The 70533-nt window shown below is 54.8% G+C and overlaps 1 protein-coding gene across 1 annotated transcript; it reads right to left on the bottom strand.

Annotated features, from left to right (window-relative positions):
• Nucleotides 1–18921: 18921 nt before the first annotated feature.
• Nucleotides 18922–68675, bottom strand: CD82 (CD82 molecule). The gene is made up of 9 exons (XM_032357297.1): nucleotides 68541–68675; nucleotides 41767–41849; nucleotides 37317–37389; nucleotides 32966–33090; nucleotides 32753–32827; nucleotides 23696–23797; nucleotides 20466–20672; nucleotides 20102–20185; nucleotides 18922–19846 (listed from the first exon to the last, which is right to left on the bottom strand). Exons 2-9 carry the CDS (start codon nucleotides 41827–41829, stop codon nucleotides 19769–19771), a joined length of 807 nt encoding a protein of 268 aa, XP_032213188.1. The 5' UTR covers nucleotides 41830–41849; nucleotides 68541–68675; the 3' UTR covers nucleotides 18922–19768.
• Between the last annotated feature and the right edge of the window lie 1858 nt (nucleotides 68676–70533).

Genomic DNA, 70533 nt, shown 5'->3' with positions numbered 1-70533 from the left:
GCCCAAAAGTAGAAACAACTTAAACGTTCTTTGGCTGATGAATGAATAAAGTGTATATCATTCAGTGAGATATTTTTTGGTAATAAAAAGGAATAGAGTACTGACCCATGCTACAATGTGGGCAAACCTAGGAGAGATTATGCTAAGTGGGATAAGCCAGTCACAAAACACCACATAGTGTTTGATTGCATTAAACTGAAATGTCCAGAATAGGAAGACCCATAGAGACAAAAATTAGAAAGTAATAATTGCCTAGGGCTGAAAATTTTTGAAGGAAATGAGGAGTGATTACTAGTGCACATGGGGTATATTTTTGGAGTGATGAAGGTGTTCTAAAACTGATGGTTGCACACTCTATGAATATACTAAAAACCATTGAACTGTACACTTTAAATTATTGAATTGTGTGGTATGTGAATGGAGCTGTTATTTAAAAAAAAAAAAACAAACATACAAGCAAATGTAGACTAAAATATTAAAAATAACTGGCTTAGGGGTGCCTGTGGGGCTCAGTCATTGAGTGTCTTGTCTTCAGTTCCGATCGTGATTCCAGGATCGAACCCTACATTGGTCCCCCTGCTCACTGGGAAGCCTGTTCTCCCTCTCCCACTCCCCCTGCTTGTGTTCCCCCTCTCGCTGTGTCTCTCTGTCAAAAAAATAAAACCTTAAAAAAAAAAAACTGGCTTAGAGCTGTAATTTAATTTTGAATTTAGTCTGAAACGTTGTCTTTTAACTAAAACATTTAGTCCATTTATATCGATTGTGATTACTGATATATTTGGGTTTATCCCATCATTGTATTGTGTGATTTGTACATCTTTTCTATTTATTTCTTTTCTTTTCTTATTTTTCTTTTATTTCTTTCTTCTCTTCTCTTTCTTTTCCTTCCTTCCTTCCTTCCTTCCTTCCTTCCTTCCCTCCTTCCCTTAAATGGATTAAATGGATTTGATCCTCACCAAAACACATATTAATAGGAGAAAAAAGACACAATAGGAACAAAAAGTAAGGTTACCTGCCAGTGATCCTATGTCTTGCATTTAACAGTCTGTCTGGTTTGTGGCAAGCTTTGCTTTCTCCATGAAACTCTGCCCATAGGTACAGCAGCTGCATGATCTGCTTAGATGGCCACTGATAAGATGAGGTTCAGATTTCCATGTGTATTGAGTTCCATTTCTTTCTCTACTAGTTAAGCAGTTTTATTTATTTTTGGGGTGGTTACACTTCATATTTTCATATTCTAACTCAGCATAAAACAGCTAAGTAAGTTCTGCCTAGTTATAAGACTCCCCCAAATTAAACACTATTAGCTTTGTGTTATAGAGTCATTGTGTTTTGAATTTAGCCATATATTTACCATCTTTGCTCACCATTCTTTGGTGCATCACAGGCCTTCCCACTCAGATATTTTCCTTTCTGCTTAGATTATCTTTTTTAAAAAAAGCTTTATTAAGCTCTAATTTGTATCAGATAATTCATCCATTTAAAGCTTACATTTCAATGTTTTTTATTATATTCACAGAGTTGTGCAACCATCACCACAATCAATATTTGAACATTTTATCACCTCAGTAAGAAACCTTGTAACCATTAGCAGTCCATCCACATTTCCCCTGAAATCCCCCAGCCATAGGCAACCACTAATCTGTTCTCTGTCTCTATAGATCTGCCCATTCTGAACATTTCACATAAATGGAATCATATTATATGTGGGTTTTTTGTACTGGCTTCTTCCACTTACCATAATGGTTTCAAGGGTCATTGTGTTGTAACACGTATTAGTACTTCATTGCTTTTTATTGCCAAATAAAGTTTCGTTGCATAAATATACTACATTTTATTTATCCATTTATTAGCCAAAGCACGTTTGGGTCTTTTCCAGTTTTAGCTATTATGAGTAATGCTGCTATAAACATTTATATATAATTTTTTGTATGGATATATGTTTTCATTTCTCTGGGGTATATATCTAGAAATGGAAATGCTGGGTCCTATGGTAACTCCTCATAACTCCACATATAGTATTTTGAGAAACTGCCAAACTCATTTCCAAAATGGCCACACCATTTTACATTCTCATCAGCCATGAAGGACGGTTCTAATTTCTACAGTCCTCACCACTATTTGAGATTTCCTTTCTTCTTTTTAAAAAATTTTATTATAGCCATCTGCGAGTGTGTGAAATTGTCTTCAGTGTAATTGTGATTTGCATTTCCTTGATGGTTAATTATGTTGAGCATGTACCTATGTTTTTAGGTACTCATTGGCCATTTTTATATATTTTCTGGAGAAATGTCTACTAAGTCCTGTTTTTCAATTGGGTTCCATGTCTCTTTAACGTGGAGTTGTAGGAGATCTTTATATATTCTGGATACTAGTTCTTTATTCAGTACATGATTTGCAAATATTTTGTCCCATTCTGTATTTGCCCTTTCACTTTCTTGATGGTGTCCTTTCAAGCACAAAAGTTTTAAATTTTGATGAACTCTAATTGATCTATTTTTCTTTTTTTTTTTCCTGCTTGTGCTTATTGCTGTTAAATCAAAGGAGGTTCTGCCTTGCCCACAGTCACCAAGATTTACACCAATGTTTTCTTCTAAGAGTTTTACAGTTTCAGTTCTTTTTCTTTTTAAGATTTTATTTATTAAAAAAAAATAAAATTTATTTAAATTATTTTATTTATTTATTTATTTAAGATTTTATTTATTTATTTGACAGAGAGAGAGAGTGATCACAAGTAGGCAGAGAGGAAGGCAGAGAGAGAGGGGGAAGCAGGCTCCCCGCTGAGCAGAGAGCCCAATGTGGGGCTTGATCCCAGGACCCTGAGATCATGTCCTAAGCCGAAGGCAGAGGCTTAACCCACTGAGCCACCCAGGCGCCCCTACAGTTTCAGTTCTTATATGGAGCTTTATGATCTATTTAAGTTAATTTTCACATGTAGTATTAAGGAAATGGTCCATCTTCATTTCTTTGCATGTGGATATCCAGGTTTTCAACACCATTTCTCGAAAAGACTATTTGTTCTCCATTGAGTTGTCTTGGTACTGTTTTCCATAAATGTACTGGTTTATTTCTGGACTCTCAGTTCTGTTCCATTGGTCTATATGTCTGGTCTTATACAAATACCACACTGTCTTGATTGTTATACCTTTGAAGTAAGTTTTTTTTTAAGATTTTAAAAATTTATTTATTAGAAAGAGCTCACAGAGGGAGAGTGAGAGGTAGAAGCAGACTCCCCACTGAGCAAGGAGCCCAATGTGGGGCTCTATGTGGGACTTGATCCCAAGACCCTAGGATTATGACCTGAGCTGAAGGCAGCTGCTTAACTAATGGAGCCATCCAGATGTCCCTGAAGTAAGTTTTAAAATCAGGAAGTGTGAGCCCCCAACTTTGTTCTTTTTCAAATTTATTTTAGTGACTTCAGGTCCCTTAAATTTCCATATGTAATTTTAGGATCAGTTTGTCAATTTTTATAGAACAGCCAGCTGGGCTTTTGATAGAGGTTGCATTGAATTTGTAAATCAATTTGGAGCACATTGCTGTCTTAGCAATACTAGGGCTTCAATCCATGGACAATAGAGATCTTCCCATTTATTTCAGTCTTCCTTACTTTATTTCAACAGTATTTTGTATTCTTCAGAGTCCAACATTTGCCTATCTTTTATTAAGTATTCCTAAATATTTTATTTCATTTTTTGTGCTATTGCAAATGAAATTATTTTCCTACATCCATTTTTAGGCTATTCATTGCTGAAATGCAGAAATACAATGAATTTTTGTACATGGATCTTGTATCCTGCAACCTTGCTGAATTTGTCTATTAGTTCTAATAGTTTTTGAGTTGATTCTTAAGGATTTTTTTATATACAAGAATACATAATCTACAAATAGTTTCACTTCTTCCTTTCCAATATGGATGCCGTGAGTTTCTTTTTCTTGCCTAATTGCTCTGGAGAGAGCCTCCAAAACAACATTAGATAGAAGTGGTGAGAGCAGATATCCTTGATTTTAGGAGGATCTTGAATTTGATTTTAGGAGTGTCTCTGGAAGTCTGTTGGTGGTGAACTCTCTCAATTTTATTACACCTTTGTTCTTGAAAAGTAGATTTGTTAGATGGAGAATTCTAGGTAAACAACTATTTTATTTCAGCAACATAAATTTTGAATATGCTAGAAATACCATTCTGCTATCTTCTGGGTTAAATTTTTGCTGTTGAGAAGTCAGCCCCATCTGCTTGAGTGCCATTCTATCAGAGGCAATTTTTTGTCTCTCTGGCCTCTTTCCTAATATCTCCCTCTTTCTCTCTCCTGCAACTTTGTTTATTTACTTTAAGGTGTGTAGCTGTGGATTTCTTTTAACTTTTAGTGCTTAGGAATTACTGGGTATTCTGGATGTAAGGTTTGCTGTCTTTAAACAGCTCTTGGAAGTTTCCAGCTATGATGTCTTCAGATATTGCTTCTTCCCTGTTCTCTCTCCTTTCTGTCTAGTCTTTTAATCACACGTTAGATTTTTGTACTCAATCCTCCACGTCTTTTCACTTTTCTTTTATATTCAACTCTTTTCCTTTTGGAGCTGCACTCAGGATAAATTTCAACAGCTCTCTCTTACATTTTACTAATTCTGTCTTCAGCTTTACCTAATCCATTTGGCTCATACCTTGAATTCTGCAATTTCAAGGATGACATTTTTCATTTCTAGCAGTTGTGTTTGACTAATGTCTGAATGTCTGTATGTATGTATGGGTTCTTGTTACTCGTCTGTATGTTGAAGTATGCTGAAGACCTTCATGTTTTAGCTTTACCTTTGCCTCTGTTATGGCTTTTTACAGTCATCATAGATTTTTATAGTAAGAAGGCCAATAAAAATTTGTGTTCATTGAGAAAAGCTGAGGTAGGGTTGGGCCCATGGTGGGTAAGAGGGGAGGGTTTTCACATTGTTTCCCAAATTTACTCTACACATACCCTAACTACTGTTATTTTATTTTTGGTAATGGTGTGTGCAGGTGTGCCTCTTGGGAATGACTATTCCACAGGCAATCAAGATAGACCAACGTTCCTTTCCCTGGGGCAGAACCCTGATAGACAGGACCTCATTTAAGCCTCAGGCGTTTGCCTCTCTGCTCTGGGGCAGGGCTAATTGTCATCCTTGCTTTAGAGATGAAGTCCAAAGAGATAAAGGCCCTCATCCAGGACCACCCAGCTGGAAGATTCTGAGTATGCATTTGGATGTGTCTGGCTTGGTCTCTGGGACCAAGTCTGCTCCAGCAAGACAGAACAACCTCCAGCTGGAGGGAGAAAGTGCATTGAGCCTGGGGCTGAGGACCTTCAAGGGTCTGTCCCAGGGGACATCCCCCTCCCCCACCCAGGATGTGTCATATTCTCAGGGGCAGCCAAGGGTGAAGGGTAAGCAGGGCCAGAGATGGGGTGGGACCAGGAGGATGATGTCACCCCCATACTTCGTAATGCTTTGGCAGAGCCTGAAGCTCCCACCTTGGGAAGGAGAGGAAGGAGGGGGAGAGCTGGAACCAGCAGCTCAGAGGCTGCCAAGTTGCTGATCAGGACTGGGCACCATGCCAGGAGCATCCGAGACCAGGCCTCCTGAGCAGGGGGGCTCGGGGAGAGGAGAGCCATTCTCAGAGTCCTGGGAGGGGATTCTGGAAAGCGGTGTCCACATCAGATCAAATGCAGAGTGCTCAATGGTTGGTCTACGTGTCTGACTGGCCAGGCTAGTGTCCAGCCGTCCCCTGATGGGTGTTCGACTGTCTGATGGCCTGTTTGTCTTCTCACTGGTGGATTGGCTGTCTGATTTATGAGACTGACAGCTGGAAAAGCCAGCAGGGATGGCCCAAATCTCTGTCCACTTCCATGAGAACTTGGGCTACCCTCCCACAGGTGGTGGGAGGGTAGCCCCCTTCTGAACACACAGGGCCAGGCAAAAGGAAGGCCACCCCAGGTAGCCAGGTATGAGGGGGATGGAGCTGACTCAGATAAGGCCTGTCCTCCAAAAGCTCCCATTCTAGGAGGAGAGACAGAATCATACCCAGGATGACTGAAACCCGCTCCTTGCCTCATCTGAACTTGTGGGCTGGAAGTAGATAGCAACTGGGTTGTAGCCTCCTGATGGCTCTTTAGGATGTGTTCTTGGGAGTAAGTCCTTCCTCTGTTCCTGGAGGAAGGCTCAGGTAGTGCCACACCTCTGTAAGGTGACAAAAACTCTTCAGTCCCTTGAAGCTACCCCCAGAGTCAGGTGAACAGTGAAAAGTATGTGGTCCATGGTAATAGTCACCCGGCCTTGAACTTAGTTTGAAGTTTGTAATTCTGCCTTGCTGTCCTCCGCAGGCAGCGAGCCCTGGTAGGGCTCTGGCCCTCCTTCCCCCTGCAGACATCCTTGCTCCTCTGCCCCCTTTCTTGTCCTGCCTGCTCTTGGCCATCTCAGAGCTTGTCAGGCCGCTTAGAGAGGGAGAGGGAGAGGCGCAGGGAAGGAAAGGTTTACTTCCTGGGCATGTTGTGAGCTGGTTCTGCTCACAGGACCCTGCAGAGGGTAGGACTGACTCGAGGGTCCTCAGGCCCCTCCCCAACCCCCTGTGCCCCGGAGAATATTCTCCTGTGCCTCCCTCATATGGGCCATGGGCCTCCTGCACAGGCTGCCCCCCAAGTCTTCCCTGGCTTTCCAAGTCCACAGACTCCCTGCACATTGTTCCCCAAATTTACTAGACCACAGAACTCTCATGATGATGACGACGATGACGATGATGATGATGAGTTCTGTGTCTTGTGTGGACTGCTTTGGCAGACCAGGCCCATGTCTGGTCCACAGGAAACACATGGGTCCTACACCCTGACGAGCTCTGGGCATCCCGCCCCCCCCCCCCCCGCCCCCGCCATCTCAGACTTGCCTCTTCCCACTCATCCCTAGCACACAGCAGCCCCTTTCCAGTCCTTTTAGATCTTCCTGGTGGGAACTAGCTCTGTCCAGGCCACCCTGTGCCCCACCCGCTGGAGACAGGTGACCCAGGCGAGGCTTCTGACCAAGCCCAAGGGAGGGGCACCCTTCACAGGGGCAGAAATCCAAATGCCTTCACATTTCCCTCCAAAGAAATCCTTTTGATAAGATCTTTCCAACTCTCTAGCCCCCGACTCTCTTATTCCCTCAGCACAGGGGTGTTGTGAACCCATTCTTGGCCCAACCGCTCACAGTGGCTCTCCTCCCGTCATGACCCGCTGTCCGCCCCCAATCACACCCTGCCTCTGGGCCCTGCGTCTCCAGGAAATGGGGCTTTCCTCAACTGCCCATGCTGAACCTGCGAGCTTTCTCTAAGCCCTGCTGATCCCAGTCGGCCCCTTGCTCTGAGGATCCACCCACCCTCGGGGGAACCAGCCCATCGGATTTGCCAGGGACTTTCCAGGTGTCCGAGCCAACAGCGCCGTGTCCCGGGGAATCCCTCAGTCCCCAGCAGAGCAGCGGCCTGGTCCCCCTCCTCATCTCCCCTACAGCAACTGGTCCAGCTCGAGACACCCCTCGCTCCGACAGCGGTCTCTGTGGCCCAGCTCAAGCCCCTCTAGCCTCTTCTCCTCACAGCAACCGGTGTGACTTCTCAAAGAGAAGTCTCCACACCTGTGCTGCTGCTCATTCCCATGAAACCCTGGGCCGTCAAGGAGGGTCCCTGTCTCCTGCCCATGCGTCCTTCCCTGTCTCTCCAAACAGCCAAACTCTAAAGATCCGAGCAGGTCTTGTCCTGCCGGGAGCGCTCAGGTTTCAGTGAGTCCTACAGCCCGGACTTCCGCCTGAGCCTGGACTGTGCAGATGACACGTCTGCAGAGACAATGGGTCACTCGTTCACCCAGCACGTGCAGCCACTGTGGTCGGCACTTGGGATACAGCAGTGAAGAATCTATGAGAGCCTTATACACGTTCAGGAGCCCTGCAGTGCACCTGCAGAAACACACACACACGCACACACACACACGCACACACACACACACGCACACACACACACACACACACACACACACATACACACAAGTGCAAATGCGCACACACGTGCGTGCAGACTCAGACCTGGATAGAGACCTCGGTGTACGATGGCTTTCCAGGGGTTCGATTTCAGGAGGCCCAAGTTCGTGGCCAACATCCAACAATAAAATGCCCCTCCCGTGGGGTACATGTGTGGCTCAGCCCGTTAAGTGTCTGCCTTCTGCTCAAGTCGTGATCCCAGGGTCCCAGGATCGAGCCCAGCCCCATGTTGGGTTCCCTGCTCTGTGGGGAGCCTGCTTCTCCCTCCAGCTCTGTCCCTCCCTCTCCCCCACCCACCCTGCTTGTGCGTACTCTCTCTCTCTCTCTCTCTGTCAAATAAATAAATAAATAAATAAATAAATAAAATCTTTTTTTTAGTGTCCTTCCTACTGCCTTCCCAACACAGGTGTTCTCTTCACCCTGCCTGTGTCCAGGACATGATCCCGGCCCCTTCACCAACTTCCGGTGTCAGTGCCCGCTATGTAGCTCTAGATGGGTCATGATAAAAATGGGGACTATCGACCATGACCCACTTGCACCCTCCCTCCCCCCCCAGTCCTTACAGAACCCGTGGAACCTCCTCCGGGCAAGGCCCATCGGCCTGAGGCTTTTTCCTAATTGAGCTTCCTTTAGAAAGTGCTGCCCTGGGTGGCTCAGTGGGTTAAAGCCTCTGCCTTCAGCTCTGGTCATGATCCCACCCCTGCCCACCTCTCTGCCTACTTGTGATCTCTGTCTGGTAAAGAAATAAATAAAATCTTTAAAAAGAAAGAAAGAAAGTGCTGCCACCGACCCCCTTCCCTCTCAAACAGGGCAGGCGGGACATCACACTTGGAAGCTCCCTGGGGCATCCCAATTTATAGAACCCCAGACTTGGCCCACAGGGGATGCTACTGATACCTTCTTCTATCTTCTAGATGGGGTCATTGTGGGGAGGGAGCTGGACATCCCTGACTCTTGTATCTTCATTCCCAGTCCTCAACCTTGGCCCCAGTGCCACCTCCTTCAGGAAGCCCTCCATGCTCCTTTCCCTCACCCATCCTCTCAGACAGCAGGACAACCCTGGCCCCGGGCTTCTGGGCCATGTTAATGGTGTATCTGCCCCCCTCTTCTGTGGATTTCCTCTCTGAGCATGGTTCTAAGCCAACATTTCTCAAACTGCCTGTACAGGAAGTCCAGGCTCCCGGAGCCCCTCACAATCCAGGGATGGGACCCCGAATCCAGATCTCTAAATTAGGGTTCAAGTGGTGGTTAAATCAGACAACTGCGGCCCAGCACTCTAAGCACTATTGCCTGAGTTCTTTTTCCATTGCCTGATTTCATTCTAGCACTGAGAACAGGGTCCATTATATTCGTCCATCCACCTAACCATTTATTCATTCATTCGTTCATTCAACAAATACATCTTAAGTGCCCTTTCTGGGCCAGACATTGTGCTCAATCTGGGGTCAAGGTGAGGAACAAGCCAGAAGTTCTGTCTGCCCCAAGGAACTCAGAGTCTGGGGAGAAGACAGAAACCCTAACTAACAGTCACAATTCATGGTCACCGAACGTCACCCCAACAGGGAAAGGAAGCAGGGAGCCTGGCGCTGAGAGCTCGTTCTGCACCAGGCAGCTGGCTAAGCCTGCTCATGTGCTAACTTAGTTGGCCTTTGCAGCAACCTCGAGGGTGACACTATGATTGTGCCCATTTCTGAGAGGAGGAACCAAAAACAACCCACTTGCTGAGGCTTGCACAGCTCGGGCGGGCAGAGTCTGGATTCGAACCCGTGGCCCACGTGTGGGCAGCAAGGTGGCATGCTTTCTTGCTGCTTTGGAAGAAGGCCACAGGAGGGCTCAGTGAGGCCACCCTGTCATTATGGGATGTGACAGGCAAGCTCCCTGAAGGCTGATGGGTTTAGCCAGGAGAACAGAAGGAGACTCATTTCCAAGCGGGACAGCACAGCAGAGGAGTTCAGGGCATGAAGGGAGCCTGGCATACAGGCTGGCAACTTGCTCTATGACATCAGGATCCTCCAGCAGCTCGGGTACTGGGCAGGGCGTCCAGGCACCTGTCACCGTGAGGTCCCCAAGCAGGGAGGCCAGCAGCTGTGCATATGAGCCCTTGGGTTGGGTTCAAACAGCCTGTGGCCACACACTTACCAGCTGCGTGAACCTGGGGAGCTCCTTAATGGTGCAGAACCTCCTCAGGGGATTAGATTCTCCCCCCATTTCCTAGAAGACCCTCGAGCCTCCTAGCCTATCACCTCTAAAGCCCTCCCGCTCCCCCACACACAACTGCTACAGCTCCCGGACCACAAGAAGGCTCGATTGACCAGGACATCTGGGTGGGGCTGGCTGCCAGCCTGGAGGAAGCAGCCTCCGCAGCGGCTGGGCTCTAAGAAACTGGGGAGGCCTACAGCTAAGTCCCTACCCCAGGGATTGCCCTCCTTCCAGCCCAGACTGTGCCTGAACTCCCCATTTGTAAACAGGTCAGCCAGGAGGGGCAGGGCACCGAGCCCAGCGCCTGGTGCAGACAGATGGCCACGGTCCAGCAGCGAAGCGGAGGGGTGGGCCGGCGGGTGGGGACCAAGGATGGCAGGGACTTGTCTGTTAGACACAGGGGAAGCAGGGTGAAGCCTGTGTTTATCCCTCCATCCCCAGCACACGCCCCCTCTTCCCAGGCCTGCCCGCAGTGGTCCACAGGCCAGCTCTCGGAGTCAGGGAACATTTGCCAACACCCCACTACCCTTTCTCCTCCATACACAGATCCCAGTGGAGATTTCAAAATCCCTTTATAAAAAGCCACAGCTGTGATGACAGAGAAAGCAGAGGGCCTGCCGAAGTCAGGCAAACCCGAGTGGGATCCTGCCCTGGCCATGTAGCGGGTAGGTGGCCTCAGCTGACCACGGGGTGGGGAAGATCAGCTTTTCCATCTGTGAAGTGGGGGGCGGGGGGGATGGTGATCCCAACGACCACAGAGTTGCCAGCAGGAGAAACTGTGCTGAGTGAGGGGCTGTCATGTGACACGGGCCCAGGAAATGTCATGGGAGAAAGAACATTATGGAAAGGGGCCCATGACAAGTGCTCAAGAAATATTTGCTGATTAAATAGGAGGTTGAATGAAAAAAGAGATAAATGATCCCCACATCTGTGCTTTTGTCTGTCTTCCTAAAAGCACACCGGAATTAGAGCCACTGGCTGGGGGAGAGACAAGAGCAGGGCGGGATGCGGCATAACTCTTGGGGAACGGAAGGCTGAGAACATTCTCAGTGACGTCAGCCCCTGTGTGCAGAATACATTACACCCTCTCCTTGCTGCCGACTCTCACTGACATTGAGGCTCATCTGCGAAGGTGACTCAGGACTGAGCTCCTGAAGACAGACTTGGGTTTCAATCTTGTCTCTTCCCCCCAACTGCTCAGGTGGCCAGAGATGAGGAAGGTCTTCCCTGGCCCTCCGTTTTCTCGCCTATAAAGTGAGGAGCTAAGGACCAACTCTCAGAGCCACTGGGAGGATTAAGTGAGGTGATCTCTGCCGAGAGCTCGGAACTGGGCCTAGCAAAAGATGGCTGTCATTTTCGCCATCATTCCCTAAGGCCGACACTGTATCAGCTAGCTACTGCTGTGTAACACTAGCCCCAGATGTAGGGGCCCCAACCGCCATCTATGTAGCTCATGATTCTGCATGTCAAAAATGTGGGTTGGGCTCAGCAGGGTGGTCCTTGGGTCCTTTCTCGCATCTGCGACTGGCCGTGGGTGAGCTGGGTGTCTCTGTGTCTGAGTGCGAGCTGACTGCCGCTGGGGTCATGTGGCTGCCGCTGGGGTCATGTGGTGATGGGGACCACTTGCCTCTCATCCTCTAGCAGACTCACCTGGGCTTCCTCACGGGCAGTGGCAGAACTTTGAGACAGAGAGAGTAGAAACTTATGAGACCTCTTGAGGCTTGGGCTCAAGAATGGTCCACAGTCCCCTCCCCACATCCTATTGGTCACGGCAAGCCACAAGGTCAGCCACGATTCAGGGAAGAGCTGACTACACAGTCACATTGCCAAGGGCATCAACACAAGGAGGGGAAGAGAACAACCATTTCTGTCAACGACTGACCAAGTGGCCACAGGGGACAGCTGGGACAGGAACCAGGTCTGCGGATGTCCAGCACAGTGATCCCACCTCAGTAGCCCTCTCTGTCCTGCGACACCAGCAGCCAAGACTGTCGCTCTCCCGATGGCTTCGCCGCTCCCTTTTCCACCCTCAGTCAGAGGCAGGTTGGCACCTGTGAACTCTGAGCCTCAGGAGATGGACACCAGAGTCCAAACACGGCCGGCCACAAGCATGCCACACATGGAGCCGCGGGGACCTCATGACTGCCCCCACTCGGTCCTCAGAGGAAGGAAACACACACACACGACACACCCAGACACCGCAACTCCCCCAACAGGGCTGCCCCAGACGTCCACTCAGTCATTAAACTATCCCGACAAGGTGGTCTTTATACCATCACAAGCTCCAGACAGTGTCCCTTGGCCACCTGGGAAAAGGTTTTCAGTCCACGTGGAATCCACGAGAGGCCGTGACATTCACATCCACGGTTTGATAGTTCCTGTGCCTCCTCTTGAACCCTGGGCTGGCCAGCCTCCTGGTGGAGTGGCAGCCCTCAGGGTACCCCTGGCAGTGAGGACAGCAGGTGACAACAGCCAGACTGGGGACAGGCTCTTCCATCATCTCCCGTGCTTTGACTGGTGGGTAGGGACTGACTTGAGTGTTTGTCTCTGACACAGGGTACCTCTTCAGTTTAAGTTTGTGGGTCTTGCCTATGTTCCCCCTCTAGCTTGCTGGCTCCGGGACACCAGGGATTTCATTCACCTGGCTGAGCCTGGATTCCCTCCACAGAGTCTGGCCTTCAGCGGGTGCCCAATAGTTACTACGCAGATCAATGGATGGAATAGCAGATGTCATTGAGTCGAGCCTCTTCAAAAAGGGCCACCTCCTCGAGGGCTCCCTTTAGAACCAGCTGTCTTTATTCCCATTGGCCTCCCCAGTGGAGAAGGCACGGGACGCAGAGCCACAACGTTGGTTCCAACTGCCAATCCCAGCATTTCCCCTGAGTGGTCGTCAAGTACAGTCGTTCTGGTTGTTCACTGACAACTCCAGGGGAGCTGCTTCAGACCACAGCGTGAACCACTCCTCCTCCTCGACTGGGGCAGAGGGACAGCCTGCAGCACACCATGTAGCTTTTCCAAGCCTTTGTATCCACACCTGATGGGGGTCAGGGGGTAGCAATTGTGTCTTCTCTGCTGGGGGGGGGTGGTTAAAAGTTAGCACTATGTACATGATGGCTGCTGAGAGGACGATGATGTTGCTGACTGGGAAGGGGAGAGGGTCCAGAGAGAGGCACCGGCCTGCGCCTGCTGGTTTCCCACCCCCTCTCCTCTTCTGCCCTCCCACTGCCACTGTCTGCTCCCCAAGGCATGCCTCACCCTGCAGAGCTGACCTGCCTCCTGCTCCCAGCTCCTCCTCTGGCTGGGGTCTTGTTCACAGCTTCCATCTCACCCCAGCACCCCCTCCCTCCTCCTTGTGGGCTCCCTCAGGCTTGGAGCTGGGCCCCTCTGGGGAAGGGGTTCTCTCCTCCCATCCCAGCAAATGCAGGATGCTTCCTGGCCCCAAGGCCCAGAGTCCTCTGTAAACCAGCACCTGGAGGATTGACTAGTGGGAATAGAGGGTCGTTGTCCCCCTGGAAACCCCAAGCTGGGCTCACCCAGGTATGTGACACAAGGGCAGAGGCTAAACCTCTTCATTTCGGTCAGCTGCCACCGGCACCCTCCAGCCCTGAGCCCTGCTGTTTCTGCCGAGCTCCACACCCCCAGCATCCTGCAGGAAGCCCACTCCCGTTCCCAGAGGACCTGCTTGAGGCATCTGAGGTGACATTGGAGGGGGAGGGAGGAATTTGCTTCTGGGGCTGACATGGCTCCAGCCCTGAAGGCAGGTGTGTGTGGGGGGGGCGGTGGGAGAGGTGGGAAATGACTTCAGAGGGGGCAGCTGGGAGTGGGGGTGGGTACTTCCAGCTCAGATGGCCTCCAACGGCCCCTCCCACCTCCCACGCCCCACACCTTCCCCAGACGCAAGGAGGGTACCCCCCACCCCCCGCCTTCCCTGCCCCGCCGTGGCGCTCTGGCTGGCTGCAGATTGCTTCCTGCCCCAGTCCCAGCCTCTTACACCCATCCGCAGTTCCTGCCTTGGCGGCACCGATGTTCTTCACTGGTCTGTTCCTGTCCAGGGAGGGCCAGTGCCGAGGGATGTGGGGTTCCGCTGAAGCTCAGAGCCGTCACGGGAAGAGGCGTCCCCGGGGAAGCAGATCACGGTGTCTGTTACCTCATGTGACAACCACAGTAACACCGGGACTCTGGCATGACAGCCTCCGGGTCACAGATGAGTCCGAGAGGTTGCTTGCCCAGGAGCAGGAGCTGCCCAATTTGTTTCCGCGGGGAAGGGGCTGCCTGGGGGTGGCGGGGGCAAGGGTGTGATTTCTGCGGGAGTGTGGCCAGAGGGGAAGGGGGCTGAATGTGAGAACTTCCGCACCCTTTCCTGTTTGTCCACTCGCTGTTCATTATGCTACTTCCTTCCACAGGACGACAGAGGCTCTGCATGGGCCCCAGGGGGTCCCTCAGCAGTAGTCAGCACTGACCAAGCTGGGGGCAGCGATGGTGGCTCCGTGTGTGAGCGGCCTGTGTGCACACGCTTAGGGGTGTAGGTGTACGAGATCCCTTATATTCACCAGAACACAGGTGCCATACAGCCCAGGATCTGTTTTTCTTCACTGCTGTGTTCTTGGGAGACTAGAACGGTACCTGGCACAGACGAGGTGCCCATTTAAGTGTTCATTGAATGAATGAATGAATGAATGAACAAATGAATGAACGAACAAATAACTGAACGAATGAACGAACAGACAGTGAGCAAACGAAGCTTGGCCCACAGGTTCCAGAAACTCCGGAGAGCAGCCAGATACCTGACCAGAGGCAGTGTGGCAAGTTGGGGAGGAAGTGGTGGCAGTCCTGGCTTGGGAGAGGCCCTGGGGGCTGGACTGTCACTAGGGACACTAGCCACCCTCAGCACCTGGCTCCTTGGCCCAGGAAACCCGCTGACGTGGAAGACCCCAGGGACGGGGCTGGAGGAGACTCTGCCAGGAAACAGGCAGGATAGGAGGTCTGCCAGGGCAGGTCTGGAACATTCCAGGCTGGCAGACATTTTACCTTTCCTGCCTGCCCAACGCTGGCCACAGCTTAGTCGGAGGAGATATCTGGGTTCCCTCACAGCTAGGAATGGACTGAGCCCTCAGGGGGTGGCAGGGCGTGTGTGTGTGTGTGTGTGTGTGTGTGTGTGTGTGTATGCACACACTGGGCTGATATCCGGCAGTACTTGCCTATATAGCCATAACAGTTACAAAAATACTGGAATATTTCTGTCTACCCTAGCCCACCCTCTAGTCTCCCGCACACCTCCTGCTTATCCACAAAGAAGGAACTTATTCCGGTTCCAGTCTGGCTGCCATGCCCATAGTCATTGTCCGTGCCAGACCAAGCCCCTTCCTGGACGCTGCCATTGACTCCCCAAAGGACCCAGAGAGCAAGCAGTACCCTGTCCCCATGCTTCCTGCCTGGTCCCAGGGAGCCATGGGTTGGCTCTACCCAGGGGCACCCTTGCACCTTCCTACCCTCTGTCCCAGCAATCAGGTCATCACGGGGCCCCTGTGGCCATCATCTGAGCCACACGTCCCTTGGCTAGGACATTCATGGCAGAGATGACAGCCTGGGGGTTCCCCCCACCCCCACAGAAGGCCTCACAGCCCCTCAGCTGGTCCGGCAGCCCATGGAGGGAGGCAAGAAGGATGGAAGCCCCAGGTGGGGTCGGGATGGAGACGCCAACTTGGGAACTAGAGAAGCTGGACTCTGCTCCCTCCCTACGGAATCTCACAGGCCTGGAGGCAATGCGGGGGGAGTAGGGGATGGTGGAAAGGAAGGTGGTGGAAATTGCCCCCCATCCCCACCCCAGGAGGTAGGAGTGAGGGTCCCAGCAGACTCAGTGCTCGCGATGACCAGATGTCACTGAAGTCATGCCGTGGTCTGGGTCTGACAACACAGCCCAGCCTGGGGGTGGTCCCAGGAAGCCTGGGAGGCGGTGGAGGCAGGAGGAAGTCTAGAGTCAGATCCATGGCGTCCCAGGGCCGGCTCTGGTACTTTCCAGCTGCAAGGCACAGGGGAGAAGCCTCAGGAGGAAGCTGGCTGGGGGTTTAGCCCATCTTCTTAATAACTTCTGACATTTTCTCAGCCTTCTTTAAAGTAGTTTGCAAACACAGATTTGAGCTCACCCCTGCTCTCTGTGGCCCAGGGTCACACGGGAAGACTGAGGAACAGCTAGATCCAACCCACGTCCCTGGACTCCCTCCTCTTCTGAAGAGCCAACCTGAGAAGCAACATGGACCCTCCCCAAGGGTCCTCGTCTATGCCAGGTACGAGGTGCGGGGCCACCACTAAGATGGCAGGACCCTCAACCAACGGCTGGGTAGAACCTTCTACCTTCTCTCCCGCCTGCCTACCCGGAGGGAGGCAACCCAAGGCCACAGAGGGGGATCTACCGCTGACACCCACAGCTGGTCCCATTTAATTTGGGGGCCAGCAGGTGGCCTGGGACAATGGTCCCCCTTGCCTCCTGCCTGCCGCCCCACCCCCACTCTCATCCTTGAGACTCCCAGCCTCAGCCTCAAACCCCTGGGCATCTTGGCCAGCCGATTCCTGCTCTTTGGGTGGAGCTCTCAGCTTTCTGGGCCATCCCAGCATCCCCTTCTTCCCCCCACCCTGGCCTAGAGGGAGTAAGGAGGGGAGACACACATGGGGAAAGGGGCCCCCAGTTTCTCTGTGTTCATGGTTGCTAGCCCCACCCTGGGTACTGTCCCCAACACCAGGGGCCTGCTGGAGACCACAGTTTGGAACAGGCAAGCCCCCTGGTACCTGCTTCTCCCCAGGTCTCATGCCTGGAGCTCCCCACAGCAGGCATCACAGAGCGACAGGAAAACCCCACCATCTGGTAGCCTACACTCTCCTGCCCCAACACAGCCCAAGCCCTTCTCAGGGAAGCCCTCCCTGAGACCTGCTAATGGGGAATGGTCACGTGGTCACCGAGGGACCTCTGAGCTGAACTGGACTGTGTCCCCACCCCACGCAGCTTCTCATCTAGCTGAAGCCCCAGAGTCTCCTTATCTGACTGGGGAGCCTGGCCTACAGCCAAGGACCAAAGCTTGTCTCTTAACCCAGCCTTTCTACCTCTGGAAGGCCATCACTGCTGCAAGGGTGGCGTGTGGGTCCCTTCCCTGGGCAAGAGGAGGCAGACAGTAAATGTGGGACGGCTCCCAACTCCCCAGGAAGCAGGAGAATGTGGAGGAAATTACTTAACCATGTGTTCTTCATTGTCCTCATCTGTAAGTTGGGGATAATGAACATGGGCCTCCCAGGATTATAGGGAGTCAGTCAGTTGACAGTCAAGGGCACTGGAACTGAGCAAATGCTATTCAGGCCCCAATTACTATGTACAATTGTCATCCAATCACTTTTCAGGCATTCGCTGGGTCTTCCTGGTTCCTCATTGGCAGATGCACAGCTTCTGTCCTCGCTGCCCTTAACCAGCACAAGGTCAGGGATAGGGGGCTTGTTTATGCTTTCTGCTCCAGTCATGAAGGGATATCAAAGTTTGTGTGTTTGAGGGTGGGCTTGAATTCTAGATTCCAGCCAGCCACAGTCTTCCTAGTAGCTAAGCTATGGAAGCACTGGGAAATGAGAGCTATAGAACTGATAAAGTTTCCCTTTTTGCTTTGGCCTCCAGGAAGCTCAGAGAGAAAATTACTTCGATTCAACTGAACAACTAGAGCTCAAAGACGGCAACTGCTTTCATGTCCCAGGCCAAATGGATTGATGGACAGTACTGAACTGGTAACGATCCCCAGGTTGCTTGGAGCATGGTCAGAGTGCCTCTGGACTAAGGAAATGAGAACGGTGATCAACTAGTGATGTCTGCTGCGAGTACAGCAGTGAAGAACACAGGATGTGCACAGCATGGATTCGCCATCACCAGGTTGGCCAAGTCGGCTGGCCTCATTTCACCCACGGCTGCACTTCCTCGTAAGCTCTTATTTTCCCTGTTACAGTTCATGTTTTATTACATGTACTTGCCTAAAGAATGAGGCAGGTTATAAAGGAAATAAGCTGGGATGGCTTCCCTCTGAGCCCTCAGGCCTCTGTGCAGGCTGAGCGCCCCGGGGAGAGCCTCTGACTGCAGCAGAGAACAGGCTCTGAGGAGCTTAAGGGTTCTTCAGCCCCCTGGGGCTGACCCCGTGTCCTCCACAGGCCAGAGTGTCAGCCACAGAACGTCTCTTGCAAGAAATTAATTAGGTTCAGATCAACAGCTGCACTGTCCCTAAGATGCACGCCCCCCCTCACCTCCTCAGTGAAGATAAGGCTGTCTGGTTTGCTTGCCCCTCCTCTGCCCTGCCCATCTCTCCTGGGGGCCTCTGTAGCTACAACTTATTGGGACCAGAGAATCTAAAAGCAACACGATTCAGGAGTCACTTGGGGGGAGCTGCTGAAAATGCAGATTCTTTGTCCCCAGCCCAGATCTGATGTATCAGAATCCCCTGGGCCCGGAACCATTTCACCAGCGCTCCCATTGGAGTTAGAGACCCACAGGGCTGGGGCTGGTGAGGAGCCTGGAGAAGCCAGGGACTTTGGGCTCTGCCAGGCTCCAAGGCTAGGCAGCAGCGCCACCTGGTGGGCCCTGCGGAAACACCTCCCAACCAATGCCCCTTCCAGCCCTACTTGAGGGTAGACCGCCTCTTACCAGTTTGGGTAAGAGGACTCCAAAAGCAGCATCTCCAGGCGGCAAGCTGGATCGTTACAAATCCTCTTTAATGTTACTTGTCAAATCTTGGACCTGTTTTATAGAACTGTGCACAGGGCCCCTTCCCACTGCCTTACAAGGCACAGTTTCACCCACCCATTCCCTCGGGGGCAAAGGACAGGCCCGCCTAGCTTCTCCGGGGAAAGCATCCTCCCCCCACCCCCCTTTCCCTGGACAACTCGGGATCCTGGCAAACGCAGGACCAGCTGTGTCATACCCCCGGGGTTCATCCCCCGGATTCCCTAAGCAGCCCAGAGCCAGTCCAGATTCCCCGGCCCAGGGGGCCCCTTCTTCGGCCCAGCTCAGAGCCTCATCCTCGGTTGATCTGAGCTGGCCTGGGGACGGGCTGCTGCTCCTACGAATGTGAGGTAAAGCCCACCCTCTCCCACCACCTTCGATGAAAATGTGAAAACCAAAAATAGAAGAATTATAGTGGAAATAAAAAAGTTTACCCACGCAGTGGGCAGCCCCGATGCCTTCTCCAAATCCCACCCCCATCCCCAATGTTGAATACACCTTTCCCCACCCCATGTACAAAGCTCCCAAGGTGGGCAGAGACCCCGTGCCCCTGTGCAGGGATGCCGCGGGAGCGTTCTCTCTGGGAGCCTACGCGGATCCCGGCAGGCAAGAAGCAAAGCAGCCACGGAGCCGCTGGGGCTCAAGTCTGGAGGCAGAAAGGTAGGGAGACAGGTCCAGGCCCCAGAAAGCCTCCCCTCTCCGGCCAGCACAGGACGGGCACAGGGAGTGAGGTGGGCGGTGAGCCTAGAGCAGAGCCTGGAGACCCTGAGGAGCCTGGAGGCTGGGGGACTGGCAGGGAGATGGGGGACAGCGGCCGCCTCAGTACTTGGGGACCTTGCTGTAGTCTTCAGAGTGGATGTGCCGGCACAAGCAGATGGACAGGAGCATCCCCAGGAGCTGTCGGGGCAGAGGGCAGGAGTCAGAGGGAGGACCCAGGGCAGCATCTCACTGTGCAGGTCGGCGAGGGTCCCGGGGCTTGAGCGGGATGGAGTGGACCCACAACGAAAGCCTCAGGACCAGCCTGTGGCTCCTGCGGCAGAGGCGCCCAGGGAGGGGAAAGTGATCAGGCCGGCCTGGCCTCCCTGAGGCCACCAGCGGGGATGGTAGGGCTGGGGGCGGAGCCGGGGTGCTGGAGGGGGAAGGGATTCAGACCTCGATGACAGCGACGCCCACACAGATGCCTAGGATGATGCCCACGTTCTCCTGCAGCCAGGCCTGCACCTTCTTCATGCAGCCCTACGAGGGGAAAACACGACCGCGTCACCCCACCACGCAGCCTCACCCCACCATGCACAATGGCCGGGACGCCCTGCCCTGACCTAGCCCAGAGGGCCGGCAGAGCGGGCGTCTGTGTGTTCCCTGACTGCGGAAATCAACGAATATGTTGCTGCAGGTACAAATGACAAGCAAACAGGTGAATCAAAGGCAGAAACAGCTAAGTGAAGGAAGGGTGGCCCGAGTACCCAGACCCCAGGGTGCCCCAAGTCCAGCGCGGGCCGCACAGCTGTCCACACACCTCATGGTACACGGGCCAGTCCTCGGGGCTGTTCCCGCTCTCGGTCCTGTTGCTGTCGACAGCCTCACAGAAGCCCTTCCTCACCACGAAGCTGTCCTCCTCCTCCCTCCCGGCCTCGCAGGAGCAGGGGTAGGTGATGTTGGTGCGGTTCATGAGCTCCGCGTTTTCCGTCCAGTTGTAGAAGCTGACCCAGCCGCAGCACTTCACCTGCGGGGAGACCGGCTGCTCACGCCCACAGCTCTCAGGCAGGCGGCCCTCCAGGGGGAGGCTCAGATCGACCACTTTCAGCCACCGCCCCGCCCCCCAGGCCCAGCAAACCACCAGGATCAGAGTTTAGGTTTCACTCTGGCTTCTGGGAGCCACAGAGAATTTAAAGGGGCCTTCAGGAAACAGACATCATAAACGTTAAAACAGAAAGAGACAAAAAGTCAGGGGCAGTAGAAATACAAAGCAGCACAGGAGGGACGTTCAAGTTGAAAGACAGGACACAGATAAGTGGGACAGAGCAGGGCAAACAACACACAGTTAAGAGTGGGGGTCTCGGGGAGCTTGGCAGCCTCAGTCCGTACAGCACGCAACTCTTGATCTCTGGGTCGTGAGTTCAAGCCCCACATTGTGTATGAAGCCTACTTGAAATAAATCATTTTTTAAAAAGAGCGTGGGGTCTGGAGTCCAGCGACTGGGTTCAAATCCCAGCTTTGCCATGTACCAGCAGCTTAACTTCGGTTAAAGTGCTTTCCTCAGTCTCCTCATCTGCGAAATGGGGTAACAAAGGTTCCTAAGTCAAAGGGCTGCTGGGAGGACTCCCCAGGACGAGGCAGCCAAGTGTCCAGCTCTGATCTGGATGGCTCGGGAAAGGCCAGCTCCACTTTTAGCTGTTGTGTACATGTTAGAATTGAGATCTGGCTGTGAGCTTCCTGGTTGTCAAGGTGTAAAAGGAGATATGGCCAATTCTGCGTTTTGGAAGAGAAAATATTCTAGCTCCAGAGGGGAAGAAGGCCTTTTGAGACTCCCTGGGCCAGAAGGGCCTCCGTGGGGCTCGTGAAGGGACCCTGAGGGGCTGTGGGTCACATCTGGGCTTGAATTCCTGACAGGGCTGGGATGTGAGGAGCTAGGCCTGTGCTGAAAAGGCCCATGGGAAGGTAGAACCGAGTTGGGGAGGGCCTGTGCCAGCCACCAGCCCCGGCTTCCTCGTGGAAAAGGGTTAGCGAGAGCCACTCTGCCAGGGTCCCTGGGAGGATTAAGTGGACTTGCAGGGTAAGCTTCATGTCCCCCTTGCTGGGTGCATGGGTGGTCCCCCCTGCTTCCCTCCCAGCTCAACGTGGCGGGTCCCTGACCAGCAGCCTGGTGACCAGCAGGGGGCGAGCCAAGCTCAGGCAGTGGCTGGGACAGGTTCCTTCCTTCTGTCCTCCTTCCCTCTGTCTGGATGCTGAGCAGCTTCCAGCCTGGGCCAGAGGCCAGCACCGCTGAGGGGCGCACCCAGGCCCTCATACCCTCATCAGAAGGCAACAGTGCTCCTTGACCACCACACCAGGCAGAGTCCCCGACCCCGCCTCTTGCCGAGACCAAGAAGCCCTCATCACCAACAGGCCACCAAAGCGCTGTGTAAGCGCCACGGGCTTCACACACTCCTCTCACACAAGCACGGGGCCAAGGCCCTGTTTGCCAGACGGGGACCCAGGCTCCGCAAGCAGCAGAGCTGGTAGTCCCAGCCTCAGGGGCCTGACTCAGTCAGCTTTCTTAACCACCGTGCCAAGGAGGCATCTGACAGACATCAGAATGATCTAGAGGCCTCACCAGCTGCAGAAATCCCCCTACCAGTCAAGTGCTTCCCACGGCAGGGTGCGCACCATCTCTCAAGGGACCCGCCTCTCCCCCAGGCTCCTTGAAGGAGGGACATGTTTATCCTGGGACATGAGGGAACCCCCAACCTCAGCAACTGTGGGTCAAATTGAACGTGTGAGGAAAACATCTTCCCACAGGCACTGAGCGCCACAGCGGACACAGGCCCCCCCAACCCGGCTCCATCTGGTCCTCCTCACCAAACACTGTGAGGCAGGAAACACTACCCTCCCCTCTTCACGGCCCAGAAAAGGGGATGCACCCATGTGGTTTGGACAGAGTCCCGTCTCCAGATCCCTGCTCTCCTGGTGCCGTGGAGTCGGACCTACTCCCGCTGTCCCCACCCCTGCCCCTCATACCCCAGTCCCCTGCCAGGCAGCAGTCAGTCAGAGCTGCAGGCAGGCCCTAAGTGACCACTGTGGCCGGTGCCCCCTCGGGAGATAGGAGGCCGCTGCGGCAGCCCAGAGACGCTGGGTCCCCACCAAGGGCATACAGCCTCTGGGACCTGATCCCCGAGGTCCGTTTGTGTGTGTGGTGACTGGCTCGCCATCAGGGCATGCTGGGAACCCAGTGGGCCAGTCAGTTATTCTGTCTCTCAGTCAGTCAGCCAGCCCACCATTCATTCATTCATTCATTCATTCATATAGTCAGTCATTCTGTCTGCCAGTCAGTCCATCATTCATGCATGCATTCATTCATTCTGTCATTCATTCATTCATTCAGTCAGTCAGTCAGTCTGTCTGGCAGTCAGTCCATCATTCGTTCAGTCAGTCAGTCAGTCGTTTTGTCACCAGTCCATCATTCATTCATTCAGTCTGTCAGTCATGGAATCTGTCAGTCAGTCATTCTCTCATTCCTTCATTCAGTCAGTCTGTCTCTCTCACTTACCTGAGGTGGAACACACACACACACACAGCTTGACAAAATTTTACACATAGACTGACATGACTGCCAGTTGGATCAGGATTTGGATAGAACATTCCTTTCACTCCAGAAGGTTCCCATGGATATATCCCATGCCAATACCCTCCCAGATGTAGCCTCCACTCAGACTCATGTCTGCACATCAGCCTTGGCACCCAGTTACTTAACCCCCTGGAGGGACTCCTGACACTCCCCAGCCTGGCTTGCGAGGAGGGCCCTCCCGCTCTGGCCATAGACTGGGGGCATCAGGAGCCCCGGGCAGCCTCCAAGACCCTGGGCCCTCTGAGAGACTGTGGTGGGAGCTGGGGTGCTAGGCAGGGGTACGACTCAGAGGCCCCTTGCCCCCAACAGATACACACTCATATACAAACTCTGGAATATTCAGTCAGGCAGACGACACCCAGACTCAGACACACTGGGCCAGGACGCTCACGCCACCCCCACCCCTGCCACCGTCGCCTTACCTGGGCCTGCACGTAGTCCCAGGCCTCCTGCAGTCTGTCCTCGTGACTGTCCTTGTAGTTCTGAATGAGGTTGGTCACGATGTTGCCCATCTCCTGCTTTAGCTGCAGACGGAGGGGAGAGTAAGGGTCAAGGTCGGATTTCCTGAAACCCATTCCCCACCTTTGGTCACATCTACTTAAACGGCCTCTCTCCTCACCCACCCCAGCTCTGGGGACATGCTCACACTCAAAAGCATCCTACTATTCATGCCAGCTGCTTTTCTAGTGCTTCTAGGGTGCCAGGCCCCTGCTGGCCATCACAGGAAGCCCGGGGCAGTCAGGACCTACCACAGCTGCGCTGTAGTCTGTTCGGCACTCAGCGCCCCCTGGTGGCCTCTCATCCCTCTCAGGAAGAATGCCGCCATCCTGTCAGTGGCCCACAAGGCCCAGCCTTGTTTCGCCCCCGCTCTTCCCAAACCATTTTCTGTTTTTTACCTTCTGCTTCAATTACCCAGATCTGCTTTGCTGTCTTTCTGCTAGGCATCTCGTGCCTCAGGGCCTTTGTACTTCCTCTTCCACCTGTCATCCTCTTCCCCCACATATTAACATGGCTCACTGGTCCACTTCCTCCAGGGCTTTGTTTAAAGGTCACCTCCTCAGAAAGGCCCTCCTGGACCATCCTACAGAATATATCTCTTCTCTGTCCCCTCCAGCACCCCCTCCCAGGCCCTCCTCAGCCTGCAAGGGTGGGCCTGCTGTTTCATAGCATTGTCATTACGAGCTCATTCCTTTTCAGGATGTACTGTGTCTCCCCTCCACTAAAATGTCAGAGTCATGGGAGCAACGACCATACCTGGTGAAGCCTGGCCAGGTCAGACGTGAGCTGTACTTGAATAACGGATGGCTGTACGTTCACCGCCTAATGCTGCGCCCCAGGGCAGTACTCACATACTCTCCCCATTAGTCCTCATGCCTGCCCCGCAACCCTGCGAACTCCAAATCCTGACTGTGTTGGGGAATTCAGGGTCCGTTGGTGAGGGAGAGAAGCATCTGCTTTTCTCAATGCCACCAAGGAAACAATGATTTACAAAGAAGGCAGATGAGGGGCACAAGGAACAAAAGGACTCAGCCCCAAAGGCCCCCCAGGGGCGGCTCTCAACAGAGGATCGCACCCAGGCAGCTTTTCAGGAACAAGTCAGCCGTGCAAAGGGAGGCAAACCCGAAACCAACCTTGAGAACTGAGAACAGGGCCCCGCGCCCCAGGTAGGAACAAGGCCCCCCGCCCCCCTCCGCTGCCCTCCACCCTGAGAGCCAGACCAAGCCTGGCCCCGCCTGGCCTCTCCCATGGACCTTGTCCAGGGGCCTCCCTGGCACACCAGCACAAATAAGCAAGTCACAGCCACCTGCTGTCACCACAGAAGCCCAGGGTGAGAGGCCAGGGTACCGAGGGGGCTGCCACAAACCTGTCCCTGGGTTCCGGAGAAAGGGGAATTAGGATATTAGGACAGACACTTCCTGGCAGGGGTTTTCAGAGCCCAGCTCACAACACGGTGAGTGGGCTGCCTCAGCTCTCCGCCGGCAGCTCAGAAAACCCACATCCCTCTGGAGAGACCCGCAGCCCTGGCTCCTTGCCCCCTCCCTTCACGGCCCTGGGAAACCAGCCCCGCTCCCCAGGCCTGCTCTCTGCCCCTCCCTCTTGACAGAATCCCCAGCGTGGTTCTCTTCCCTTCACTCACACTGAGCTTTACAATGTACAAAGCCTTCCTACCAGCAACGAATCACAGCGGCTAAGTTTTATCAAATACCTCTCAGAAACCAGCCATGCTAAGTACTTTTTTGTGCATTAATTCATTTTTATCCTCAGAGCGGACCTAGGGATTTACCTCGTTCCCTCGTTTTAGAGATGCAGGAAATGAGGCTCAGAGAGCGTGATTACACAGCAACATGGGTCACACGGCCAACACGTGAAGAGCTGGGATTTGGCCCTGGAACCCAAGTTTTGACCCGTGAAGCTCTATCAGCACTGAAACCACTTGGGCACAGCTTGAAGGAGGTCAGAGCGTGTGAAGGAACGGCCTGGAGAAGCTAAGCGGCTAGCTCCCCGTCCTACAGCTGGGGCTCCTGCAGGCTTGGGTCTTTCTGCCCTGACCCTCTCTGCTCCGCCTCTTTTCCCGGGGGGGGGGGATGATCCGGAAAGAAGGGGGCTGTCCCCAGGGGCATTTGCATGGACAGCTGCTTCTCCCACAGCTGTCTTACCTGCCCTCCCCGCCCCCCACCTTGTCTTTATTTATACCCCAACCCATACTTCCCTATTTCAGGTCCCCTGACATGAGAAAAGTGATGGAAGCCCAGTGGTTTCCACTGAGGCTGGGGGGTTTCCATGGAAACACCACCTCATCCTGCAGCCCAGAAGGGAGCTGAGAGACCCAGCAAGGCCACAGGGACAAAGGCCGCCGCAGGGGCTGGTTCAGCTCTCAGCAGATGCCTTGGGATCCCCATGCCCAGGAGGCCGAGTCGGGAGCTCAGGGGCGGTCACCCTGGCAACCAGGTCATGCCTGAGACAAGAGCAAGCGGGAAGGGGTAAGATGCCCACTCTCTTCCTTCGTCCCTGTAGGGGACGCTTCTGGGGTTTCTCCCTGCGCTGCACCCAATTCTCCCTTCTAGAAACAGCACTTCCTTTCCTTAGGGGTAACCCCCCCCCCCAATCCCTTCATGAGCCCAGAAGCCCTGCCCCTCTCATTGCCATGGGCAAGTCCCAGGCTGCCATCGGCGACCTCCCCCACCCTGGGCACAGGGAGTGCTTCAAGGATGGGATTTGTCACCCGATGTGACCTTCTCTTTCTGCTCATCGGGCAACACGAGGGCCTACGGGGACTGCCTGCCCAAGAAGGCAGCTGACAGAGAAGAGCCAGAGACAGATCAAGGGACGGAGAGGGACAGAGTCCCAGGGGCAGCCTTCAGAAATCTGGATCCCACAGAGCCTCCAGCCAGCTCTGGCCTATCACGTTACTATCTATGCAATGAAGAGTCGTGCCCAGGATTAAAAAACAAACAAACAAACAAAAAACAGTCCTTCCCAAGGACCAGCAGCATTAATTACAGCCCAGAGCAAAATGAAAATGCAGGGTCCCTTGCTTAAAAAGGATTATAAATTTCAAGGCAGCAGCATCAGAGTATAAACCAAGCATGGACCCTTTGAAGCGGAGGGCCCTGTGTAACCACTCAGGTCACACGCCTCGGAGGCCAGTCCTGGAAAGCTGCCTGGTCCCTCCTCCCCATTTCCCAGCACAGAGAACAGATCCAGAGGCACGACTTGGCAAGATCACACAGCTAGCGAGCAGCAGAGACGGGACTTAACCCTAATCGGGAGGCTCCAGAAGCCTGCGATCTGAACTGCGGCCGACCCCCACTGTTTCCACACACCCCCCACCCCCCCACCCTCCCCACCCCCACCCCCGTCCCACCGTCCCCTCTGGGGCAGCTCCCCACTACCACTGGCTGTGCTTGCACTCCACCTTGTTGCAGCCTGCTGTTTCACACAGAGGCAGGATTAGAAGAGAGCTCAGTAAGAGCCCTTCCCATACCTTCCTGGGCTCTGCTTAAATTCTCCCCGTATGGAGAACTCAGGACCCCACAGAATGGCACACTGCAGGGGTGGGGAGGCTCTTGATGTAAGCAATTCATTTTAAGTTCCAAGGGGACCAGCTGAAACAAATCAGATCACTCTCTCCCAGGAGAAACCATTTGGATATTCGAGACCAGACTGGGTCTCCCTCCAACCCTCTCCTCTCCGGCTCCTCCAACCACTCCTTGGGATGGTGTGCTGACCTCTCTCCATGCTCTTTATTCTAGGCATCAAATTGCCCTCGAGAACGAGCCCCCCCCCCCCGCCCCAAGCAATGAAATGGACCCACATCTTCCTGTCTTCTCCTGGGGATCCCATAGGACATGTTGCCAGGTGCTTTGCCAGAATGCAGACACAGTGGGTCTGAGGCTTCAGCCTGGGATCCCAAAAAGAAGTGAGGGCCCTTGTTGGTAGTGGTGGATGCAGAGGGGGTGGTGTGTTTACTCCTAGTCACCGCACCTGAGTCTTTCCTGAAAGCAGGCAGCAAAGTACATAACCAGCAACCCAGAACCCCCCAGGCTCCAGTTAACTCCTTGAGGGCGGGGTCTGAGTCGGCTCCACCTTCCACTGCCACGGAGCCAAGGAGCCACACGGGCACCCAGCACCCAGCGCCTTAAGAATTTTCATCCCAAGGCACCTGGGTGGTTCCGTCGGTTAAGCATCTGCCTTCGAATCAGGTCATGATCCGGAGGTCCTGGGATAGAGACCCACATCGGGCTCCCTGCACAGCCAGAAGCCTGCTTCTTCCTCACCCTCTGCCACTCCCCCTGCTTATCCTCTCTCACTCTTGTCAAATAAATAAAATACTAAAAAAAAAAAAAAAAAAAAAAAAGACTCTCCATCCCACTGCTCTCCATGATCCCCTTCCAGAAGGAATGCCTGCAGGCCTTCCTCCCCTTCCCAAAGGGAAGACAAAGGTCACATGTCTCTGTCCTAGCTCCAGCTGTCCACCCCCAAGGCTGGTAGCAACACGGGCCAGAGCATCAGGAAGTTTCCGTCCTAGGGAGCAGGCATCCCACAGAACAGCACTGTCCTTGGGGAACCCCTCTTACCACCTATAGGTCAGGGCGCTGCGACACACGCACACTGGCTTCTCTGAGCTTTTCCAGTAGGAAAGGGAAAGAGCGGGGAGGGCATCACCGTGTTCCTGACCAGCCTCCCCCAGGGTGAGGAAGGGCACAGCAGTGTGGCTGGGCCACTGCCCCAACCCCAATCCCCAGCACCCACCCAGCCCAACTACAGCTCCTTCCCTTTCAAGCCCTGAGCGCCCCGCTCTCTGCGCAGCCCCCTGACATTATCCACTGAAGCCTCAGCGGCCTCACCCTTGTGGGCCATTGGGCAGGGGAGCAGCAGGGCCTGCCTGAGTGTGACATGGCATGTCCCAGCAGGGAGTACTCCCTTTCTTCCTCGAGACCCTCTCCCACTCTCCTCCACTTGGAGAGGACAAGCCAGAATCCCAGAGCGTCAAAGCTGAGAAAGGCCCCCGAGATATCAGCTGGCACTCCGAGAGGCTGGGCAAGTTGTCCAAGCCCCTGGGGCAGCCAGAGGCAGATCCCAGCCAAGAACACAGGGCCCTAGAAGCCCAGACTTGGGCCAGGCCCACCAAACTGGGGCTGGATATACGTGGTCAGATGAGGAAAGAGCTAAAGGAATCCCCACTCTCAAATCCTGGCCCCCGGCTCTGGCTAAGACTAACACCAAAGACAAGAGGAACAGCTGCCGTTTACTGAGCCCTTACTAAACGTTAATGAAGTTAATGATGGGGACCACCAGTGAGCCCTCCCAAGGAGTCCAGGAGGTGTCTGCTCCGGGCCAGGCGCTACTCAGGCCCTTCCCATTGGCGGGGCTCTCAAATCCGCAGCAAAGAGCTAGGAGATGGCCTTGGGGAGATGGGCCTTGGGGCCCGGGTGCTCTGGCACTGAGCAGTGTTCCAATTTTAGAAAGGGATTGGGGTCTGGGTCACACCCCGCATTCTTTCCCATTCATAATTCCCAAGGGCCCCCTGAATGGGGTACACAGAGGCCACGAATAGCCTGGCTTCTTTTCGGGTTTGATTCTGCCACTGAACGAGCTGCAAAGGGCATTTTTGCTTTTCAGAGTGGTTCTCGGATTTCAGAACTGCAGCTAAGGGGAACGGACCTGTATTGTTACCGCTGTCTGACCAGTGACATGCGTGGAGCACAGAGAGGTTGAGTAACTTGCTGAGGGCCTCAGAGCAGTGATTCCAACACGGGCAGTTGAGTCCTGGAGTTGAGGCCTTGGCCCCTTCCCTATCTTATATAAGTGTTGCGGTCTGTGCTCCCTTCAACTCTGGGTGGGAGTGGGGGCCCAGCCACTTTTCCCTTCAATTCAGAGATGCAGAAGCCCGGGCTCGAGAGGCCATGTGCCTTGCCCCAGGCCCCCAGCCTACCCTGTTGCTGCCCGGGGAACCGTGGCTGCTGGGAACTCAGGGCAGGAGGCACGAATGGCGTCCCCAGAGACCACTTCGGGCAGGGGCAGGGGGAACCCCAGTGGCTCGACCCCTTCCACCTGCCCAGGAGGCCTGCAGAGTGAGAGAAAGGACAGCCCGTTGCCTCTAGAAGTTCTCTTCCTCTAGGCTCAACAAGGCCCACCTCCCCAGCTGGACCTCATCGGCAGGAATAAACATCATCAAGGACATGTTTAGTCTTCCACCGGGATTTACAATGTGCTGGGAAAGAAAAAATAAATCATTCATTCTAACTTGAGTGAGCGAGCACTGCCAGAACATCCCCAGCCGATCCAGGAAATGTCCCTCTGCCTTGCAGGAGAGGTGGGCCAAGGTGAGGAGGGCTGGGACCAGGGGGCATGGCGTATGGAGCCTGGTGGGGAGGAGGAGCAGGAGGCAGGGGAGGGAATCACGGGGTAGGACGGACAGTTTGGACTGGAGTCAGGAGTCCTCATTCTCCAAACAAGCCTTGCTCTGGGGCCGTGGGACGCCACTGAGGCGTAGCTGCTGGCTGTCAGCCAAGCGGAGATCATACCAGCCCACAGGGAGGCAGGGTGCTGGAAAGGGAGGCATGGGCCTTGGTTGGGTCAGAGGGATGGGGATGGAATTCTCCATTCTGACGCATCTGAGCTATGTGTGGCTGTGGCCAAGTCATTTTGCTGCTCTCTGCCTCAGTTTCTTAAAACTGAAAAATGTTTGTAAAACCGAAGTATGTATCAGGTTACTAGCTCAGCTCCTGGCATGTGGTTGACATTCAACAGGGGCCAGAGATGGGGGCCATCGTTATTACTATGAGATGGGAAAATCAGACAGTGAGAAGGCAGACTGCCCGAGACCCTTACAGAGCCGACCGCCTTCTGAGTCATGGAACCCAGCTCACCAGGGCCCAGTTCTTATCCACCCTGATTATGACCTACCACCAAATGGGTCCCAGAGAATCCCCAGGTGGCACAGGGCAGAAATAAAGACCATATCTTACAATCCTTTCACTGAGAAAAGAGTTGCCCTCCTTTAAATGCTGCCTCCCTGTCTGGTAGCCAAGCGAGCTCCCTTTCATCTGCTGAAACCACTATTTCCCCTTTTGCCTTGGCTTCCAGGAAGCTCAGTATTCAAGTTAGCCCTCAGCTACTGTGTCTAGTGTCCTGGTGTCAGGGCCACTGCTTCTCCTCTCCCAGTGTGCATTCCAGTCCCTCTCGTTTTGACTTTAGTTACCCGGCGCCTGTGTTGGAACTCAACTCTACTTCTGGGAAAGAGGCTAGGAGTGGATTATAAAGAAGGAAAACAGACTCAGGTAGGAGCCACTGCGATGAAAATCACACCAGTATGAACCAGGAGCCGCCTGGGTTCAAAGCCTGGCCCTGCTGCTTACTCGCCGTGTGACCTTTGATCAAGGGGGCTCATTTCTGCGTTCTGCTTCCACATCTGAAAATGAGGGTGACATGCCCATGACCACACAGGACCCCAGGGAGGAAAAGCTCAGTGAGCACAGTCTGCCCGCCACAGGGGGTGGGGCAGCCTTGTTCTAGGCTTCACGAAGTGTTAGTTGTTGATGTTGGTGTAATGTTTTCTTGCCTCCCTTCTAAGAAGTGATCTGAAGCAACCGGACCTTCGAGTGGTAAAATTAGGAGCCCATGAGCCACCAGCTCCGCCTCCCTGATCGCTAGGTAAGAACTGTATCGCTGGAGGAAAGCGGTGGCCCCCAGGGGCATCCAGGGCATGGGCCATGTGCAGTGGATCTGGTGTGAGCTCTGGGCCCTCCCGTGGCCCAGCCACTGGCTGACTGGGTACCCTAGCCCCTCACCTGTCGGATGGGGATTCTCATGCTACCCTGAGAGGGAAGGCATGGGGAGCATGTGAAAGAATGAAAGCAAAGTGGCCAGCATCGTACAGTAGTACATGGTGTGCACTGAACCAACCTCAGGGGTGCCGGGGGTTCTAGTCCCTGTATTACTGACAGTATTGTTCGATATCTCTCTGAACACCTGTCTCCCCTGTCTGTCAATGAAACACAGCGCCCAGCTGCCAGAAGGATAAGACAATGTGTGTAAAGCTTCCAGAAGAAACTGTGTGCACACAGTAGGTGCTCCTTAAGTGCTAACTTTGATAGTCACAATCAACTGGCTCACCCAACAGTTATTCCTGGCTTCCCTTCTCCCTTGTGCCTGGGTCTCTAGAGTCCCCTTAAAGGCAGGGTACCTTTGTGACCCAATCTGGAGAAGACTGTTGGAGGACTTGCTTTTCTGATCAAAGGGATGGCCCAGGTCTGGCACTGCCCGTTTCCCTCTGTTCCGGCTACAGCAGCACAGATGGTGCTCTGGCAGCCATCTTGTGACCATGAAGTGAGTGGAGTGATCTAGTGAGTGGCATGGTGAGGATGCTGAGCAGACAGCCAGAAGCATTGTCTCTGATTCTAGCCTGACTTCTGATTAAGTCAATAGTGAATGTCAGCCTGATAGCCTTTCTATTCCTTTAAGCTGAGTGCCTTCCCTGTGATGCAAAACTGATTTTCTTTATTGACAGTGTCCTCCCTGTGCCCCATCTATGGATGAGTGGCATGGATTTAGTACTTGCTGAGGTGCTTGAATAAAAACAAGATGAACAACATCTATTGGGCGTTGACCATGCCGAGCACTGTGCTATGTTTTTACTAAGATAATCCCCCTGAATCCTCATCAGAACCAGAAGCTAAATTATTATTGCCCTCCATTTGCAGAAGGGGAGACAGGCCCCAAGAGGCAAGCAGCTTGCCTACCGTCCCCCAGCTACAAGGTGCTGGGGTAGAGCTGCGTTCAGGCCCACGGCGACCCTGCCCAGAATGCTGCACCCCTCCCATCTCACTAGCAGATCACAGGGACCGGACCTTCTGGGTTTGTCTGAGACAGCTGAGGGGCCCCTGGTCTCTCCCCTACCCCTGGGACCAATCCCCCTCCAGGCCCAGCCCAGCCCAGCCCAGCCCAGCCCAGCCAGGGGCCAGGAGAGTGCTTACCTTGCCCATGTTGAAATAGAAGAGGGCTCCTGCAGCCACCTGGACGATAAGGATCAGGAGGAGGAAGGCAAAGTACTGGGGACACAGAGGAGCAAGGAGTCAGCCGCATGCCCAGTCCCCTGGGGTGCACCCGCCCTGCTCACCCCTGCAGGTGCTCCAGCAGTTGGAACCAGGGTACACGCAGGTGCCCCTCAGCTGGCCGGCAGTACTCACCAGCCCCAGCAGGCAGCGGACCTCCTTGATGGCACCGATGCAGCCCAGGAAGCCCATGAACATGGTGACGGCCCCCACACCGATGAAGACGCAGGCCCCTACCTTGAGCGAGCTGGAGGAGGTCTCTGGGGATGGAGAGAAGGACATTAAGTTGGGCCCAGCTGTCTCACCCTCATTAAGCACGCCATCAGGGGAAGGCCGAAGGTCGAGCACTGCTTCCCTTGGGCTCGGCCCCCACCAGGCGCTGTGCTAGCTGCTGGGTAGACAGGAGTCAGAATACAGAGGTCCCCATGGCCAGGAGCTGCCACCCAGTGGGGCGGGATGTAGGGACAATACACAGCACAGATCCCCCAGTTGTGGGGAGAGCCACAGGGACACGGAGGCTAGCTCCAGTAGACAACCATGGGGCGGGGAGTGGGCTGGGTGGCTGGGAAAGGCTGGTCTGAGCAGAGGAGAGCCTAGAAGCGGCCTAGTGAAGCTCTGAGAGGGGAAGGCATTGCAGGTGGGTGGGGGAGGGGAAGGAGGGGCGGGGGGGGGGGGGGGTGGGAACAGCAAGGAGGAAGGAGCTAGGATATACTTAAAGAAGGCAAGACAGAGTGGGCCCGTGGAAGTCTGACCTGTGATATGCCTGAGACATAGAGAGGTGCCTGATGACAAGACACCCTCTCTGGGGCCGCCCCTGTGCGCAAAGGTCTGGGTTCCGTCAGAGAACTTGACCAGCAGTTCCCAAGAAGCCCAGCGCATCGCCCGCCAGAACAGGGCGCAATTCACGCCCACCTCCAGATGCCCTGTACCCAGAGGCTGTCAGATGCAGAAGAGCCAGGGCAGATGGGCCTCCCCCTGGCAGGGAGCGGCAGACTCCCCCGACAAAAGCCCCTGCACTCTCCGGGAGGCGGAGGGGGCAGGATGTTTCCAGAAGGCTGGCGAGCAGCCTGGAATGCATTACTGGATCAGAGGAACCCGTTAGGGGAATAGATTCCTGGGTCCGTACAACTGGACAGACTTTCTTGGGAGGCCACCCGGAACCTGCAATTTTAATGTGCCAGGCAAGGCATGGCCAGAGCTGGCACAAGTGGCTGTCAGCAGGGAGGACATGGGCCAGCTCCCTGGGGGGGCCTGAGAGAAGCTGAGATCCCCACCCCAGCCACCGAGGACCCCTGAGCACCCTTAAGCAATCATTACAAAGCTCAAGTGTGGATGGACAGGAGGGCCGGATTCAGCCCTACTTCCTGGTCACAGACAGAAATGTTCTGGAGCTCGGGAGGAGCTGGCTAGCCCACCCCGTTCTCAGGGTGCAGGGTAGGGCTGCCTACCCCCCAGCTCCACACAGGATCCCCCAGGCAGGTTGGGTAGGGAGGGGAGTGGGGAAGCAGTGCCCCTGCTGGGGTGAGCGTGGGGGGCTCCTGGCACTGAGCTAGGTTTTCATTCTAGGTCCTCGGCGCCCTGCTCTCAGCAACTGGCATAGTCAGGAGGAGGCCATCCAATCCACTTTTTCTAAGCTTCCTTGGTTTGGGTTCCTCCCAGGGATGACTCCCAGAGAAAAGAAATTTGGCAGAGTCTGGAATCCACTGTGTGCCTGCCAGAACAAGGCTCTTTATCCGGATCATCCCTTCATTTCCACATCGCTTCATGTCCATGCCAGACCCATGAGGGTAGATTTACATCCTGATTTGTCTCTAAGGGCCCTGATGCCCAGCCAGGCTAAGAGGCCACCCAGATGCCCAGCAGGCAAGACCCAGGGCTGAGACCTCCCCAACTCAGCTTCTCCCCCAGGAGGCCAGCCCAGCTGCAGTGTCTCAGCTTCTCAGAACATCCAGCGGACAGCAGTCCCTGACCGCACCCAGGATCTCAGGCTGGCCCCGATCTGAGCACCCTGACTTAGGAAGGGGCCAAGTGGACATTCTGGGGAGGCCCTCCACTGTGCACGGCAGAAACGTCTGGGTCTTGCCGGGCCTGGCAGGTGCCAGAGAAGCAGAAGTGGCTCCACATGAAAGGGACCGGAAGCAACAAGAAAGGGGTTCCCATTCCAGCTCTCCTGCGAACAGGGTCTGAGCCTGGGCAGGCCATCCTTTGGCTTCTGTTTCTTTCTCTGTGAAATGCAACTAAATCCTACTTCTTCAAGATGTTCTTACCAACTCCATCACTTCCGTAGGGTTGACTGGTTACTAGGAGCTGTTCTAAACACTTTTCATTTCTCACAACCACCTTATAACATAGATTTGATGATTATCCCCATTTTCCAGACGAAGAGGCCCAGAGAGGTGAAGTAACTTGCCCACGATCACTCAGCTAGGAGGTAGCAGAGCCAGGATTTGAACCGCGGCAGCCTGGCTCCAGAGTCTGTGCTCCTGACTACAGAGCAAGGTCTGATTAAGGCAGGACTGTGTAGCGAGTGTGAAAACCCTGAGTATATTGGGGCTCAGGGTATGGGGGGCTCAGGAGCCATGCCTCTGTTCACATCCCAGCTCCCACTCCTGGCTGAGTCTCCTGGGACAAGTTAACTTCCCTTCCTGTGCTTCCATTTCCTCCACTGTGAAATGGAGACAGACACACTTCACCCCATGGACTCCCAGTTAGGGAGTCCTCACCAGTTAGGTTGAGGGGAGAGCTGTGTCATGTGGGCCTGGAATGTCCGTAGTAAGTCAGAGCCCTGGGTCCCAGCCCTGTGTGATTCTTAGCAAGTCTTCTCTCTCTGCTGCATCAGTGCTTCAGAACCCTGGCTGCTTGGGGAAATCACCCGGGGAGCTTTGTAAAAACCACAGTGCTCCAGGTCCCCGCCCGCACACCAATGGAGTCTGATCCCCTGGGGTGGGCCCGGGACTCTTGTATTTGTGAAAACATTCTGGGTGCATCTACCAGTGTATCTAGGGGACCTCTGCCTTCTGGCAGCTGGAGAGTCTTCCAACTGAATAGGGAGGAGGCAGGAGGAGCAGTTAAGAGGTTTTCCTGGAGCCTGGGGCAAGGTGCAGGGGACAGATAAGCAAAGGCTGACTTTGCCCCCTGGTGCTGTGCCTGCTGGGTGTGGCCCAGGACAGGAAGTGGGGAGCCCGGGCCTAATCAGGGCAGAGGAGAGTGCATCCCAGGCTGGGAAGGTGTGGGGAGCATGGGCATCCCACTAGGGTTGGAAATGCAGAGCCTCACCTCAGAACAGGGGAACAGTCTGCAGCCCCCCAACCCCCAGCAGGAGGCAGGGCCAAGAGCCCCAGGCTGCATCGGATGTGGCTGGAGGGTGGCTCATCCTTGCTTCCTTTCAGGTCCGAGGGGAGGCCTAGCCCCCTGGGGCCACAGTGACAGGTGTGGCCTCTCCATCACCCATCCCAGCCTGGTTCCGCTTTATTCAAATCAAGCAGCTGTCATGGGCCTGAGTCCAAACCTGCTGCCTCAGCGGCAGCTGGGAGGGAACTGAGCCAAGGACGCACTCACTGAGGGCAGTGGCATCACTGTGCTCCTTGGGGCCCTCAGCTGTGCCTCCCGTCCACCTCAGGGCATCCATGAGGTCAGTGCAGCAAGCCTGGCCGGCTTCCTGGAGGAGGCTGGGGGTAGATCGGGCAGGGCTCTTACCATCTGTGGAGGAGTGCCCTGGGCTGCTTTCCTCCTTCTTCAAGAGTGAGAGAAGGGGCTTCCACGCTGCGGTTCCCCTTACCATTGAGGACCAAAGGTCTGGGGGTTTAAGTCTCATACCTATCACTGGAAGCTCTGGGAACACGAGCCAGGGACATCACTTCTCTGAGCCCTGTCTCTTCATTTGTCAGGCAGGACAGGAACAGTTCCTACCTCACAGGACGGTCGAGGGATCAAGGCAATTTTCATGGGCAAAATGCTTGGCCCCTTGCCGGCCCCATAATGAGCCCAGACCGTGGGTGCTATGTCTGGCGTCTTCTTCCTCAGTCCAGAAGCCCAAAGAACCTAGCTGGTGCCAGGCACGGAGCAGACACAGCTTGGACTCCTGACAATTTGTGTTTCCCAGCCTTTCCTAGATTTCTCTAAACTGACCGGGGATGGAGTGTGGCCCACATCTCACTGAGCTGGCAAATGGAGGGAGAGACTCTAAGAGGCCTTCTCAAGGTCAGGCCTGAGGGAAGGGGTCTGGGCTGGGACAGCAAGCCTCCCTCAACCCCCAGTGTTCTCCGGACAACAGCAGCTTTGTGTGGGGAGGGAGAGAAAATTCCTCAAAACCCCTGCAGAGGGGGGCCCCGGGGTAGAGTGGTCAGCACAGGACCTGGGCGAGGCCCCAAGGACGGCTAGAAAAGCGACCTTTCAGGTTCAAGTTCTTGCGAGCAGCCCTGAGGGCCACCCTGGCTCACTGCTCCGGGGCCAGCTTGGCAGGGGGATCACGGGGAAGGACCCTTACGTAGCACAGAGATGAAACTGCTCTTGTCGGCCAGGATCCATACCCCAAAACCCAGGATCACCGCGCCCAGGATCTGGAAAGAAAAGGTGCAGTCAGTTGGAGCCTGTGGGGACCCCTGCCCAGCTGCCCCTGCACCAGGCCAGGAGGACCTGGGGGTGGGGGGGGTGCACCACCTCCATCCTCAGGCCCCACACCCCAAGTCCCAGCCATCCAGACAACAAAGCCGTGTGTAGGGAGTCCCTCGTGCCTCCCATCTCCCCTACCCCACCCCCATACATGGTCAGACAAAACTTATTAGCTTTGAGGGGTACAGCCTCCTCCCAGGGGTACCCCACGACTTTACCTCTTGGCCCTGTCCTGTGCTCACCCCCTCCACTCCAGGAGCCAAGCCCTGATAGGCACATTGCAATGCTGTTCGTCATCCCCAAGTGAGGACCTCACTCACCCTACCCTACCCTAGTCGGGCCCCCTTAAAGACAACAGCGGCTGCTGATGACCCTACATTCTTCCCCAGTGTCTCCCAGCAGGCCACCTGTCCCCTCCTCCCTCCTTGCCAGGTGGACCCTGTTATCGTCCTCACGTTACAGATGGGGACACAGAGGCCCCGACCTTGCCAAGGGTCACCGATTCCATCCTTCTGGGGCTCGCAGCCAGGTCTGACTACTACCCCGGGCCAGACTGTGGCTCACACTAGCTGCAGGATACTTGTTTGGACCCATCCTGGGACATCACCTGGAAAGCCAGTCTCTGGGGACAGGGAGCTACCGAGGAGCCACTGAGGGGAAGGGTCTGCCCTTGGGTGGGTGTGTCTCAGATGTCTCAGATGAGGCAGCTTGCCGGGATGAAGGGGGACTTCATAGAACAGGGGAGTTTGGTTCCCAGATTCCTGAGGCCCTGTCCACCCCGAGCCCGCACCTCATGGCACAGCTGGCCAGTGGCCATGCGTTGGGCCCACAGTCTGCTCTGTACCCCCAGAGCCCTGCAGCAGAGTGCCTGACTTGCTCACCTCCTGTGAGGGCGGGACAAAAAATTCCCTCTGGGCAAGCACAACCCCAAGGAGATCGAAATCCAGGACTGCCCAGCTAACCTCCTCAGCTCATCTCCAAGCACCCACGAAGGAAATCCCCAGCAAGAACCGAGGGGGGCCTCTGCAGTTTTCCCAACCAGAGACTGTCATCCGGAGTGGCTGGACCAGCCCTGAGGCGATGGGCCAGCCAGGAAGAGGCCCAGTCAGGCGGCCAGCCAGAACTGGGGAGGCACATGACCCCCTCTTTCTCTGTGAACCCAGACTGGAACTATGGGGCACCACCCTGCCCCCCGCCGCACTGCCCACAAACTGCCCCCGAGCTCTGCCAGAATCTCCAGACAGGGCTCTGCCAGGAGCCGGGACCCTCAGACCGGCGTCCTTCCCCCGGAACAGCAGAGCCTCAGCGGCTCCTGGATTTCTGTGAAGCTCAGAAAAGCTGACGAGGTAATTTTCTGGGGCGTCTGGGGCCAGGAGTTCGCAGGCAAGGAGGTACACGTGTACATGTGAGCATACGCGAACACACACAGCCGCCAGAGCAAACTTTCCAAACCACAAGTCTGATCACGTAACCGCTTCCCGATGTGCGTAGAACAGAGAGGAGGATTCCTGGAAGGCCGGCGCGGCAGGCACCCTGGAGCCCCACACTCCGCCCCACTCCCCCACACTGGACCTCGATGCTTCTGCTGGAACTCCCCCCACCGCCACTGCCTCTGACAGGGAGCTTCTGTGGACCATCCCGACAAGGTCGGCTGCCTTATAACCCGCTCTCCTGGGGGCCGTAACCTTCATGCCCAGCACCCTGCACAGCTGCCGGAACCCATCCCCTGCCCCGAACAGAACCCCCAGAGCAGAAAGCATGACTCCCCTGTTGGTGAGTATCCGCCTGGCACCCACAACCGGGTCTACACGCACAGAGGGTCAAATACCCACTTGGTGAATGAGTGGTGAGTGAACAAGGAGACGAACCAACCAAGGTATACTGTCCCTGCTCCCCTCTCCCTGCACCCTCCTGTGATAAGAGCTCCCTCTCACCCTGCCCACCCCTCCCCATATTCTGGTGGGCCATCTCCGGCCCCAGCACACAGGGAGTTAACACCGGACTCCAGCCAACCCCCAAAGCTCTGGCCAGGGACCAGCTTTTCCAGTCTCTGGCTCCACGGAGAAGGGACCCCCTTGGCCAAAACCATCAACCCTGTCTCCTTTCTCCACGAAGTCTCCACCCCTCCCTCCCGCTGCATGCGGTGAGCTGGCTGGCTGGGCCCCTAGACTGCAAAGCCGCCTCTCTCCAATCCTAGGGTCCCTGGGAACAGAAGCACGGCACTGCGACCCTCCTGTTCCCCAGTCCCGGCCAGCTGGCCCTGGAAGCCGGGTGGAGGCCCAGGGGTCAAGCACTTGCCAAGAAAGGCTTGGCTCTGGCTGTATGGCCACTGTTTTCTAGAGCTCCGGTCCAGCCAGGAGGGACCTGACTAGCTGGCTGGGGAAGCCCAGGTGCCCTGCCCCAAGCGAGGACAAGAGTCGCAACAAGGCCTTGACATGGTCCTCAAGAAGGATACCAGGGCTAGAGCCAGGGTTGGAGAGCGGCAGGGCAGGGGCACCTCAGCGGTCCGTAGGAGTGCCGGGAACACGCTCATATCTGTGTGTTGGGGCACAGTTAGGAGGGGGAATTGAGAATGATTATTTCCCAAACTGTCTACGACCCTATGTAACTTGCAATGTAGAACAACTTTTCCCCCAGGAATCCGTGTCCGCTGTAGAAAATTTGGAAAAGGGGCAGGAAAGCATAAAGAATAAAATCCAAATTCTCAGGAATCCCAAAATGAACATTCAGAGGCACTTTCTTCTCTCAAAAATATCCCTGGACGTGTGCACTTTTTAAGAGTAAATCTGAATCATAATAAATATAATAATAAACATCCTATTTTTCAGCCTGATTTTCTAACAGTAGGGGGTAAACCGGCCACCCAGAGGAGACAGCCCCCAGCAGCACCCTGCACCCAGGAAAGCCTCTCAGGACTCCCCGCGCCCCGTCTCTCTCACACATACACACACACACTCATGCGCACACACACACACACACACACACACACACACGTGCAGACTCACACATGGATCACACGCTCTCCAGCCCCATCATACACGCATTCATGCACGTACACATTCACACATGTGCACACACACCCTGCCCCATCACACACTTGCACACACATACATTCACGCACATGCACACTCACACATGCATCACACACTCCCCCTGCCATCACATATGCTCATGCACACTCACATGGACACACGTGCACTCACACATGCATTACACGCTCCCCCGCCCCATCACACATTCACACATACATTCACACACGGACATACTCACACATGCATACACACACCTTGCCCCATCACATACGGACTCATGCACACACGTGCACTCACACATGCATCACATGCTCTCCCTGCCCCATCGCACACACACATGCACTCACACACTTCACACATGCATCACACTCTCCTGCTGCCCCATCACACTCAAGCACCCACAGACAATTGACACATGTGCACACTCACACGTGCACCACTCTCCCCTTGCCCCATCATACACTCACACATTCACACACATGCACACTTGCACACGCATCACTCTCCCTCTCCCCCCAACACATACACACGCTTATGCACACACATACATTCACACATGTGCACTGACACACGCATCACACCCTCCCCCTGCCCCATCACGCACATACTCATACACACATACTCACTCACATACACAACCCCCCCCCCACACACACACACACTCCAAGCAAGAGGAGTCAGTGTCAGGCCTGAGAGGAAAATTGAGGTCCCAGGAAAACCAGTTCAGATGTGCACCGGCCTTACACATCTGGGCAGCCCTATGCTCAGGGACTTAAAAAAGGGGCCTGCCAGGGTGGGTCTGGGGGCGGGGAGGTGTGTCCCCACACTGGCCCCAAGCCTGCAGGTCTCCTGCACACCCTCTGGGGGTGTGGGTACATCCCCCACAGTGGGCGTGAGGGTGGGGGAGGGGTGGCAGCTGTAACAGCAAGATCTTCAGAGGGGGTGCAGGAGGGTCGGGGCCAGCACAGAGAAGTCTCTGCTGATGAGTTAGGGGACACCCGGGGGGCTCTTTCCCATCCATGCCCACCTCCAAACCGGACCAGCCCAGCCCTCAGTGCCCCAGGAGAGGGGACAGCGGGGATGGGCATCCAGTGTTCTGCCACAGAACCAGCTGGAATGCAGGCCATCTCCCGGCTGGCCCCTCCCGGTTCTATTCACCATGGTCTGTCCTCAGCCCCCACCCACAGCCCCTGACCACCACCCTGCAGCCTGGAGTCTCTGGGGGGTCTGAGCCTGGGTAGCCCCAGGGAGAGTCTCTGTGGGAGGCAGTGGGCTGGTGCAGGTCATACTTACGAAGAAGAGCAAGTTGAAGAGGAAGAGAAAGTATTTGGTGACTTTGATACAGGCTGACCCCATCCTGATGGTCCTGGAGCTCCCTGGCAGGAAGAAGAGAAGGCAGGTGGGTCAAGGCCAGGAGGGAAAGGGAACAAAGCTGACAGGCATCCCAGACCCGCCGACCGCAGATCATCCCAGAGGGAGGGACTAACATGAGGTCCCATTTTACGGCACCCTGAGTCCCAGAGAGGTTAGATGACTGGCCCAAAGCCACACAGCTAGGCAGTGTAGGCCTACCAGGCCATCTCGGTTGCTTGACGTTTGACAGCTGGGAGTCTGGACAGGCCCCTCGACTGGGCAGGGCCTGGAGGGAAATGACTTAAGACCTTCTCGGGCTTTGGAAATACCCAGATGGATGCTGGTCAAAGCCAGGAGGCCAGGAAGTTAGCGGGTGACTGCTGGAGACCCAGAGGGGAGACAGTGGCTTGTGGCACAGATCCGTAGCCCTCTCTGGGGCCAGGGGCCTGCTGGGGCAGGAGGGAGGTCCAGCCTTGCAGAAAAGGGACCGAGAGCTCCCTCCACCATCTCTTCACAAAGGGCACAAGTGTGCATTGTCGAACATCCAATGAACAGAACATTCAACAGAGTTAACACAAATTAAAAAAAAATTTTTCTCTCACCCCAGAAATAAAAACTGTCCTCATTTTGGTAGCTCAACTTGCAGCATGTGTGTTTCACAGATGGTTTTAAACAAAACTGGGCTCTTAGCGTATAGAGGGATCCGTAACCTGCTTTTCTCATTCGACAATACACTCTGCGTGTGCTGGTAAAATGCCCCACAATGTAACTTCACCTGCTGCATAGGATTCCATCCTGTTGATCATTTCACGTTTTGGAGGGTCAGCTTCCTCCAGAAAATTCAGGTATGGGCAGCATTTTACATATAATGTCTGGGGGTTCAGAAGCCCCATTAAGCCCATTCAGGAGCCCCCGAGGATCCCAGGGTTAAAGTCCCAGATACAGATTTGTCCCAAAGCATGTAGTCAGTACTCAACATTAGACACACGGCTGTTGCCCATTTTTCACTGTCATCCTGGGTGACACACACACGTGCTTTTGAAACAGCACAGACCATGCTGGAGCGCGCTGGTGTGTCTCTCCGCCCTGACGGACCCCAGGCCAGGGCAGGACTCAGAGAGGGAAGCTGGCTGCCCTCATCCCTTCCCCGAAGCCACACAATCCTGGAATGACAGCGGCCAGCTCTCGGGCCCTGTGGGGTGACAGGAGCCAGTGTGGGGCAGCTGGGGACGGGACAGCTGCATGGGACAGCTGCTCAGGCAGAGTGGGGCTTGGGGGCAGGGAAGTAGGCATTGGGCCCAGTCCTGTTCCCACAGGCCCTATGTCAGAGGGAGGAGGAGAGCAGGGCACAAAGCAGAGGGAAGGAGAGCTAATGGGTTGGCTTCACCCCTTCTTCCTCCTGCAAGGGTAGAAGGCAGTCCTAAGCCTTGTGAATCTCCCCACTCCATAAGGAAGTCCCCTCTGCCTTTTTCTGAAAGTAACCACCTTCTATCATCCTTGCCAGGAGGAGCTCAGCTTTGACTCCCTATACCTTCAGGGAGAGGAGAGAGGGTTGAAGCGGGGAGGGCTCACTACCTCCCAGGGGGTCCATTTCGGGGTTCTGACATCTCAGTTCGGGAGAATATTCTCTAGCTGCCTTGCTGGGGGTCAGACTGGGGCACAACATGAAGCAACACTGTCCAAAGAAGGAAAAGGCTGTCTGGGATGGTAGTGAGCACCCTGTCACAAGCGGCATGGAAGCAAAGTGTGAGTTACTACTTTTGGGATTCAAGTGCTACCTGGAGACGTTAGACTGAATGGCTCTTCCAGTCTACCAGGGTCCAAGGCTTGGGTCCAAGAAACGCAGGGACACCAGGGACTCTAGGAGCCAGGGAAGTCTGCCCTCGGTAACTCCACCTGGGGCTGACCCCAGACCCAGGATGGGGCAAACAAGGAAGACGCTGTGTCAGGAGATCCCGAACCCAGTCTGGCCTGAGGGAGCCCTGCAGCGAATGGTCCGCATAAAAAGGAGCATTTCTGGTCTCCCCCAACACAGCTCTGGACGGACCAGAGGCTCTGCGTACACTTGCACAGAGCAGAACAGCAGCAGAGGAGAGATCCTCTCACCCAGGGTCACGTTTCTCATTCCTACCTGGACCGGCTTTCCTCGCTGGGTTTCCTCCCAGTAAGTGACTCAGGAGGCCCCAAGGGGGTGACCCAGGCTGCACCCCAATCTACAGAAAGGTCACGCCTTTACTGGGAAGAACCTCAGTGACTATACTCTAGGGGCAACCGAGGCCCTGACGGCGTGCGCTGGGTTCTTGTGCAACTGGAAAAGGACGCAAGCGGTCTTTGGCAACCGTTGCCTGCTTCTAGAAAGTACGGGAAGGGGGTTTCTACAGGTTCCGCTCCCACATCCTCTGCTCAGGCTGGCCAGCCAGGGCAGCCTCGCAGGGGTGGGGATGCTCAGAAATGAGCAGTTTGTGGACGAAAGTAGATCCGGTTGGGGCCCCTGAGGGAGGGGTAGCTGCCGGTGAACGGGAGGGACTCCAGGCAGCCACCAAAATCTGTGTGTCATCCCCTTCAATCCCCCCAGGCCCAGGAGGTGAAATAACTCATCCAAGACACACAGCTCGCAAGCAGGGGTGGTCTCCAGAGCCCAAGGTCTGTCCACTGGGAAGTGCCTCCTTCCAGAGAGTGATCTGGACCATATAAAGGGATCTTCAGGGATGGCTGGGATTCCCTAGTGGGAAAGAAGGAGGCAGAGGCTGCCAAGCGGTTATTCCTTGATGCTCCAAGACTCTGAGCAAGCTCTCTGGTCTCAGGGACTCATACAAATTGTCCTAGGCTTCGGGCAAAGCCCTTCAGTGTCCTACGCGCAAACTGAGGCACCGAGGGCTGGAGCTCGCCCCAGATCACCAGTACATGGACCACCGAGGACAGAACCCAGGCTGCCTAGCCCCTCGGGCTCCCTGATCCTCTCCAGGAGGCACCTGGGTGAGCTCCAATGCCAGAATGGGAGTCGAGGCAGCCCCATGCCTGGCAGACAGTCCAGCCAATCTGGGCAGGCCCAGAGACCACCTGGGAACCACCTGGAGGGGGAGAAGGTGCTGAGAACCAGAGCCTGGGGTGGCAGCTCCTGGGCATGTTGGCCAACATCCAAGGATTTATGGTCTTTCTTCCCTCCAAGTACAGATGTTTCCCCCTCAAAGCAACGCAGAGAAGACGATGGGCAGTTCCAAGAAGGCTGGGGGGTCAGCTCAGGCTGAGAACATGTCCAGGTGGCATCGCGATGTGGGGTGGTGTCAACTTCAGGGACCCCACCCCCGCCCAAAGTTGGATTCAGATGACCTGGGGGATCTGAGCCTCAGTCTTCTCATCCATGCGGTGGCTCCAAGGGCTGGTGTAGGGCAGGGGCTGGCCAACGGGGTCTTTAAATCAAATCCAACCTGCCACCTACTTTTTGTACAACTTGTGAGCTAAGAACAGATTTTACATTTTTAAACAGTTGAAAAAAATCTATTTTTTAGCCCAAGAGATTCACATTTTAATGGCCCTAACTGAAGTTAGCCAAGCTCTCCCCAGCTGAGGTCTTGTCCCTGGCTGCTCTGGCATTGAGGTGGCAGAGTGGACATCACGATAGAGGCCACTGGACCCACAAAGCCTGGAACATTTACTCCCTGGCCTGTTCTGGAACAAGTCTGCCAGCCCACAGTGCAGGGGATCCAATGACATAACACCCACACGTCTGTTAGAGGCAGCAAGGGTCAGGACCGCCGTTAGCTTGAGATCTTGGGGGGTGAGCGATCTGGTGGCAAGAAGTGAATGTAAGGAATTGCAGTCGGGAGAGAGAAGACAAAAGACCCCCACATAAGGATCCAAACGCTGGCTCGCCAGCACATGAGAGGGAAGGACCTTGAAGGTCTTTGATCCCCTCACCTGTCGAGTGACGGTCCTAACGGAACCCGCCACTATGAACAGAGGAAGGTCGGTAGCTGGTACGGACAGGGTGCAGTGGGCAGGGGGTCGGGCAGACCCTTCTCAGCACTTGTGGAACCAGTCAGGGCTGAGGGTTTCATCCGCAGACGAAATTAAACAAAAGGAATGTCTCCCCACGTTATGCTTCCGGGTATACACTTTCTGTAAACACCGGAGGGTCAGCCTGTACTTTCCTGCGAGCTATATGGACCGCCAACAACACAAGGGAATGACACGCATGCATATCTGAGTGGAAAATTCCAGAGCAGCCGCTGGCAGCCGTCTGAGCAGTAGGAAGGAGGTCCTGATTTTATGTTATGCTTTACAGTAGGGAAATTGATCATTTCTAAGCAGCTACAATTTAAATTGACCAAATATATAATTTAACGTCAAATCAATTCGCACAATGAAATGACGGCGCTGGTATTTTACTAACTCCTACTCATCCCTCGGGACTGACTTCAGAGATCACCTCCAGGAAGCCTCCTTTTCCAGCCAGCCTCATCCCCATCACCCTGGCCCTGCCCACAGGCATGCTGGTTAGCCACACTCCCTCTCCGCTTCCTTCCAGTAGCTTTGGATACTGGATCAGTTCTCAGAACCGGCTAGGGCGTTGGGCTGCCTGGGTATGAATGTCCTTCTCTCACCTCCGAGCTGTGTGATCTCGGACAAACGACTTACCCTCTCTGAGCTTCACCTTACTCAGCTGTGAAAGGAGGAAAAGAAAACCTATTTGGAAGCTCTGTCCGGAGATTACATTAGATCATGTGGATGAAATGCCTGGCACGGGGTAGGCTTTCCATAAACGGAGGTTGCTGTCCTCGCCCCTGATGCTATACAGTAGTTCTCGGCGTAAATTGTCCCATCTTCCCTGTGAACCTGTGATACTTCGAGAGGAAAGACTATGCATTATTTATGAGAGCAAAGGAGGCTCCCAGCCACGTTGCCTAGTGGAAGATGGGATGGGTGGCTGGATGCAGCAGTGGGTGGGGGGTGGGGCATGGAGGGAAGACGGAGCGACAGATGGAAGAATGGAGGCATGAGCAGAGGAATGGCGGGGTGGAGGCAGGCTGGAAGGAGGGACGGATGGACAGGAGAACGGAGAGATGGAGGCATGAAGGGAGGAGAGACTCCCACATAAAATACCGGGACTGCCATATGCTCAAGCCACCTGAGACGGGTCTGACCCTCACAGCTGAGCCCTTTCAGGCCTCTTCTGTCCTCATCCAAGGGGTGGGGGCGAGGGGCGTTCTGGGGGGGTGAGCACCCGAGCCAGCTCTGAGTGCCAGAACCCGCTGCCAAGGCTCCTTCACCTTCCCCGAAGCCTGAGTACAGGACGCGGGTCTGGGGAAGAGCTGGGACCTTCAAGAAAACCCCTTGTCTGCAGCAGGTGCCTGCGAATTCGCACCTGCAGGGTAAGAGGGTGGGTCTGTCCCTCCCCTGAGAATGGGGTAGGAGCCCTCCGGCCTGATCCTAGAACCCGAGCATGGGTTAACCCTGAGCCTGGGGTAAGGGAGCTACATGAAGGCCTGGCACATGCGGGCCCAGAGAAGGGAGATGCAGGCTCAGACCCCTGCTCCGGCAGAACCCAAGGGATGAGACCCAGCCCAGTGACCGCCCTCCCTGGGCCAAGGACGGGCTGGGGCCAAAGCAGTGTTTTCAGGAGTGGCTCCTCAGAATCGGGAGTCCTAGAAGACGCACTGTTGAGAACAGGAGGGTTTGCGGTCATCTGCTCTGTGGAGAGTCACTTCTCCCCAAGAGCCACCTGCACATCAGGCCATTCACCTCTCCACTCACCCAGCAGCAAGCATGGCCAAGCTGAAGCCATTGTTCCCTTAACAGCCCTCAACACTGCACGGAGCGCCTCTTAGGAAAAGCCCGACCAGAGGCTCTCGAGGGTACCTGGGGGCCAGTACTAAGGAGTCTCAGTGCCGCAGGGTTTCCGGCGGGGGACAGGGGATGTCCCTTGGGGATGGCCCTTCCTCTCCCTCTCCTGCCCCCTGGGCTGGCCCAGACCAGACATCCAGGAGTCCTGCTCATCCACACCCCCTCTCCTTCCTCCCTCTTACCCCGCAGCCCAAAAGCATCTCCTCCCGTCCGGCACCTCACCCGGCCCAAATCTCACCTCCCGCCTGGCCCAGTATAGCTCCCTGCTGGTCATGGGTTCCCCTTCCGTCCTCCCCAAGGCCTTATCCACAAGCAGGAAGAGGTTTGAAAGCTGTAAGCCAGACCTCGTCACTCCCCTACATACAATCCTCTAACCATGATACAGCCACACAAGTCCCTACAAAATCCAGGCTCTTCTGGAGCTGTGCAGCCCTGCCCGCATTGCCCTGCCCCTCCTCTGTCCCTGGCACACCCCCTGCTTCCCGTACGCACACTCATTTCCAAGGCCACGCTTCTGTGCCATGCCAGTATCCCAGGCCCTTGACCGGCTCAGTGCCTCTGCCCTGGCGGTCCCCTCAGACCCATCCACTGGCTCGTTCCCTTCCCATGGGCCAAGTTCTCTCCTCCCAGGGACCTTCCCCGAATACTTGATCTACACAGCAGGCCCAGCTTCTAGCCACACAGTAGAATCAAAGCCTGCCAACACCCAGCTCCCGACCCTGCCCCGACCAAGTCAACCATCAGAATCTTGGGGGTAGTGGGGAGGTTCCCCTGTTGACTGTCACAATAGCACCCTTGATGGGGGGCAGTGGGGGTCAGGGGGGTGTACCTGCCACATGGTCCACTCACTGCAGTTAGCGCACTGGTTCATGAGTGCCTCTAGAGCCCGGTCTGAACTTGACTCCTTCGGGTGAGGGCTGTCTGTGTCTCATTCACCCTAGATCCCAGAGCCTAGAGCAGTGTCGAGCACATGCTCAGCACCTGGCGTGTATTTGCAGAAAGAAGAACTGGGAAGGAGGTGTCTGGGGAGATCAGGAAGGAATTCTTAAAGGAGATGGAACAAACCAACTTAGATCCTGCAACTGGGGGTTTCTGGTCCTTAAAATGACATTGCTGGTTTACAGGAAGGGGTGGCTGCTTACTCCCAAGAATGGATTTTGATCTCCTCTGTGTCAGAAAAGCTGGTGGGAGCTGTGGGCCCTCTCCCTAGATGCAGACAGGCAGGCACATGCCTCCATTGGGTTTCAGGGGAATCACTAACCCTAGAATGCCAAGACGTGCCTACTTCTCCCATCCCAGCTGCCTTCAAGTAGTGGTCCCCAATCTCAGCGATGTCAGACTTACCCTGGGAGTTATACAACTGCTCATGCCCAGGTCCCCCTCCCAGAGATCCTGAGTAAGTTGGTCTGGGGCACAGTCTAGGCATTGGGATCTTTTTTTAAGCTTCCCAGAGGATTCTAAGGTGTTGAGACCCACTGCCTTAGGCCTGGTCTTCAGCATGGCCTGGCCCCTCTGTTCCGAGGGGGAGGCAGGCGGGTCTGGGCATCAGGGCCCAGCTGGAGAGAATCTCACAGGCAGCTCCCAGCACCTCTGCTCCAACCTCAGCTTCCCGGAGGCTAACACCCTCCAGGGTTCTTTACTCCAGGAGCAATATCTACTCTGAAGACCTTCGAGATCACTGCATTTCTCAGAGGGGGTGGCGAGAGCAACAGTCTGCAAGTCACACAGCACCATCAGGGCCGAACACACAGCAGAAGACTTGGCCATCCCCGGTGCACCTGCCGCCCTGCCCTGGCTCCCCGGGCCTTTCTTCTGCACAGAGACGTACAGAAGAATCACACAGTACCTTTCCTTCCCACCCCCAGAGCGGCCCCATAAGAGACACTGTGGAGCTGCCTTTCTCAGCAGATGAGGGCACTAAGCACCCACCGCCCCCAACCAGCCCGCACAGGTATGAAGAAGAACCACGATCAGGCTAGTGCGGAGTAGGGCTCAATCCACACTGGGCCCCTTGGTCACTCCTCCCACTCTCCCTGCCCCAAGATGCCAAATCCGCCCCATCTTTACCAGCTGTGTGGCCTTGAGCAATCACTTCCTCACCGTACCTCAGCTTCCCCACCTGTAAAATGGACTTACTAATGGATTACGTATGGCAAGATGCACACGAGCTTGTCTCTGCAAAGTGCCTGGCACCCAGAAGTGTCCAATATATGCTACCGATCATAAGAACAACAATTACTATCCAGAAGTTGCTGACCGCCTGACCAACAGTCTAAAACCCTCGGGGACAGGGGGTGTTAATTTAGCCTCCTAACGAATGCCAGGCCTGGAGGCCTCCATGTCAGACCACGATGACTACCACTCCCTAGCAAGAGGGTGAGGGTTAGGCAGGGCAGGGATGGGCCAGAGAGTAGGGATTAAGCAGGGCGAGGCCTGGGCAGCCTAAGGAACAGGGCCTCTGCCCTGCACATGGGCACAGCCTCTGTCTCTGGGCCTCTGGCTGTGCCCCAGGGGCCTGCCTGAGGCCTGGAGATCGAGCCGGTTTGGTGAGTTGACAACTGATCTCACCACGTGGGCTCAGTCAGCCTGCTCAGGCAGAAAGTAGAATGAGAAAGTCTGGCCCAAATGTTCTGCTCTGGAAGCCTGCCTATCTGGGGGCTCTGCATGGGCAAGCTGGTTCTTAGCCGCTCAGCTCTCCAGTTCTCCGGACTTTGTCCTGGTCATCCATAAAAAGAGGCCAGTCACAGGTGGCTGTGTTTGTTTTCACGTGTGACAGGTGATATGTTTCCTGAACCCTCAGCTAGCTCTGGGGGCTGGCTTTTTGACCTCATCATGATCTTATTTCCCATTCTCGTCTCTTACCTTTTGCTGCTGTTGTTTAAAAAAGAAAAGAAAAGAAAAAGTAAAAGGCAGTTTCTCTGGGCGACGGGAAGATCACGAGGCCATAGAATGCATATGCAGATTTCTACAGAAACTACGATTCCATGAAAGATTTTGAGGAGATGAGGAGGGCTGGTATCTTTCAGAGTGCAAAGTGATTTTGGAATGTAAAGAATTTCTTTGGCTTGAGTTCAATTGAAGTTCGTCACTGACCTGTGTTCCTGAACTATGAAGCATGAATATTGGGTTATGGAATTGTCTTGATAAATAAACAACTAACACATAAAAAAAAAAAAAAAAAAAAAAAAAAAAAGATCACGAGGCCATAGAACGGGATTAGGCTCAAGTTTCCTTCAAGACCTAGGTTTGAATCCCGGCTCCACTTCCTACTAGCTGTGTGACCTGGAACAAAGGAGTTACTGAATCTCTCTGAGCCCCCAAATCTCATCTCTTACACGGCAGCACCACCTCTGCCAGCCTGGGTCAGTAAATATTCACCCAGATCAGACTCTCTGAGGGATCATAGGATTTTGAAGCCCCAAGTCCTGCTGTTTGTCTTACAAATGCAGAACCCGAGGCCCAATAGGAAAAACTCCTGCCACACGATCCCACAAGCCAGGGTGAGAGGCTCTGGTTCTCCTGCGGACCTTACTTACTACCTGAAGTTGGGACTGACATCTGGCATTTGAGGGAAGATGGCCAAGGGTACCCAGGAACATAGGCAGCAGCCGACCCCCTCCTGGCCCGACTGTGGCAGAGGAATAACAGGACTTTATAGTTTGGAGCACACCATTTCCACTGTCTCTTATCTAATCTCTCTAACAACCCCCCAAGATACCGTTATCCCTATTTAACAGATTAAAAAAACGGAGATTCAGAGGTTTAGTGACTTGCTTAAGGTCACACAGGTAAGTGGCTAAGCCCTGATTAAAATTCAGCTGGGACCTGAGACTAGAGCTCCCCCCACCTCCCCTACCATCTAAGCGAAGGAGGGAGATGGCAGAGACAGCTCAGCCCACCCTTCCGCACTTTTGCCTGCCTGCCTGCCTGCTCCTCATCCTGCCCTAGCTCTGCGGCTGACTCTTGGCTTCCTGTCAGGAAAGAAAAGATGAACTCCACCAATCCAGGCCAATATGTTCTTCCATGGGGCCCTTCCTAGGAGGCTCTGCTCCAAAACCAAGCAACGAGTCTGGGAGGCCATCGGCACCAAGAAGGGGCCACTCCTACAGAGGGTGTGGTGTTGGGAAGAGCCGGTACCTGGAGCTTTCCAGCCTCTCTGCCTGGCAACCATGCAGCCAAAGACTCAAACTGAGGCTGAGCCATAGCCTCAGACATCTCCCTCTCCATGACCCCTTGTAGACCCTACTCCCTCCCAATGCCAGTTCTAGGGCTTACAAACTCCACAGCACCAAAAGGATGCTTTTGACATCACTGACTTCATCCCCATTTATCCTTTGAAGAGACTGAGGCCCCACCCTTTTGGGGAAGGTATATGCTAAGTATGTATAGTGGGGGCAGAGAGGGGACTGGTTAAAGCCATCTGTGTTTCACCTCGAGATACATGTAGAGAAGCATATCTGTTTGTTGGGTACAGAGGTGGACAGACAGAATCCCGCCTGGTCTACAGTGACCAGCCCAGAGCTCTCTCTGTCCCTAGGGGCTGAGAAGATAACCAACCATCCTAACGTGTTGGGCACATTCAGCATCTCAGTTGCGAAGCCCTAAGTTAGAGGAATATTTAGCACTGGCTAAGAGGCTGTCCAGGAGCCCCAGATTCCAGGGGCTTCAGCAGGAAGACCCTGATTCCCAGGTGGGCCCTCAGAATTTAGTCCCCTTCCCCAGACCCCTCCCCAGCCCCACAGCAGGGGAAACAATGATGAACTGGGTGATTGTGCAGCCTTTGGATTGAGAGAGACCTAAATGCCAATCCCATTTCACAGAGCTGTGTGACTTTTGTCAAGTTGCCTACCCACTTGGAGCCTCGGCATCAAATGGGGATATGGAGGCTTGGCCAGGAAGAAGGTGGAATCAGCTTGCCATGCCCTTGGGGGCAGGCATACAGAGACACGAGACTGTGGGGGGAGGAGTCGGGCAAAACGATGACCCTACTCACAGGACAGGAGGTCCCTTAAGATGCAGGACACACACAGGTTCCTACAAACTGTCCCTGGAAGGTTGCTGTCCCCAAGAACTTGAAACCAACGTTGGGCAGAGGGAGGACTGATGAATGGGAACATTCATGGAATTTTATGTAAATTTAGGAAGCATCCCCATACTAGCACGACTTCACGAATCTGGCCTCATTGAACCCCACACCATTCTGTGAGGTAGAGAGTGGGGCTTTAACGTCCCTGTTTTATAAGCAGGATCTCCGGGGCTCAGGAATGGGGCAGCACTTGCCCTTGTCACGTGGCAGATGGGGGCCCAACTTGTGTCCCCCAAGACCCTCTGACTCTGGAGCCCAGTGTCCCGCCTACTTTGTGACCCTGTTCCCCATTCCCCATCCTCACATGGGGTCACAGAAGCCTGGCATGAGGGCAGCAGTTCCTGGCTCCTGAACTCATGGAATCAGAGCCACTAGGGTGGGGCCAGGCACCTACAGGTTTCACGCACAAGTGTTTCAGAACCCAGACCCCACACTAGCCTGCAGGGCCGGGCTGAAACACCAGGACATGGACTCGGGCCTGATCAGCACAGGCAACCTCAGACAGCCCAAGGGGCTGCCCTCCCGGGGTTCCCAAGTGGTCACTTCTATTCAGAGATTCCACCCCAAGCCAAGCCCACTGCAGTGCGTGGAATCCCCACTCCAGGCGGGCCCTGAGCTGGACATGGGAACAGATGAATGCACCCCGTCCCTGCCCTCAGGGAGTGCCCTGTCTGGAGGGACAGAGCCCTGCAAGGGAGCAATTACACACCAACATCATGTTCAAGTAGCACCCAGCCTCCCGCTCTCCTTCTGGAATGAGACAGTCACTTGAGAACACAGTGTCCGGTACTGGACAGTAACAATAGCCAGCGCTTTGGCCATGACTACTGGTCAGATCGTGTAAGTGCTTCACGCGGCTTGGTTCATCCTTGCAATGAGCCGATGAGGGGACGACTGCTTTGATCTCCAGTTTATGGGTGAATGGGTGAAGAAAGTGAGGCTCAGTGTGGGAAAGGGACTTGCCCAAGGTCACACAGATCATAAAGCTAGGAGTTGAACCCCACAGTCCGACCCTCTGCTGTCAGGCGACGTGGCCCGCAGAAACCAGTTTACAAATGGTCGGGTACTAAAATAGCTTCACCAAGGCCCAGCCTGAGTTTACTGGGTTCTACAGCCCAGTCTCTAAGCCCAGCCCTCTGAAGACCTCTGGAACCACACGGGGCACCAGGGGCCAGCCTGCACACCCATCGCAGAGCCTGGCAGCGGGTGGTTAATAAAGGGTTAACTTCTGGGCCAGGGCTGGGGTTCTCAAGACTGAGGGTGGGTGCTAACTGTGGGCCCTGGAGAGGCAACTGGGGACGAAGAAGGGGGCTCTAATCAGGGACCCCACATGGAATCAGGCAGGCCCTTCAGTCATGGCATCCTCTTCGGAGGCACTGGGTTCAAGAAGAAAGAGAACGAGCAGCTGAGAGGCCACCTCCTCCAAGCAGTCTTCCCAGAAGACTCTTCTGCACAGACTCTCTCAGAGCACTGTCTGGTGGCCCTAATTCTCTCGGCATGGGTAGTTAGGGTGGGCATCAGACATGTGGTGTCAAACCCTGGCTCTGTCTGCCCCTGTTACTTGACTTTTCTGAGTCAGGGCTCTCTAGGGTCTCATACTCTCTCCTTCAGTCCTTCCCCCCCACCTGCGTCTTCCCTTTTGTATACGTCCCTGTCTCTGCCAGTGGCTTCCTCCCTGTGTCCAAGACCAGCTCTCAAGTCTCCTCCTCTTGCATCCTGAGAGCTTCTGACATCCAGGATGTCCCATGGCAACTGGCCAGCACACAGGCTCCCGGCTCCAGCCTAGCCAGCCTTCCCCAGGGCCAGCACCAAGCTCCAGGGAGGAGTGGCCTGGAGAAATCCATTTCCACAGCTGGCTGTGGGCATCCAAGGCCTGGATTCCCAGGCAAAGTAGGGGACACTGAAGCAGCACAGATACCTGACAGCTGAGGCACAGCCTGACAGGTTTCCATCCCCAGGGAGAAAGGGCTCCAGGCCTGTCGGGTCCTCTGGGATTGCCCAGGAGCAAGGCCTGGGCAGCCTCAGCCAGGGTGCCCTTGGGTCTCGGCACTTCTGGAGACATTCTGGCTTCAGAGGTACTTGGAGGGCAGGCAAAGGTTGACTGGTGGGAGGCTGCTGTTGGGCGGGCAGTAAAAAGAGTGGCAGGAAAGGGCAGTGACGCAGACATAAGGAAAGAGAGACAGAATGACAGGGGTGGGCAACACAGAGAGAGATCCCAGGTGAAGGGAGCCTCCTGGGCATCCCCAACTCCAACCCACAGGCCTCCGGCCCTTTCAGGTCTGCACAGGAAGCCCCCAGGGGAGCCTAAGGCAAAAGCCACCCAGGAATGCAGGCCCTGCTCACCTAGACAGGATCTGGCCCTGGGAGCCAGCCCGGCTCCGCCTCCCCCTTGCTCACCCCTCGCCTTCTTCCGTAGCCAGGAGAGCCTGCCTTCCCTGTGGCCTCCCTGAGAGACTGCACCCTCCCATTCTTACCCACACTGTCCTCCCCACAACCAGTCATCAACAATGGCCCATCCCCTCCCCAGCACATTCTCCACAGCCTTGGCCTCCCCCAGATTCTGGGAGCACCAGGCAGAGCCCTGGGTGGAAACTGCCCCCTCTGATAACCCCTTCTGAGCAGGCTGGGTCTGAATCACCCAAAGGAGCACTGGAGCCACTCATGGACCCCTCAGATTGCCGACGGAGGCAGAGGACTTGATCTCAGCCAGCAGCAGCTCAGCCCAAATGAGCACCCAGGTCCCAAACAGCCCCGTGGGGTCCCCTAACTTGAGTCCCCGGGGTCCTTGGGAGGCAGAAGAAGAGAGCAACCGAGCCCAGCTTGCTCTATCCCATAATCACTGCCCTTTCCTAAACCTTAGTTTCCCTCTCTGTGCAACGGGGCAGGCCCTATGCCAGCTTCCAGAGCTCCTGGGGCCGGAATCTAGGACCGTTCACCCTGGAGACCTAGGGCTCTGCCATTTCCACCTCCTCTCAACCTGCTTCCCACTCCCATGCTGGGGCATGCCACTGCAAGGCAAAATTTAGCCAAGAATGTGAGCACCGCCAAGAGGTGGGGAATGGGTGTGGGTGGAAAGGTCACGAGTCCCCGCCATGGGCCTTGGCAAGCCCCCTTCTCTCTCTGGGCTAACAACAGTTCGTTCCTACCTTACAGGGAGGTAGGAGATTTGAGAAATCAAAATGCTCTAGCACAAGGAAGGGAAGCATGTGATTATTATCACCGGGAGAAGGTTCCAGGCCACAGGGAACTAGGAGGAGGGGTATATAGACAGATAGACAGAAATGGAAAGGAAAGGTGCTTGGCACTACAGGAAAGGGTCTGTGTCCCCAGTGGGCCCTAGGGGCCCCTGGCATTCCAAGAGTTCTCAGCATAAGGACCTGCAGTGACACCACCTTGGTCTCAGGCAGTCAGGCAGGGCCTCAGGCCTGGCCTCCCACCCCAGGCATGCTGCTTCCCCCAGGCGACCCAGCATACCAGCACCAGAGCCAAGGGCTTAATGGCCTGGTGAGCCTCCGGGTGGCCAGAGAGAGAAGGGACTGTTTGTGATGCAGTAGGAAAGCAAACAAATAAATCAGCCATGGCAGGCTGGACTCAAGGCTCCTGGGAGGCAGCTTTGGGCTTCAGGCCACCGGGACTCCTACCCCTACCCCACCTCTACTGGGATCCCAAGAATAGAGAAGGCAGGAGTATCCCCCTTCTACAGATTGGGAAACTGAGGCTCAGGGAGGTACTGTGCCTGGGGTCACAACTTGGAACCAGCAGAGCCTGTTTAAACACATTTGTTTGCAGCTGATTCTGTCCTTCTGCCCAATCTGTCCCCTTTTATCAGCCTAGAACACCACCCAGGCTGGAGCAGATATAACGCAAGCCTTAGACCAAAGCCCAGCCAGACACCTGCTCTAGGGTGTCAGGTGGGTGGAGGCAGAATGAAGCCTGAGCTGATTGCAGGGGAGGGAGGGACAGGCATTTCCTGAGTGCCTCGAACCCACCAGACGTCAGAGGTTGATGTTTTGCACGCTTATCTCATGCAAGGCTTGCAAGTGGTCAGTGAGGAAAGTTGTGTTCTTATTTTTAGGAGATGGAAGCCAGAGGACAGAGAAGACAGGGGACTTGCTCGAGGTCACAAAGTGTGAAAGCCACAGGTCTGAGGCTGACCCTGAAGGGGTCAGGCGCCCCCAGTACACACAGACCCAGCACCCTGAGCCCTATCAGCCTGGCAGACCTTTGGGGGGCTCAGACCCACAGCAGCCACAGACTCTACTCTGGGGGCTTGTGAACTAGCTCACCCAATGGACAGACCCTGAGAAAGCTGAGTTGGCTAGGCCAATGTGCCACGGCTGGCCCCAGGGAAGACGGTGGCCAGAGCCGGGCCTCAGAGAATGAGGAAGACTCAGGTCAGGGGACAGGGGAGGAGGTGAAGGCATTCAGACGGAGCTATGGGACCCAGGCACCTCGGTCTGGGAGTCTGGAAAATTCTGTACTGTTCAGGAGTACAGGAGGGCAGACACAATCCAGAGGGGAAGACGGGGGTTAGGTAGGAGGCATAGCCGGGCCTGACCCCCACTCCCTGGGCATTTGGGGCCCATCACCACCAGGGGCCCCAAATGCCCAGGCAGGAGCCTATAACAGGGATGGCCCGAACCACCCTATCTTCCCTCCACAGGTTCCTGGGCCAAAGCAAGGATCCCGGTGCAGTCCTTTTCTGGAGTCCCTTGCACCCCAAATCTACCAGGCCCTGGGACCTCCAAAGCGGAGGCTGAGAATAGAGAGGAGGCTAGAGGTCCCCTTCCTCTCTAAGGAGGCAGCCTGGGGGCGATGGGCCAGGCTCAGGACAGGGAGAAAAGGTAAGAGGGATTCCAGTCCTGGCTCCAGCACCTCCTTAGCTGTCAGATCCCAGGCATGTCACCCATAGCCTGTCATTATCTGTAAAATGGGCTCAGAAATAACACCCTTGCTGCCTACTTCACAAGGTGTGGGGAGGCCTGTGGGGAAGAAGTACGTGAGAAAATGTCCATGGCTAAAAGCTATAAAGCGTAAGGTATCATTAGCAGAAATAAGAACTCTGACACCCCAAGGAGGGGAGTGACTTCCCCAAGGTCACACAGCCAGGTGGCAGCACAGCACTGTGTGACCTGGGTCTCCAGATGGGTAGAACAGGGCCCTCCCCCAGCCAGACTACGAGTCCCAGAGTAGCCATACCCCTCCGGCGGACCCTCTTTGATGGGTGCAGCCCACCCCCACCAACCCTTAGCTCCTTCGGTCCAGGACCTGCTGCCACTCTAGACCAGGGAATCTGGGAACGGAAGCCCAGCTCTGAGCCCTGCAGCTGTGGCTTTGGGCACGTTGCTACAGCCCTGGGACCCTCCACGTCCTCATCTGTAAAATGGGGGCCACTCGGTCACTGATACCACGGCTGCAAAGTGCCCAGGGTGGGGCCTGGCACATCTTAGCTTCCCAACAGAGGAGGGCTCTCTCCTCTTCCTCTGCTGTGCCTGCCTGACCACAGCCAGGCTTAGGCACACGTTTCCACGGCTTCCTGGAAAAATGCCCCGAACAATAACTGGGAATATAAATGGGCTGAAAACATTAGATCTTAGAAGGTCACGTTACTGAATGGCTAGTAGGTGGCGGGTGGGGGGGAATAAAAAGCAGAGCAAGACCCTGGTTCAGAGACAGTGTGGGGGACCCTGCCTCCCCCAGCCCCCTCACCTGGGGTCCTCTGGGTCCCCCTCAGTGTTCACGGAATGCACCTCTGCCCCCGCACCGGACCCACATGACGGAAGCCCAGAGTATGTGATACAGTTTGGGGTGGGGAGTGTTGTTGAGGGGGAGCACGGAGAGGTGACAAGGCTGGGGTTTCTGTAGTGCTTCCAATGGCTTTCAGGGCTAACTTGGACATATTAGGTTCCCTGTCAGAGCCTTAGTTCTCCTTCCTACAAAATGGGGATGGTGATAAGCATCTTATCCTCTTGCACATAAATATATAATTGCACATCCTGGAAAAGCTGACGAGGTGGAGGCAGGGGGAAGGTGAGTTTCGGCCTCATGCAAGCCTTTACCAGGTGGGACCAAACGGTTCCTACTGGCAGCTAAGATTCACCACACAGCCTCCAGTGGCCCATTCTACGACTCCATTGGTTCTCCAATTGTAGTTCCCAGACCAGCAGCAACAGCATCTCCTAGAAACCTATTAGCCATCCGCTTTCCTGAGCTGCCCCCTACGACTCCATTGGTCCTTCTGACCAATGGAATCAGAAGACTTAGGGGCATGAACCATGCATTAACAAACCCTCCAGGAGATTCTGCCATATGTCAGAGTTTGGGAACCACTGCCCCCCCCCTCCATGACCCACCTCCTACTCCAGAAAAACTTCTTCCCACAGACTCATCTTCTCATTCCCTGGCTCCCAGAAGGCTGCTGAGAAGGAAGGAGTCACCATGGAGAAAGGTCATTAAATACTAAAGAGACCTCATAATTAGTTAATGACACCACAGGCTCCTGGAAAGGAGGCAGGAGGAGGGTCAAAAGTCAGATTCAGACTCTAGTTGAAGAGGAACAGCTCCCCATATCTGTCTTTTTCCTTCTGTCTCTTACCCGCCTCCCCCCAACACAGATCCCAAGCACTGGCCCCTTTTCTTCTATGTGCTTGCTACCTAGCTCCTAGGGACACAACACCCTCTCTCCCTACTGGGGCTAGAGCTAAGTTTGGGGATACATTCTGGTGGGTATGGAGGAAAGAATTTTTCCCTGAGAACTGGTCCCTCAGACCACAAGTTTAAAAACCAGCTGGCTAGAAAGCCACTTCTAGGAGTCTACTCCGTGAAGAGTATTAGATGTGAGCACAAGATATATGTATGGACAAGGCAGTCACTCTAGCGACCTGGGAGCTAATGAAAAACTCAAAATGGCCGAAACGTGCAACAGTAGGAGAATGCGAAACTGGGTCATGGTGGATCCACACAGTGTGATACTACGGGGCTGGGAAACGTGCTGAGGAAGAATATTGAATAACATGGAACAATCCTCCCTTTACTATGTTAACCCACCGTGGCGGCAGAGGAAGTCGTTCGTATGGTATTATCCCAACTGTGTGTGTGTGTGTGTGTGTGTGTGTACACCAAACTGTTCCCAGTACTTATTTCTGAATGGTTCTTGCCTCCTTTACATCTATCCCTTAACCTCTAAGGTTTTCCACAAAAAAAAATTTCGTCAGTAATTATAAAGTTTGTGCCTGTGTGTATGTGTGTGTGTCTGCCCATTTGGTTCGGATGGAGAAGACGTTTCTAAACAGTTGAGAGAGAGAGCCTTCCTACCTCAGAACCACCGGTCTGGGTGGCCTCTGCTGCAAGGGGGACATGGTCTCTCCCAGGGAATGTCCACATTCCATGTGGACGTCATCCCAGTGCACAAGATCAGGACTGTAAGTGGAAGCTAAGGGAGGATAGGTTTGCTTAAATTCTGTAGCAGATATATTTTTTTAAGAGTCAGATCTGGGGCACCTGGAGTCCCTTGTACCCAAAGGGTGGCTCAGTTGGTTGAGCGACTACCTTTGGCCCAGGTCATGATCCTGGAGTCCTGGGATCGAGTCCCGCATCAGGCTCCCTGCTCGGCAGGGAGTCTGCTTCTCCCTCTGACTCTCCCCCTTCTCATGCTTTCTCTCTCTCTCAAATAGGTAAAATCTTAAAAAAAAAAAAAAAAAAAAAGTCAGATCTGTGCAGGGGAGAAGGGCTCTTTATTTCTCCATAGCAGTGGTAGGCGCAGCCTTCATGTGCCATTCTCTGGGTTTTACTGAGGGGGCTTCCTGTGTTAGGCCCGCTGCTAAGCGTTTCACCCATACCCATTACCTCATGTAACCCCCCCCCACACACACCCCCGCCGCCGGCAAGCCACGGGAGAGGTACCACTATCATTCCCCAGTTCACGGATAAGGAAACCAGGGTTCTGGGCGGTTGAGAAACTTGCCCAAAGGTGAACAGATAATGGGAGGACGAGCTGGCCCACATCTAGGTCCCCTACATGCCCCCAGGGGACTTCTGACACGCAGGGTTTGAAAAGCGCGCTCCACAGTGTCACAGTGTCGCGGCAAAAGAGGGCAGGAGAGGGCGTGGGCAGAGAGGAAGGGGATCGGGGAGCCTTGCCCAGAGCCTCTAAATGTTCAGCGCAAGTAGACCCACACATCCTGCCTGCCTCCATTACTCCCCCGCTGTGTGGTCAGGAAAGGTCGGGGAGGTGAGCTGTCGACGTGACCCACAGGGACCCAAGGACCAGCCGCCCACTCACTCACGCAGGACCTCAGACAAACCAATCCTCCCGCAGCCCCACTGACTTATTTCCTCTACACACCACAGCATCTCACCGGGTCCCACGGCAACAACATTCCAATAAACCATCTCCTAAACCAGTGACTGTGAAAGTGATTTTCCAACCACAGTAGAATTATTCATTGTTACCATTATTATTAGCAATGACAAATCAACATGTATTGAGTGCTTACTGCTTACCTGACATCATTCCAATTGCCTTCTACTTATCCGTGGAACGCATATTGTCCTCTCCACTTGTTTCCCTAAGGAAGGACCTCTACCAGGAGAACACCTCTAGCCTCGCTCCGCCTCCTCCCTTACTTCCTGGACCCCAACAGAGGCTTCTGTGATTGGCTCATCTCAAAAACACACTGGGCATGCTCGGCGGGGCATGCAGCCTTCCATCCTGGCTGCCCTCCGCTCCTACCACCTGTTCCTGCAGGGAGGCTGGCCCCTGTCCAGCGCTGCTTGTGACCGGACAGGTAACTCTGCCAGTTCGACGGCAGACGGTTGGAAAGCCCTCTGGGCCCCGGATCTAAAGCCGTGTTCTCCGGCCAGCCTTCTCAGTGTTGATGCTTCCTGTCCGAGCCCCATCTCTGTCATCTGTTTCCATTTGGTTCCAAATTCAGAAGAAGGGGGTCTCTCTGAAACCTCAACATATGTTAAGATCCTTCAATCCTTGTAGCGCGGCCCCGAATGAGAGATTATTATCATCTCTATCCTCTACAAGAGGAAATTAAGCCCTCTGGTGTCAAGGACTGTAGAAAGCTTTCTAGGCAGGCAGCGTTCAGGGTGTATTCCCCGGGGATGGAAGTTAGGATGACATTCCCAACTATATCCAACTCGTCTCCCAGGCTCTGAGGCCAGTGGACGTAGCTACTGCTTCCACAGACACTCCCTCGGTCTTTTGATAAAAGGCATGGCAATTGATACATCAAACCAACACCCAATCCCTTTGGGAACAAATATGATTGATCAACAACAAAAACCAGACTGTGATCCCAAATTCAAATAATATCTTTCTGTTTAAATATGTATAGTAAGTTTCTCCATAGCTTTACTGTATAAGTCCATTCCTTCTTTCGTGAGCATAAGACTATGGAATCATTGCAGGAGATTCAGAAAATTGAGGAAGGAGGAAAAAATAAAGGTCTGCAATCTGATCTGTATAATCCCATTATTGTGTATTTAAACGTACTTATTCATCTACTTTTCAGCCTGGAGTACAGTTGTGGGGTGGGGGAAGCTCTGCTATTCTGTGTCCACAGAGCCCCCATGGGGGAACTAGGACCTGCCCACCTACACTGGCTGTCTGTCTTGGTGCAGGAGAATGGACTGGGCACCCAGAGTCCTCTTTCTGAATAAATCCCTGAGACTGCCAGCTGTGACGTCACGTGTGCCTCATTTACAAAAGTCAATTGCAGCAAATACAGGATAACAGTTTCTAGTTCTGCAGCCCAAGAAAGGCTGTGACTTTTTCAAGGTCACAAGGCAAGTAAAGGACAGGCTAGGGTCTCCTGATCCCCACTCTCAGGCTATTCACCAAGCTTTTCCCCAAAGACTCACCCCCCAAGGACTGAAATCCTGCTTCCTCTTAATAATAGAAGCACTACCAAAACCAGCTGAAATACGTATGTATGTAGCACTCACCATGTGCCAAGCACATGTCATAAGTGCTTCATGTATATTAATTCACATCATTCTTGGGGTGCCTGGGTGACTGAGTTGTTAAGTGTCTGGCGTCAGCTCTGGTCATGATCCCAGGGTCCTGGAATTGAGCCCCGCATCGGGCTCCCTGTCCCTTTTCCACTCCCCCTGCTTATGTTCCCTCGCTCACTGTGTTTCTCTCTGTCAAATAAATAAATAAAATCTTTAAAAAAAAATCACATCATTCTCAATAGACCTATGAGGTAAACACTATTATGATCCCTATTGTAGATGCCAAAATGGATGCACAGACGGGCTAAGACACTTGCCCAAGGTCTCACCCAGCAGGCAAGTAGCAGAGGCAAGAATCACCTTTAGGCAGTTAGGTTTGGGACATCACTTGTGGTTCCTTCCCAACTTAGGCCAACCCCAGCTGGTCCCCAGGCCAGCTTCTGGAGCACTGACCGCCTGAAGAAGAAAACCAACCTAGGGGCGCCTGGGTGGCTCAGTGGGTTAAGCCTCTGCCTTCGGCTCAGGTCATGATCCCAGGGTCCTGGGATGGAGCCCCGCATTGGGATCTCTACTCTGTGGAGAGCCTGCTTCCTCCTCTCTCTGCCTGACTCTCTGCCTACTTGCAATCTGTCAAATAAATAAATAAAATCTTAAAAAAGAAAGAAAGAAAGAAAGAAAACCAACCTAGAGGTTCACTTCCCTAGACAAAGTCACCCTGCAACTTCCCATCAGATCCAGGATGTGAACCCAGACTTCCAGTGCTTCTTCCACTTTCCTACATTGGTTCTAGAAGCCTAGGTTCAGGAACAACCACTTCTTTCCAGGATCCCCCCTCTCAGCACAACAAAAAAAGTCAGGCACAGGGCCCAAAGTAGAGTCAGAAGCCCCCACTGTGGGGAATGAAGGCAGAAGGGACAGCGAGGGGCCTCCCAGAGTGACACACCTAGTGGCCTGCAAAGAGACTGTCAGGGAGGGGCCTCCCACAGGGCAATTTCCCATTCCCCCAGCCTGGAGCCTGTGCCCTCACAGGACAGTAGCACCTTCCACAAATAACACGAACTAAGCCAGAGACCCTTCACCAGGCTGGAGCCAGAGGAAGTCGAGCTGTTCCCCTCTCAGGAGGGGAAAGGCCAGGCCTCACAAGGGAAGCTGAAGCCCTGACCGAAGCAGTCCCAGGCCAGCCAAACCATTCTCGCCTCCCTGGTCCCAGGTTCCAGGAGCAGAATGCGCAGGCCCAAAGGGCAAAGCATGGGCATCCAGACCCGGCTTCCCAGCTCCACCTTTGCCAAGGAGTCGCCAAGGATCTGGCACCGAGCTGGGTCCTGCTGGGCCACCCCGAGGAGAATCACTTACTTATGCATTCAACCATCATTTCCTGAGAGCCTGCTGTGGGCCAGGTCTTGTGCCAGCAATCAAGGATACAGAGATGGACAGGGAAATCCCTGCCTGAGAGGGTTCATGGAGTCACTCCATATGCCACCAAAGAGCAGCGGGAGAGTAAAGTACTCAGTGCAGACAAGCAGAGTCCCCGGGGAATGCACTTTTTGTTCTATGCTCATGTCATCCTATGAGGCTGCTCCTGTTACCCAATTCACAGATTCAGAAACTGAGGCTCAGAGAGGGTCACAAAGCTGGGAAGGACAGAGCCAAGATTCTAGCTCCAGAGTCCCGCTCTCGCCATGCTCTACCATCTTCCTGATCCAGCAGACAGGCAGAAGGTAGGTAAGGCGGCTTCAGGTGCAGTAAGCAAGGGTAAGGTAAGGAGGTGGTCTCAATTCTTGACTGTGTGAGAGGAATCACGCAGTTCACCCTGGGGTGTGTGTGTGTGTGTGTGTGTGTGTGTGTGTGTGCGCGCGCGCGCACGTGCATGTGTTCACATGGGCTCCACTTTACAAACAACAGATTCCAGGCCGCAGAACGTCCTAAAAGGCCAAGGGAAGGAACGAAGCACCACAGAGAAGGGAAGCCCAGAGAGGAGAAGGAACTTACCCGAGGTCACACAACCTATAAACAAAGGAGCCGGAACTAATTCCAAGAACCAGAACCCAAGGCCTCTTCTCTCCCGCTCAGCTGCTTCTCTGTGTCAGCACAGAGTGAATCAGCTGCTGACAGGAAAACCAACGTGTAGGGGGAACCCCAGGGGTGAGTCAGGAACCAGCCAGCCCCCAGACACCAACTGGGCCTGTGACAGAGGCCCTGAGCCTGTGGTTGGCCTCCTCACAGGCCGCTTCGGGATGGGGTGCGGGGAGGAGGGAAGCAACACATACCACAGGGCTCACTGTGTTTACCTCTGGGCTTCCCTCCTGGCTCCTCGGATCCAGGCTTAGAGGAGGGGAAGCCGGTGGGCAGAGCAGCTCCTGCTGAGATGAAACAGGCCCCCCAGCCCTGGCCCCATCCTGTCCCACAGAGGGGCCCAGGCTCTTGCTGAGCCAACTCCTGACTGTTTGATGCTCTTGATTAAACCCTAACTGCCTCCTCTCAGCTTCCCCTGGGGTGGAAGAAGTGGTTATAACGGTCTGGAGTAAAGGGTCAGGGCCACGCCCAAACCAGGGGGTGCCAGCTGGCCCCAGATGCTCCAAATCCACGGGAATGTTCGAGGCTTGGGTCTGCTCAGCCTCAGGCCAGGAGGGGGCTGTCTGGTGTTCAGGTGGAACAGGGTTGGGTCCTCAGGCTGGGGAGGTATTGCGGGGAGGGAGAGCTAGGCAGTGGCTCAAAAGTCTGAGGCTGAGAGAAAGAGGGAGAGAGAGGAGAGAAGGGAAGAGAGAGAGACGGGACTGCCCCACTTGGCAGAAACTTGAGAAGAGCCAACCAAAATCCACACCCCCACACGTGGGAAATTGGTGTCCCCACCGCCTAACCGTTCACCCAGCCCTCCCTGGACTGTAGCCAGGAAGGGGAGAGCCCCAGGCACTTCTCCCCATCTACGCTGCTCTCAAACCCACTGCTGGCTGGTGCAAGCTCCCACCACTTGCCCAGATGTCCCCCCCACAACCTCTCGCCCCGAAGGGCCTGGGACAGAGGCCCTGAGCCTGTGGTTGGCCTCCTCACAGGCAAATACTGGGCCTACTGGGCAGCTTCCCTCCCTATCACTCCAAAGCACGCCTCACCCTCCCCAGCACCTCTGAGCCCCTGCTAGACACTAGGGTCAAGGCTGGGTGGAGGAATACGAAAAAAAAAACAGGGCACACATGGGGATCCTTCCTCTTCTCCCCGAGTCACCATGGCTCTCCACCCACCCCTCTGATGGCACCTCTTCCTTCACTCCCAGCAGCAGACACCCCAAAAGCCCGCAAGTCCCTCCCTCCTTCCCCATCACCACAGGCCTGCGATCCTTCTCCCTTGACCACTGAGTCCCTCACCCCAGCACATCTGGCAAACTGGTTTCCTAAAGCGCCCCTCTGAATACGTCACTCCCTGGCTCAACAACCTTCAGTGGCTCTCACTTTCTGCAAATCAGATCCAAACATCTCACCTTGGCATTGAAGGCCCTCCATGAGTTAATCCAACTTACCATTCCCCCCTTCACAGCCCTGCTGAGTCCCAGTTCTTCGGCCAGACTGATCAAACTAGCAGTTTCTTAAAAAGTCCCTGAACACGGTGACCTCCTGCTTTTGCCTAGGTGTTTTCCTCTGCCCAATGCCCAAAACTGTCACTGCAGCAGGGGAAACCTTCCCAATTCTTAAGACCCACTCCAAATTCCACCTCTTCCATGAAAGTTCCCTGTAATACTTTTTTCATTGATCTCCTGTCAGGGTCGCTGGTATCCCTTCCCAGACAGTAAGCAACTGAGGACAGAGGCAGTGTGTCATCCTTTGTCATGCGTCATGTGGGCTGGAGGCGGGGGGGAGGGGGGGTGGGCACTTCTAGTATTTGCTTCCTAAGTACTCTTTGAAATGAACATCTTCTCGTTCCCCAACCCCCTATCCCCCACCATGGATCCCACTTAGTGACCCTCTTCCTCCCCCACAATACCACACTCTAATCTTGAGCTGTTCACATGCTTGGACAGGGGAGACTGAGGCCCCAAGCTGATCCAAGCCCAATCAGGACTGGCTCCTGGGAGCCCAGGAGCTCCTCTCCCTCTGCCCTGGTTTCTCTAGGATCTCACTGCTTCTAAGCACCTTCCCCTCTGAAAGGCACACACACTGTCTCCTCCCTATAGAGCAGGCTTCAGTCACACTCTGTCCCATACTACTTTCTAGCTGGTTCCAGAGTGTTCCAGGGTTCATCTCCCCAGGACATTCAGGGAACCGACATGCAGCACCCCCGGTCTCCTTCGGTGCCCAGCCTTGACTGAACAGGTTAACAAGTGCCCACATTGACCCTCACCTTCACCCCAAGCCAAGTGTTCAGTGGAATAGCTGGGCTCCAGACACCAGAGCAGCACAGACCCATGAAATCTCATCTGGCTCCAGGCTCTGGGTGTGTGTTATCTTCCCCAGCAGGGGCATGGTGGGAGTGGGGGAGCCTGACTGTCAGCAGCCCCAAATGAGGGCAGAGCCCAGGTCTGTCTAGGTCTTCTCTGTATTCCCTAGCTCCATTTCATATATAGTAGGTGCTCAGTAAACGTTGTAACTGGACAACCACCAGCCCCAAGCGCTATGACAGAAAACTCAGCCACTTTTTGGTCCAGATGACACACTCCCCAAATGTGAAATGGACAAAGTGATGCAGGTGGCAGGTGGCAATTTCTGGCACTCACAGGGTCAAGAATGGCTGTAGCCTGCTCTCCAAAAACAGGCTCATTCCCAGGCAGGAAGCCAGTCCATCACCTGCCTGCCTGCCTCAGAGCAGCTGTCATATAGCGAGGGCTGACTGGGTGCCTGACGCCTTGCTAAACACTGTATATGAATTACTGTTTAGTCCTCGCCACTGCCCTTGGATTCTGCCAGGACTCCCATTTTACAGACGTAGAAACTGAAGCTTGGAGGGAAGTCGTAGAAACTGAAGCTTGGAGGGAAGTGCAATCCTAATCAGTTTGGTCCCAGACCTTCAGATCGTGCCCACTGAATGAGGCCGCCCAGCTACAATGGCCCTGGCACAGAGCACACACTAGCACCAGGAACAGAAACCTCCAGGCCAATGAACTAACCCTGAGCATGCAGCAAGAGCCCCGGGCCCCAGGCTTGACTCTGGACCCAAAGTTTGTCGGGGTTTTCCCCTTCTCTCCCCGCCCCACCAAGAACTTGTCCCCTGGTTTCCAACCACGGCCTCCCAGGCCACGTCACCTGGAAATGCCCCAGGAAGGGGACAAAAGCCCCTGCTGAGGATGTGGTCTGAAGTGTTACTGGGATCTCAGTGTTAGGGGGAAGGCGAGACTGACGTTTCCTTGCTTTACTCTGCTTCCCCGGGGCTTGTGGGTTCAAGCCCCATCGGAGAAACTAGTGTGAACTTTAAAGTACTTCGCTTAACTCTAGGGGAACGTTCCCTTGGCCCAGCGCCACCGGGCAGGGAGAACCAGCCAGCACGCTGTGAACACCGGCGACTGAACTGCAGTCCGCTCTCACCTGCCAGCCCTCGCTTTCCAGGGCTTTCGTGAGAAAGGGCAACCGAGCATGGAGTTCACCTGGTTCAACCTACTCCGTTTACGGAACCCAAGAAGCCCAGAGCAGGGTGGGGGAGTCGGGCCCGGGGCCACACAGCTGGTAGACGACACAGCCGGAAAACTGGGGGTCAGGACTCGGGGACTTAGGCTCCTTTTCACCCACCAGCTGCTGCTGTCACTTGCTCCGAGCAAGCCGCCCAGGCGGGCTCTGGAAGTGGAGACGAAAACTAACTTTGCTGCTGTTGGTCCGGCCGGCCTCCCCCCTGCCCCTCTCACCTTCTGGCTTTGCTTTCTGCTCGGCGCTGCAAGCCCGGCGTCGCCCGCTCGCGCCCACCCGCGTCCGACTGCGCAGCTCTGAGCTCAGTCACTCTGCAGTTCTCCCGGCGACCGTCGGGGAACGCAGGGGCTGGAGGAGGCCCCGCCCCCGGATGACACGCCCTGGGCACGCCCCCCTGCCCTGCGGGAATGTTGCTGCCTCCAAGCAGTACCCGGCTCCGCCCACCAGGCCTCCCTAGGAGATACCCGTAAGCCCCGCCCCCGGCCTGGGGGTGGGAGGGGCTCCTCTTGCCCCGCCCCGCTCGTTGTGGCCTCCCTAATTCACCCGCCAGGCCTGCCCCCGTGCCCGCCTCCTCGCCACGCCTCCTCAGATAGGTACTCTGCGCCGCTGCTGCCACCCGGCCCCTCAAGGCCGGATCCTGGCTCCTAGCCCTACCCGGGTAGCGCTCGAGCCCTGCTGGTGGGGGGGAAGCCCTACTCACTGCTCTGCCTAGCGGCCCCGCCCCTTCTGGGCCTTCTTTGTCCGTCCCAGACTCCCCCCAGACCCTCCCGCCACCGCGCCCGGGTCACGTTCTCCTCTCCCCCCGGACCAGCAGCCTCGGGCGAACCCCCGCCCCAGGCTCGCCCTTCCCTGCCTCAGTGCCTCACTAATCCTGTTCTGCCCTGCCAGCCCCAACCCGGGGCGGGCCGGCCTCGGCCCCCAAGCTGGCATTCCAGGGCGGGTGTATCCGGGTGCGGCCGGGGACGGCGTGGGAGCGGTTTGCGTTCCAAGTCGGAGCCCTTATCAGCAGGCGCCCTGGACCCAGGCGCTTTTTGAAAATACTAACAAGCACTGATTGGACCCTTGCCAGCAGCCGAGCTCAACGCCAAGCCCTGTTAAAAGGACTGGCCCTTAAATTCACACAACTCTATGCGATGGTACTCTTGTTGGGCCCATTTGACAGGTGAACGGCCTGAGGCTGGGAGAAGGGTAGTCGTGGCCTCTGAGTCTCACGCTGGAGAGGAGCCGGATCCGGTCCCAAGCCCTGAATCACAAGCTCAATGCTACCCGGGCTTGCCTGGACTGGCTCCTGAAAAGTGACCCAGGCCAGCTAATTGTTGGGGCTGTGCTCAGCAGGCTGCCAGGGGTGAGGGAGGAGGCGTGGGCTGAGGAGGCAGGTAGCAGGAGGCGCTGCTGGCCTGAGCCCCAGAAGCTGGTTTTCTCCCTTAAGAAGTGACTCAGAATTAAGATGGACTGCAAAGATCTCCAGACAGCCGTGGTGCCTGAACCTGTGTCCCAGCCCTACGCACTCCCAGGCCCAGGGATCAGCCCCAGGCAGGTTTCCTCGCTATGACCAGGACCATTCACCTTGCAGCTGACAAAGCTCTCTAACTCCCATTATCTCATTGGCATCTCACAAGAACGCCATTGTGGGGAGGGTATGATTATGCCCGTTGTGCCTGGGTGGAGTAGGGCGGGGAGCTTGGAGCCCAGCCCGGCACGGTGGTTCCCAAAGCGTGGTGCCTTGGAACAGCAGCGGCCTCAGCAGCAGCCTCAGCAGCATCTGGGAACGTGTTAGGAAAGTGTGTTTCGGAGCCCCATCCCCGACCAACTGAATGAGAAACTCCGGGGTAAAAGCCTAGCAATCTGTTTTAACAAGGTCTCTAGGTGATTCTGAATCACAAGCAAGTCTGAGAACCATGGTCAGGCATAATGGCGAAGAAGGTGGGGTGGTCTGAGAATCAGGAAGACGGGGAGCATCCCGGGAGCCTTGTGACCCAAAGCAAGGCAAGGCAAGGTACAGAACTTCTCTGGGAGACACCCATACAAGGGGAATAGTTATACCACCAATCTCGAGGGTGGCTGTTGAGAATTAAGTGCGATAATGGTCATGAAGTGTTCTCCTGCTCTTGCACACTGTGCACACTCAGTAAATGTTCTCTTTCCAGTAAGAAGTCCCCTTTATAGAATCTCCACACCAAGTCGGGAGAGTGGGGCTGGGGTCGGGGGAGT

The sequence above is a fragment of the Mustela erminea genome, chromosome 9 (assembly GCF_009829155.1).
Source record: "Mustela erminea isolate mMusErm1 chromosome 9, mMusErm1.Pri, whole genome shotgun sequence".
Lineage (NCBI taxonomy): Eukaryota > Metazoa > Chordata > Mammalia > Carnivora > Mustelidae > Mustela > Mustela erminea.
The sequence above is the reverse complement of the archived record's forward strand: the minus strand, read 5'-3'. Positions and strand labels throughout refer to the sequence as shown.

What these genes read in the sequence shown, in the direction of transcription:
- CD82 (XM_032357297.1), bottom strand. Translation starts at nt 41,829, where the DNA reads ATGGGGTCAGCCTGTATCAAAGTCACCAAATACTTTCTCTTCCTCTTC. An exon ending in TCTTCAACTTGCTCTTCTTC is followed by an intron (nt 37,390 to 41,766) that starts GTAAGTATGACC and finishes TTTTCTTTCCAG; the next exon opens with ATCCTGGGCGCGGTGATCCT. An exon ending in GGGACTACGTGCAGGCCCAG is followed by an intron (nt 20,673 to 23,695) that starts GTAAGGCGACGG and finishes GTCTCCCCGCAG; the next exon opens with GTGAAGTGCTGCGGCTGGGT.